Below are 60948 nucleotides of genomic sequence, written 5' to 3'. Positions count from 1 at the left end.
CCAGGGGCCTGGATGCCATCAGAGCCCACCATTTCTCACGCCCCCATGTCTGCCCACTGCTGAGCTGGGATCACTCAGAAGACATTGAGGTTCCTGTGCAGTTCAGCCCTTTGAAAAAATGTCATCCACAGAAAGCAGAAAGCAGCATGGGTAAATCTCTCAATCAGTTTTTCCCATTGTCTTGAGTAGAGGGGAAAGGGGACAGACTTCACTTTCTCTCTTTGGTGTCCAGAAACTTACATTTCATTGCTTATTAGAAAGAATTGAGGTAGCCCAGACCAGGGAGTCCCACCTGATTTTCTGATGGGGATTGTGTGTTATCTATCTTTGTATTCTAAGCGAGTTAAGGGTCATGCTAGCTGCTGTAGCAGATACCTTTCCAAATTGCAGTGGCTTAGCACAATAGGAGCTCATGTCTCACTCATGTAAGGTCCAGTTTCAGCAGGGAGAATGTGCTTCACCGGTCACGGGGGGCTCAGGCTGACAGGCTCCGCCGTCTTCAGCACGAGGCTCCAACGTTGCCCTGGGTGTTGGTGTCAACATCTGGCTGGTGGGGGGGGGCGGGGGGGGAGGAGAAAATGGAGGATTGTGTAGGGGTTTTTCATGGGCTAGGGCCCCGAGTGTGTGTGTCACTTCTGTCCGCACCCCACTGTCCAGAACTTAGTCATTTGGTCCACTTAGATGCAAGTTGCACTGGGAAGTGAGTCCCAGGCTGGGCAGACACTTCCCTGTGACAGCTCTATGCTCCGGAAGGGGAGCATGTGTTTAATGGACAGTTGGCAGCCTCTGCCACACAGCGTCAGCTCAGGGTCTGACACATAGTAGGTGCTCAGTAAATAACAAAGGGCCTTAGGTACATTGTATTTGGCGGGCACCTTCCAAAGTGCTTCATATGTATCGACTCATTTTGTCCTCATAGAAACTTGTAAGAGTGGTTACTATTAAGAGCTCCCTTTTACCGATGAGGAAATTGAGGCACAGTGAGTCTTAGTAACTCATCCAGGGTCACACAGCAGGAAGTGATGGAGACAGGAATCAAACCTCGCAGCCTGGCTTTAGAGCTCATCCCCTTAACCACCACTTGGTGCTGCCTTTCCCTCCGCATTCGTGTTGACTTGAGCTGACGTATGAAAAAGAGATAACGGATGTGCACGTGCTTTGTAAACTTGTAGAGTGAAATAAAAGCAGAGGTGGTTTTTATGGGACTCTGGGGCATTCACGGAGCCCTGGCCACTTGTCAGACACTAACTAAGCTCTCTCTCTCCCAGGTTCCTGTGGCATTTGGCATAAACTGTGGGTTTCATCTTGTTGCCCCCAGGCCTGGTCCCATACCTGGCACATGAGAGGTGCTTAGGACCCATTTTTCAATAGATAAAAAGAAAAAAACACATGCTGGGTTTAGAGAACAGAATGAACCAGATGTAGTTCTTGCCTTTAGGGAGCTCAGAATAGGAAAGACAGTTAAAAAATAGATTATGCCATGTGGGAAATAGAGGCATGGAGAGGTGAACAGGTCCCCAGGGGACCACAGAAGGAATAAGCTGGGTGTCTTAGTTTCCTGCGGCTGCCCTAACAAAGACCACACTGGATGGCTTAAGCAACAGAAATTTATAATCTCACAATTCTCAAGACTAGAAATCCAAGATCAAGGTGTCGGAGGGGTTGGTTACTTCTGGGGACTGAGAGGGAAAAAGCTGTTCCAGGCCCCTCCTAGTTTCTGGTAGTCTCAGATAATCCTTGGCTTGCAGGTGACATTCTTTCTATATCTTCACATCCTCTTCCCTCTGTATGTGTCTATCTTCACATTTCCCTTTTTTATAAGGATGCAGTCATATTGGATTGGGACCCACACTAATGACCTCAACTTGATCATTTGCAAAGACCTTCTTTCCAAAGAAGGTCCCATTCACAGGTACTTCAACATCTTTTGGGGGGACACAATTCAACAGATATTTATTGAGTACCTACTATGTGCTGGGCACCACTGTTCTACATGCTGGAAATACAGCAGTGGACAAGACAGGCCACATCCTTCTCATAGAGCTTTCATTACAGTGGGAGTGACAGGCCCCAGATATACACACATTCCAGGTAACGCTGTGTGCTAAGAAGGAAAACGAAGCAAGGTCAGGGACTAGAGCACTGGGGGGGAAACACATCCCGAGTCCCACCTCCCATTGATCTGATGAGAAGACGACACTTCACTTATTCATACAGCCTCCATCCACTTGTGCATTCATTAACTCTTTGGTTTATGTACTGAGCACCCACCTGGCTTGGCTCTGGGGACACCCAGCTGAAGGGCACACTCTAAGCTTCATACTGATGAACACGTTTCCTGGTCCTCACCTGCCTTTTCACTCTCATTTCTGTGCACGTGCTTCATCGTCACTCTGGAACGCCCTCCTCTGCCCTGCCCCGTGTCACCTGGCCAGCTCCTACTCCTATCAAAAGTGTACAGGTGGTGGGATAGGGAGGGTGGGAGGGAGACGCAAGAGGGAGGAGATATGGGGATATATGTATGTGTATAGCTGATTCACTTTGTTATTAAGCAGAAACTAATACACCATTGTAAAGCAATTATACTCCAATTAAGTTGTTAAAAAACTCCCACAGAAACAACTGTACAGGCGGTGCCTCCTCCAGGAACCTCTCACCCTTCTTGGCAGACTCAGGGCTCACCCAACCCTCCCACCCTAGGCAGTCCTGGGTCATGAGCTCCTGGAAGGCAGGGCTGAGTCTCATGTTTGATACTCTCTAGCTTCTCAGCGAGTTAAATAGTTATCCACTGAGTGTGTCTCCACCAGAATGTCAGCTCCGTGAGGGCAGTCTTTCATAACTGAATTCCTGGCACCTAGAACAGAGCCTGAAATGATTCAGTGTAGTATAAATGAGTGTTGACCACATAAATGAATGAACAAAGTGAAAACGTGAATGATGGCAAGTCCTCAGGTTGACTCCCTCCCAGCCCAGGGCTCCCTCACAGCCAGAACCCTCTGGCAATCAGAACCAGCTACGTAATTTGCTGGGTCCACTGCAAAAATGAAAATGTGGGTCCCCCTGTTCAAAAATTAAGAATTTCAGAACGGCAACAGCAGGATGTTAAACCAAGGGGGAAAGGGTGTCTCCTGGGTGCTGAGCCCTATACTACTGCACAAGTGGCTCGCTGTGAGCCCTGCCTGCCCTTTCCTGGGCTCCATCCCCCAGCGGCTCACTCCCAGCTTCCTGCTCCAGCCCTGATCTCAGCCATGCCAGCCCTTAAGACCTCCTGAGAGGGGCACTCTGACGGACCAGGTCAGCTTGGGGGGCCTGGGGGAGCAGAGGGAGATGCTCCGGTTCCCCCGGTTCCAGGGAGGATCCCTGGCAGCCCCCAGCCCCAGCTCAGCTCAGTCCAGAAGTAGCTCCCCATTCCCTTGGAGGAGGGAGAGAGATGATCTCTTTTCTTGGGAAGTGGCTCCTGTCTTGTCCGCATCTGGGCATCTCCTGGCAGACACACAGGTACACCAGACGGACAGACAAACATAGACACAAACGAAAAGGACACCCCGTCCCCCTATTCATAGATCTAGGGACAGGAGCTGCCACCCCCTCCCATCCTCCCAGACCCAACCAGACCCACCCAAAGACTGACCGCCAGAGAGACACAGCAACACGCACGGAGAAAACAGACCGTAGAAATACGCAGCGACGAGGACAGGCAGACACTCACGCACACGGACGCGTTCGTCCGGGCTCACTTAGACCTCCGTGGTCCGCTACGGAGACGCTCAGGGGCACCAGAGGAGCGCACTCACCCGCGGAGCCCCGGACGCGCCGCTCCGCCGCGGCCACGCCTCCGCGCCCACACCCTCGGGCCGGCTCAGGGCGACACCTTGCCCCCCATCCCACCTCTGGGAGGCACCTGTCATCCTGGCAGGACTGGGTCAGCTGGCATCGGCTCAGGGAACAGAGCTGAGGACAGCGGGCGGGCCGGGCGCGCGGGTCGGGGAGCGGGAGGACACGCGGCCGTCGGGGCAGGGCTGGCCCCAGGCCGAGGCACCAGGAGCGGGGAGCGGCCCGCGTGGGTCCAGAGTGGGCGGAAGTGTTGCCCCGGACATTGAGGAGGGAGGGAAGGTGGGCGGTGCGAATTGGGGAGCGCGAAGAAGCCGGGGTCAGCCCGGGTCAGCCCGGGTCGGCGTGGGGGGGAAAGGTGGTAAGTGGATCGGGTGGGTACCTGGACCGAGGGCAGGGGGCAGAAGGCGGGAGATCAGGCGTCCGAGGGTGATCAGGACAGCGGGCTGGTTGGCAGAGGGCGTCGGGGCTAGGGCAGGGGACAGGGGCAGCGGCTGGGGTCCGGGTCGCAGCCACCCCCGGGACTAGACTCAGTGCGGGTCCCTCAATGATGCCCGAGGGCCAGGGGGCGCCTGCCTCTCCCCAGGCGTTTCGGAGCAGCCCGGACAGGGGCTCGTCGGGGCCCGCAGCCTGCCCGCCGCCCCAGCTCCCGGCCCCGGGGCCCCCGCAGTCCCCGGCCCCTCGTCGGGGTGCCATCCGCTCCAGCTTCCCGCAGAAGCTGGCGGAGGCGCTGAGCAGCCAGTATGGGCTGAACGTGTTCGTGGCGGGGCTGCTGTTGCTGCTGGCCTGGGCCGTGCACGCCTCGGGCGTGGGCAAGAGCGACCTGCTGTGCTTCCTCACGGCGCTCATGCTGCTGCAGCTGCTCTGGATGCTGTGGTACGTGGGCCGCAGCTCCGCGCACCGCCGCCCCAGCCGCCTCAAGGACGCGCACGCCGGCGCGCGCTGGCTCCGCGGTGAGTCCCCGAAGCAGCGAACCGGCCGGCGGGTGAGTGCCCAGCGAGCCCAGCCTGCTCGCCCGCTAGCCGCAGCCCGACAGCAGCTCCGTGCCCTTTCCTCCTTGGACTTCTCTCCTTTAGTCTTTTCTGCCTCCATCTTCCTGCACATCTTTTCTGCCCGCCCCCGCCCACCTTCCCTTCTCTCTCTTTCTTTGTTAAGGCTGGATTATTGCCGTAGTCTCCTCTCTCCGCCTCCAGGCTCTTGCCTTACATCCCATCGTTGGAACTGCGATTACACAAACCTATTCACATCTTTCCTTGTTTAAAGCCCTGCCGTGGTTCCACGGACCCCATGATGGAGGCCACGCTCCTTATCCTGGCATTCAAGGCCCTCTAAGATCTGAGCCCAGATGGCCTCTTTAGTTTTATCCTCTCCTTGGCCCGCATTCTGTGCTCCAGTCTCAGAGGCTTTTAGTTCCCTTCACAATATTTCATGCTTACCTGCCTTTGCATATTCTGTTCCCTCCTCCTGGAATGCCTCCCACCTTCCTTGCTTTACGAGATAGGGCTCAGGCCCCACCCCGTGCTCCCCAGTGATGCTTTTCAGACCCCCTCTCTCACCCTTTGGGGTTCTGACCGCACTCCTTCACCCCTCACTGCGCCCTGGGAAGGCACTGTGCTTCTTGTTGACACTTCTGTCCCCTCTACCAACACTGGGGGAACTCTAAGATGCTCATCTCTTAGTCCTAGAGCCAACTCAGGGCCTGGCATAGAGTGGGTGCTAAGAAAATGCGGTTGAGATGAATGATGTAATCAATGAGTGCATAAATGTTCAGGCACCGGGGAATAGAAGCACTTGCTAGGTACTCACAACACATTGATTGAAACGTTGTCAAGACAGGAACCCTCCCCTCCTCAAGGACCTTGCACTCTTGGAAGGAAGATAGACATGATGCAGGTCAAAGGGAGGAGGTGGCGGGGAGTCTGTGGAGAAGGCGGGTGCCTGAGAAATCTTCATGGGAGGGGCCGGGTACATTTCACTCTGTGTGGTCCAGACCCATCACAGGTCGCTGCTTGAATTCTCATGTTCGATCTGAATTTTAGTCTCTCCCAGAGTGTGGCTGTCCTTTTCCTTGCACGCTCTTGGGCACGTTACTTAGTCTTCCCACTCCCCTAGTTTCAGCATGTGTAGAATGGGAATCACACACGTGTAGGACCAGTGGCTGCTGGGTACAGGGTGGGCGCCCAGCACACAGTCACTCTCCCTCCCACCCACACTCCCTTCAAAGGTCTGCCCCGATGACACCTTCTCTACACACCTGGCAGGAAGTACTCCTCACTGCCATGGGCTGCCACGGCTCTCTCTGTGTAGAGCTCTTTGGCGCTTGTCAATTTCTGCCTTGTCTTATGACTAGTGGATATAAGCCTTGTCATCTGGATGAGATTTTAGGTTTCTTAGGCTCAGGGACTGTGTCTAGTTCATCTTGCCTTTGGAAAAACTGCACACAACTGCAGCGTGGCCCAGATTCCTGCTCTGAAAGTGGTTGTTTCAGGGAGGTTCATGGTTTTGTGACCCTATAAATGGCAGTAAATCCAGTGTCATAGCAAACAAGCAAACAAACAAGCAAGGAAAAAAGAATAAAATGTTATTTTGAGGTTGTTGACTTAAACAGGCTAAAAAAATATTGCATACAGAGGCTTTTGACCTATGCTTTCCTGTAGTGGCAGGTTCCTTCCTTGGTCTTTCCCTCACTTCCTTCCTACTCCATCCTTCTGTTCTTCCTTCTTTCTTCTCTTCTTCCCTTCTTCTTCTCTCCTCATCCATCCCTTCCTTTCTCTGTTACCCCTCCCTGTTCCATCCTCCCCCTCCTCCCTCCTTTCCTTTCTCTTGCCCTCCCTCCCTCTCTCCCTCCTTCCTCTTTTTCTCTCTCCTGCCCTCCCCTCATCCTTCCTTCCTCTCTCCCTCTCTCCTTTCTCCCTTCCTTCCTCTCTCCCTCCCCCACCCTGTTCTTCCTCACTCTTCCCTCCTCTCTGTCTCCCTCTTCCCAGGAAGACTCTAAGCACTGGGACCCCAGTCCTTAGAGGACTTAGAGGGTGAATGGTGGTGCCATTTCCCAAGACTGGGAAGACAAAAGGAGGAGTAAGCGTGGGGATGCAGAATCAGGATTCCTCTGGTGGACGTGTTACATTTGAGATGTCCATTAAACACCAGGTAGAGCTGGAGTAAATGAGGTAGTGTAGGAGAGCACATAGTAGGTGTTCAGTAAAGGGTGTGGCTGTTTAGACACTCAGCAAGTTACCCCATAATAACATAACTATTCAAGTGAGCTATGTGGATCATGGAAGTGGTGCTGACCCTGGAAGTCTTGGCTTGATGTCTCAGCTCTGCTACCTTCGCCTTTCTGAGTCCTGGTTTCCTCATCAGTAAAATAAGAATCCTGGCCACCTCTCAGGGAGGAGCTGGGAGAGGTCGAGTGAAAGCTGTTTGCAAAGCACTGTCTATCCCTGTAAATGAGCTGCAGTTTATCAAAGAAGCAAGAGCCTAATTATCCCCAAAGTACACCAGGAGGCCATAATGCCAAGGGAAGTGCCTTCAGCCCCAGCAGGGACTGAGGATTTCCCTGGAATCCTAGCTGGAGAAACAGGTTTGACTTAGCTCTGCCCTGGCTTCTGTGATGTCTTAGAAGTCTGGGGCTCTGAGAAAGAGCCAACCTGTGGAATTCTGGGCACTGAGGTTTTCCAGAGAAAGTTTTTGGGTCTTGTTACAGGCTGTGAGGCATTTCTTTGAGCAGGAAAACATTCTGTCCCACCTACTGGGTGTGAGAAAGTGAAGACTTTCTTTGGAACAAAAAATATTGACCAGTTTTTAAAAATGAGTGGAAGTGATGGATTATTCATCCAGATCCTCTGTTTGCTAAGTAAAGAGATTGATTTCTTCTGGAAGAGATGGCAGCAGCTGGGATATCTCATGCCAGTCCCGTGTGTCCAGTGACATGAAAACCTAATGAATAGCCATTTCTTCCTGTTAATTACCAGGGTCCTGTTTCTGTTCTGTTTCTGGTCTCTTAAAAGACCGCAGTGGTGAAGGTAGTCTTTTTCGTTGTTTCTGGCCTGTCTCAAGCCCAGAGAACTGTTATTAACATAAAATCATGGCAATGACAACAGTAAGACTAATAGCCACATTTATTGAGTGCGTTTGGAATGCTGGTACATTAGACGCATTGTCCCAGTTGTTTGTCACAGTGAGGCTTTCTTTGTGCTTGTGAATAATCACTCCCAAATCTACTTTTATGAGATCAGATTTTTACAAAGTGCTTTTTACTTAAAATGAGGCACATCCATGTATACGACGCGTTACATCTCTGTCCAGTGCACCATCCTTGGAAAAGGGCTGCTCAGAGCACTGTGTTAAGGAACACAGTGAGGGGCTGCAAGTAAAGGGGCAGATGTGAGCTGCTTATGTAAGATCTGCCCAGGACAGGTGGCTGTACAGGCTGTAGAGAGAAAGGTTGGGACACAGTGATGGGTTTTAGAAACAGGCGGTCCAACGTGTGAGAAAGTGAAGGTTGCTAAAAGAAATGGTTCCAAGTGCACGTGTGAAGAGAGGCGGGGTGCCATGCGGGATGGTGGCGGAGAGCAGAAGAGGAGGGAGAGGGGAAGGATGAAGGCTGCAGGACACGAGGATGCAACCGCCCCTGCACCCAGGGGAGCCCACAGTCTAGGAGTGCAGCCAGGACTCACAGAAACCACTGGAGGATGATTGACAGGATGGCAAAACGTGGTGTGCAGTCCTGGGGCAGCGTCTGGTGTGGCCAAGGAGGGAGTGGTCAGGGTGGGTCACCGTGGCATTCCAGCCCACCCTGCTGACTTCGGGGCAGATGCAGCAAGTTCATGAACACGGGTCTGGGCTTCACTTTGTTTCCCTCCTCAGAATGCACGCTCATCTCAGTTTGATCACCTCACTCCTCTGCAGACACAGCCTCTCCAGATACTCCTCGTTTCCTTGGGCTTCTGTCCCTGCTATGGGTATAGCGACCCCATGTCAGTGTGCCTAGCAATTCTCCTCCTTTCTTTCAAACAATAGTTTTCTTGAGATGTAGTCCACATAGTCTACAGTTCACCCATTCAAGGTGCACAAGCCGATGGTTTGTAGGATATTCACAGAGATGTGCAACCATCACCACAGTCAATTTTTAGAACATTTTATCATCTCAAAAAGAAACACTGTGCCCTTTAGCTATCATCCCCCAGACCCTCCCCAGGAATAGACAACCATGGATCTACTTTATGTCTCTAGACTCACCTGGTCTGGACATTTTTATAAATGGAATCACATAATATGTCATCTTGGCGACTGGCTTCTTTCACTTAGCGTAATGTTTTCAGTCTCCCAGCGGTTCTTGGGGTGGGTGTTATCACCCTCATTTTCTAGACCAGGAAGCTGAAAGGGCATCAGGAGGAGGGAGGGTTGAGCCCCTGTCACCAGAAATATTCAGACAGAGTGAGAAAGAGAAGAGGGATAAGTTCCTGGCTTCGGGACAGAGGGTGTGATATTAGCGGACGACAGAGAAGGCAAAACCTCTGACTTCCATTTGGTCTCTGTCCTCTTCATCGAGTAGAGGGGTCTTTGGAACTTGCAGGGAACAGCAGAGAAGGTGGCCAAGCCCACTGCATGGGGACAACTTTTGTGACGTCGGGGCAGAAACTTTGGTCTGAGAAATACATTATTACTATTAACTAAATGATTCAGTGTTATGATGTGCAGGGGATGGGTGGGTAGGCAGAAGGGTAGCCTGGGGCAAGGGTTTGGGGGTTTAGGGAAAGGTCCCAGAGGAGGACCTTCTGCTTTTGCTGGAGTCTGGAAGTGAGTCCAGAGATAACAGCAAGATCTGAGTTAGCTGGGACCCTACCTGCAGGCTTCAGATCTTGGTTTTGTCCAGGGGGTAGTGGGGAGCCATTGAAGGTTTTGAACAAAGGAAATGATGTGATCATACTTGTATTTCAGAATGATCACTCCATCTGCAGGGTGGGACCTGGTTTTCAGAGGAGTAAAACAGTGAGGCTGAGAGGTCAGTTAGGAATTAAGTGGACTTAGGGAGACTATGTAGGGTCTCAGGAAGCTACCCTGAATTTTAAAAATGATAAAAGAATACACAGAATATAGAGAACTGAGCATAACAGCAACCCCCAGCAAAATTCTGGAGCAGATCAAGATGCAGGGAGTTTTGAGCAATTCCCTCAGGAAGGGGAGCGGTGATCCCCAAGGTCCAGCCTGGGGTCACCGTGAGAGAGTCTTGCCTAACTGCATGCATTATCATGCATGTTTGGGGTTTGGGGATGGGATTTCTGCTCTAGTAGAAAATGTAAACCTGATGTCAGGATTTCAGCCTCATGATGTAGCTGCCCAAAAAGCCGATGCTGGTCGGGCATTGATTGGAAAGGAAGTCAGGCTGCACGTGGAGTGTCACGTCCCCCTTTGAGCATCACATGGGTGCCTGCAGGAGGGCGGCCCCAGGAGGAGCAAAAGGATGTCTAGTCCAGGAGAGAGAGGATGCGGAGATGGTGGGGTGGAAAATGCTGCAGCCCCACCCCCGTCAGCTCCGGGTCAGCAAACGAGAGTCACTTCTTCAGGGAAGCCTTTCCCGATGCCTTCAGACCAGGTGTGGCTTCCGGGTTGTATGTTCTCATAACACCCTGTTTTCTTCCTAGCACTTCTCAAGCAGGAGATTGTGTCATTCAGTTTGTTTGTTGATCTGACCAGATGGTGAGCTCTTGAAGGCAAAGACCCTGTCTGAATGTAATTACCATTATAACCTGAGCTCCTGGCGCAGTGCCTAACATGTAACAAGTGCCAGCTGATATTTACTGAATCATCAAATGGATGAATGCATGGATGAAGGAATGAGTGAACCATGGCAGAATCTCCAGGGAAGAGGATGGCAGTTCTGGGAGGCTGGCTGCAGTTCAGTGCGGGGAAGAGCATTGTAATCTAAGCACCAGCTGGTGATGGAAGGGTGAGCTCCCAGCCCTGGGCATGTCCAGGTGGAGACCAGATGGCCGCTGGTCACGATGCACTGGGAAGCATCCTTGCATGAGATGGGAGATGTAAACTAACTTTGTGGAACCTTCCACCTCTAAGAGCCTATGGTTCAAGATTCTAGACTCCTAGAAGGGATCTGGGAGCCTAACACAGAGGAGGAGTCTCCCCTCTGCCAACACTAGACATTTTAGGATTATTCTCAACGAATGTGGCTGGGGAACTTTCTAATTGGTTCTAATTCGTTAAGTGTTTCTTTGTGGTTGAGGGATGATGATGATGATAACATCCCGTTTACAGAATTTTCTATTTGTGGGGCACTGTTCTAGGAGCTTTTCATGTTATGACTCATTTAATCTCTGCTACATCCCTAGGAGATAGTCAATCTTATTATCCACATTTTACAGATGAGAAAACTGAGGCACGGAGAAGTTAAGTAATTGCTCAAGGTCATCAACTATAATAAGTGGTAGAAAAAGGATTTGAAGCCAGGCAGTCAGTACCGACCTCTATACTCTGTGTACTTTGTTTTTATAGCATAACTGATTTTTATCAATATGCAAGGTGGTATTATGAAACCAAGTTTATCAATTGTGTGATTCAATTCTTCTGTGTCATATCTTATGTCTACTAGATCTGTCTAGTTCTGAAATCTTCCACTCTTTTTTTTTAAAGTAGCAGTTAAATATGCAAAACAAAAATGATTTTATATGGGTTATTTGATTATTATATCTTCCTCATACATTATGTTTTTTTTTTTCCTGTGTAGTGATAAGGGTGGAAGGATTCTTTATCCTATTTATTACATTGAACCCTAAATCCCACGTGGTCTGATATTAATATTGCTGTTCCTCCTTTCTATTTGTTTTCATTGCTACTTCCTCTTTGCCCATCCCTGTATTTTCCACTATTATCACTTAGTTAAAAGTGTGTTTCGTATAAAGAACATATAGCTAGGTTTTGTTTTTAATTCAATATTCCCATCCCTTAATTAATGCGAGACTTAGATCATTCTAATTGTAATGACTTATATCCCAGACTTTATTATTTCTATTTTTCTTTATGTTGATTATAATGATTTATTTTACATATTGTTGCCTCATTTGCCTTTTCCACATGTTTGCTTTTTGGAGCACTTTGAACATTTTATTGTTTTTTTCTATTCCATTAATGGCTAGATTCCCTTTTCTCATTCTCATAACCAGATACATATTACTCCATTCTAACCTGAAAACAAAGTACGCAACATTTCCCCCAGCAAGACACATGGCTTCCCACTCCAAGATCCTCCCACCCACTCTCTATTCCAGTGAGACAAGACCTTTAGAGTATACATTTGTTTCCCTCTTTTCCCCTAGTACCCATCTTTTTACCATGAGAACTTTGAAAGGTTTTTCATCTCTGCTCCCTACTCAGTCATCCCCAATTTTATTCTGTATCACAAGTCTTTATATAGCATGTAAATTACACATTTCCAGACAGTTTATCTTCATCCATTCGGATTTAACCTGTCTTATCTTGCTTTATTTTCTATTAATCTGTTTATCTACTGGACTATTCACCCATTCACTCATTCATCCACCCATCATCCATCCATCCATCCATCATCCATCCATCCATCCAACCATTCTCTATCCATCATCCATCCATCCTCCATCCATCCATCCATCATCCTTCCATCTATCCATCCATCCATCATACATTCATTTACACCCTCCCTCCCTTCCTTCTCTCCTTCCTTCCATTATATGTCCATCTACCTCTTCATTCTGTTGCAAAGTTTGTTGCTCACTATCGTTGCCTCTCCTCTTCGTCTTCTCTCATTAAGAGGACTCTCTCCTAATTCACTGGTTGTTTGGTTAAAGCCCTTTTTCAGGTGAGTTATGTGGATGATATTTTTCTCCTGTCCTTTTTTGTCTGTTCAACTGTCACCTTCTCAGAGAATCCTTTTTTGACCACCACCATCAACCTCAGTCCTCTTCCCTGCTTTACTTTCCTTCATGCACTTAGCACTTCCTGACATTTCTTCTATGTTTATTATTTATTTGTTTATTTTTCTGCTTCCCCACTCAATGTTAAACTCATCAAGGACAGATACTTTATTTTATTGACATTTTTATATCCCAAGTACCTGGATCATAGTTGAACAACAAATAGTTGTCAAACAATTATATTTGGCATACCTTCAAATATCTTTCTGTCTTTTGCCCTGACAAGTGGGTGCCATCTTGGCTGGGAATAGGGTTCTTGAGATGCAGTCCTTTCCTTGCAGTGGACTCTAACTACTCTTCCACTGGCTTCTGGTTTCCCACGATGCAGATGAGAAGTCTGATGCCAGCTCATCGCTCTACATTTTGTGTACTCCACAATTTATGCAATACTATATGTGTGTATTTTTGTTTCTCCAGCAATCTTACTTGTTTACCTTTGAGCCCCTGGCAAAATCTCTCATACATAGTATGAGTCCCTAAAATATGTGTTGTACAAATAAATGGATGGAAGGATGGATGAAGGAAGGAAGGGCTTTAAGAGCGTGAGAAGGCACGTGATGTGTTTGTCACAACTCTTGAAATGTCAGTAGCAAAGATCAGTGGTTCTCAAGGTGGGGTCCCAGATCACCAGCATCACCCCACCTGTGAACTTGTTAGAGATGCAAATTTGGGGACTCCATCCCAGATCTATTGAATCAGAAACTCTGGGGGTGCAGCCCAGCACTCCGTGTTTTAACAAGCCCTCCAGGTGATTCTGTTGCAGTTTGTGAGCCACTGCTGTGGACCAATCTCATTTTATAGATGGGAAAACCGAGGCCGGGAGCATGGAAGTGACCTGTCTGAGCTCCCATGTTCCATTGGTGGCACAGCCAGGTTCCCAGAGTTACAGCCTGTGCCCTTGCCACCCAACCAGGCTGCCTCACCTCATCTTGCTATTTCTCTTTGCAATCAGAACGAACCATGCATTTGTCAAACCATTTCAAAGCCCTGGGATTGATTCTCCACTCTTACGAAGTTTCTGATTTCACTGGGGCATTTCCAGGATATAAGAAAATGTGACTTAGAGTTGTTTCTATAACGCTTTGAGCAATGGAAAGGAGCCAGGCGATTGCATTACTCTTCACTGGAGGCTTCTTAGGCCAGAGCTGTAATATTATAGCTCCCTGTTATGGCTCATGCCCTTCTCTCTTCTCTTGCCAAAATTCATGTCAAACACGATCCAGTTTCCTCTGTTCGTGGGAGAGAATGTATGAATGGTGGTTCATGTTGGCCCAGAAGGGGGATTAGGGATTGTGACATTGATCAAGTCCCCACCATCATTATGGTTTTCTTGCTATTTTTTTTCATTTGGTTACGAGTTTCTTTTTAATGTATTTTGCATATTCCTTCCCAGTCTTATTCATATGCATATTTTTCGTTTGTTTTATTTGTTGTCAACTATGCTGGAGGTACCATCAGAGAACTTGCCTTTCTTCACTTCACTAGCACAGCCCTTTTCATGCCACTGCTCTAGACCCCTCCCTATCATTTTGAAAAAATAAACTTTCTATTTTACAGACAAATTGCAAAGATAGTACAGAAAGTTCCTGTATACCTTATACCCCTTACTTTTATTATTTAGAGCAGGAATTTAGGATCAGAGAACTGAGATTTTTGAGCAGAACAGTGACACTCTTAGATGGATCATTTCTGGGGGAAAACTTCTAGAGGACTTGTGTTGTTTTGGCCAAACTTTGTTGAATGTACGTCCCTTATCAGACCCTGGAATATGCATGAGGTCGGTACAATGATAAACAAGACATAATATTGTCTTCTACTTTCAGCTCGTGAGGCCAATAGTAGAATTTGCTTTATATATATTTAAAACTTTTTAAATTGTGATAAAATAAACATAACATACAATTTACCAACTTAATCATTTAAGTGTACAGTTCAGTGGTGTTAAGTACATTCATATTGTGAATTCATTACAATTGTAATGTCCAACACTCTTTCATCTTGTAACACTAAAAGTCTGTATCATTAAATAACTCCCCATTTCCCCCTCACCCCAGCCCCTGGCAGCCACCATTTTGCCTTTTCTCCCTACGAATTGAGCTATTCTAAGGCATCTCATAGGAGCACAGTCATGCAGCATCTGTCCTTCTGTGACTGGCTTATTTCACTTGGCATAATGTCCTCAAGGTTCATCCACGGTGTAGCAGGGGTCAGAATGCCTTTCCTTTTTTTTTTTTTTTTTTTTAAATTAATTTATTTTTATGGCTGTGTTAGGTCTTCGTTTCTGCGCAAGGGCTTTCTCTAGTTGTGGCAAGCGGGGGCCACTCTTCATCGCGGTGCGCAGGCCTCTCACTATCGCGGCCTCTCTTGTTGCGGAGCACAGGCTCCAGATGCGCAGGCTCAGCAGCTGTGGCTCACGGGCCTAGTCGCTCCGCGGCACGTGGGATCTTCCCAGACCAGGGCCCGAACCCGTGTCCCCTGCATTGGCAGGCAGACTCTCAACCACTGCGCCACCAGGGAACCCCCCGCCTTTCCTTTTTAAAACGGAATCATATTCCAGTGCACAGATATGCCACACTTTTTTTTTTTTTTAAAACAGGGCAATTAAAAAAAATTATTTATTTATTACATATTTATTTATTTATTTTTGGCTGCATTGGGTCTTCGTTGCTGCGCGTGGGCTTTCTCTAGTTGCAGCGAGCGGGGGCTACTCTTTGTTGCAGTGCGCGGGCTTCTAATTGCGGTGGCTTCTGTTGTTGCAGAGCATGGGCTTTAGGTGTGTGGGCTTCAGTAGTTGTGGCAGAAGGGCTCAGTAGTTGTGGCTTGCGGGCTCTAGAGCACAGGCTCAGTAGTTGTGGCTCACGGGCTTTGTTGCTCCGCGGCATGTGGGATCTTCCCTGACCAGGGCTCGAACCTTGCCCCCTGCATTGGCAGGTGGATTCTCAACCACTGCGCCACCAGGGAAGTCCCTGCCACACTTTATCCGTTCATCCATTGATGGACACTTGGGTTGCTTTCACGTTTAGGCTATTGTGAATAATGCTGCCATGAACATGGGTGTACATGCTTTGTGTACCTGCTTTTGATCCTCTTGGGTATATTGCTGGACCATGTGGAGTTACTGTTTTTAAATTTTTGAGAAACTGCCATACTGTTTTCCATAGCGGCTACACCATTTTACCTTCCATCAACAGTGTATAAGCGTTCCAATTTCTCCACATCTTTGCCAGCATTTGTTATTATTTTACTTCTCTCCCCACTCCTTCTCTCCCTCCCTCCCTCTCTCCCTCCCTTCCTTCCTTCCTTTCCCCCTTCCCCTCGCTCCCCTCCCCCTCTCCTTCCCCCCTCCCTCCACCCCTTTTCTTTCTCTTTTTTGGGTAGCAGCCATCCTAATGCATGTGAAGTGGTATTTCTTTTCTTTTTTTTTGGCCATGGCACACAGCATGTGGGATCTTAGTTCCCTGACCAGGGATCGAACCGCACCCCCTGCAGTGGAAGCGTGGAGTCTTAACCACTGGACCACTGGGAAAGTCCCTGAGGTGGTATTTCGTAGTGATTTTCATTTTCATTTCCCTAATGATTAGTGATGTTGAGCATCTTTTCATGTTTTAATTATCCATTTACATATGTTCTTTGGAGAAATGTCTATTCAAGTCCTTTGTTTATTTTTTATTTTTTTTATTAATGGTTAAATTGTAGTTCTGTATAGAGTCTGGATACTCACACCTTATCAGATATACGATTTGTGAATATTTTCTCCATTCTGTGGGTTGATAGTATCCTCTGATGCATAATTTTTTTTTCATTTTGATGTAGCCCAAGTTACCTATTTCTTACTTTTGTGGCTTGTGCTTTTGGTGTCATATCCAATAAGTCATTGCCAAATCCAACAAAATAAAGATTTCCCCCTATGTTTTCATCTAAGATTTTTATAGATTTAGGTTTTACATTTAAGTCTTTGATTCATTTTGAGGTAATTTTTGATATACTGTAAGGTAAGCAACCAGCTTCATTCTTTTGCATGTGGATACCCAGTTTCCTAGCACTAGTTGTTGAAACAAATGTACTTTCCCCATTGAATTGTCTTGGCACTCTTGTCAAAAATCATTTGACCATTTATGTGAAGGTTTAATATAATTTATTTTGAAATGATATTAGTGCATATTAACACTTATATGTGTGTATTTCTACCCTTCCCCCTCTCCCAATTTAGGTAGTATCACATTGTTTGCAGTCATTACCATCATCCTGGGATGCCTTAAAATTGGGTACTTCGTTGGATTTTCTGAATGTTTATCAGCCACAGAAGGAGTTTTCCCTGTTACCCACGCGGTACATACTCTGTTGCAGGTAAACCACACCATGCTTGTTGCTTGTTGCCTTGATTCCTGTTAAGTGTATCCCAGGGTATATAAAACAGTCCTTCAGCTGCCTCCACTGTAAAGTGGGACTGTGTCCTCTTGGCCATTTTTGTGGGAATCTTAAGTGGCAGAACTTACACTGATGAAGAATCAGGAAACTCTGCCAAGTCAGAGTCCACCAGAAAAGGCTCCGGGGAATTTTAATTAACAGTTTTATTGAGATATAATTCACATACTATAGAATTCACTGATTAAAGTGTACATTTCAGTGGTTTAGTATATTCATAGGGTTGTGCAACCATTACCACAATCCATTTTAGAGCATTTTCCTCACCCCCAAAAGAAACTTTGTGCCATTACAGTCACTCCTCTGAGTCACTGAGACCTTTTCTTTGTTCGTTTGTTTGTTTGCTTACTTGTGGATTAAATTCTTTAGAAATGAATGAGAGGTTCATTCTCAGCCTTGGTCAACTTGGTGTGGGTAAGAAATAAGGATTTGATATATAATTTAAACCTATAGCTTAGAATCAGAAAAATCTCATGTTTGAAAGAACCTTAGATGGATCTCCAATGTAGCTTCCATCCTTGGCAGAAATCCCTGGAAATGGCTATCAGAGTTGAGATAACAGTAAAAGTAATAAGTAGTAGGTCTATAGGACTTTTGCAAAGTACTTTTCATTTTCACATCGTGTAATGCTTTCAACAACTCCACGAGAACAACTGTCGGATTGTCACACTAAGGAAGAAAAGGGGACAAATGACTTGCCCTAAGTCACAGCCAAGATGCCATGATTCTTTTTTTTAATTGAAGTATGGTTGATTTACAATGTTGTGTTAATTTCTGCTGTACAGGAAAGTGATTCAGTTATACATATATATACACACATTCTTTTACAGATATATTGAATACATTCTTTATACATATATATATATATATACACACACACACAATCTTATGCATATATATATATTACATTCTCCATGATTCTTCTCCACAGAAGTCGCCCAGAAAGACCATGAACTTGGTCCAGGGATACTGTTATTGCTCAAAATATTTCTGCATTCCCGATTTAGGAACATCCTTCAGGACCTATTTCTCACTTCCGAATGCCAAGGATGCCATTTTTAATCTCAGTCTTTTATAAGAAAGTGGTCTCCGCTCTGCACCCAGGTGACTGCCAGTCAGCTCTTGGTGACCTTATGGTGTTTCTTGAGATCAAACACCCTGTCACAAGTGAAGATCTGTGAGAGACGAGCCTGGCAGCAGTTGCCTCTGCGGGAGAACAGGGTGGCAACATCGGTGGAACAGGGTGGCAGCTTCCAGGGAGACTTGTTTGAACGGGTCGCCTTGCGTTTTGAGAGTTGTTAAGGGCTGAATTGTGTCCCCTGCATTCATATGTTGAAGTCCTAACCTCCAGGACCTCAGAATGTGACTGTGTGGAGATAGGGTCTTGATAGAGGTAATTAAGGCTAAATAAGGTCATGAGGGTGGGCCCTAATCCAATAGGACTGGCACCCTTATGAGCAGAGGAGAGGAGGACAGACACACAGTGTGAGGACGCTGAAGGGAGGTGGCCGTCTGCAGAGCAAGGAGAGGGGCCTCAGGAGGAACCAGCCTGCCAATACCTTGATCTCGGACTTACGGCTTCTAGAACTATGGGAAAATTAATTTTGGTTGTTTTAAGCCACCCAGTCTGTGGTACTTTGTTCTGGAAATGCCAGTAAAGGAATACAAGAGTTAATTGGCTGTTTATTCCAGGGGTGTCCAATCCCATGATGACAGTCTTATAGTGATGCCAGTGACAATATGGAAAGCCTTAGGGGACCAGAAAGGACTTCCTTCCTCCTCCCTCCCCCCCTCCCTCCTTCCACTCTTCTCTCTCTCTCTCCCTCCCTCCCCCCACCCCTTCCTCCCTCCTTCCACTCTGCTCTCTCTCCCTTCCTTCCACACGGGGCAAAACCCTGTGTTCAGTACTGTGAGTCCAGGGTTGAAAAGCTGTGGTCTGTGCCCTGTGGAGGTGTCAGAGCGGGAGACAGTCACCAAAACAGACTCTGTCAGCACTGTCAATGCTTTGACATAATCGCCCAGAGGGGGCGCCAGGGAGGGCCTCTCACTAGCTTTGGGGTGCGGGGTGGTTGTCAAGGAGAGAGGGGTGTGGTGTGTCAGACACCATTACAAAGGACATTTGGGATTGTGAAGTCTCTCCACCCGATGGGGAGAAGATGTGTGGCCCGTGGGGGGAGGTGAGCAGGGGGTGACGGCCCGGACTGGAGCCATGGTTTAGTGTAGGGCTTATAAGCAGGGACCTGGCTTTGGCTCACACCAGCAGTGTGACCTCGGGCAAATGTCTTAAACTCTCTAGGCCTCATGGTTCTCATCTGTAAAAATGCCTCCTTCATGGGGTTGTTGTGAGGATTAAGGTGCTGTGTGTAGAACACTTTGCAGTGAGCGCTTGGTCAAGGCTGACAGCCGCTTAGGAGCTTTGACTTTACCTTGAGGGCAATGGGGAGCCATTGAATGTTCTGGGCAGAGGAAAGACCTGGACAGATGTGAGTTTTCAAAAACTGTTACTTGGTGGGTTGGGGATCTCTTTCTTCCTCATTTAAGGCATTTGGTCAGTAGGTCAATTAATCAATCTTTCTATACCTATTGGACACTTACTACGTGCATTTGCGACATTAGATGATGGGAGAATAAAAAACATTACTTTCTAAAACATACTATTTATTTTTAAATTGTGGTAGAGTACACATACCATAACATTTGCCACCTTAGCCATTTTTATGTGTCTGGTTCAGCAGTGTTAAGTATATTCACATTGCTGTGCAACCAATCAGCAGAACTCTTTCATCTTGCAAAGGAAATTCTGTCCTTTTTAAACACTAACTCCTGATTCCCACCACCCCTAGCCCCTGGCAACTGCCATTCAACTTTCCATCTCTATGAATTTGACTACTTTCTGTCTCTTTGAATCAAACAGGTGGAATCATACAGAATCTGTCCTTCTGTGACTGGCTTACTTCATTTAGCATAATGTCCTCAAGGTTCATCCATATCTTAACGTGTCAGAATTTTCTTCCTTGTTAAGGCTGAATACTATTCCGTTGTGTGGATGGACCACGTGTTGTGTATCTGTTCATCCACTGTTGGACACTTGGGTTACTTCCATCTTTTGACCATTGTGAGTAATGCTGCTGTGAACATGGGTGTACAAATATCTTTTTGAGACCCTGCTTTCAATTCTTTTGGATTTGTACCCAGAAGTGGGATTGCTGGGTTGTATGGTAATTTAAAAATATTTATTTAAAAAATATAGTATAACATTACTGAAAAAATTGAAAAAGAGACTAAAAATGTGTCTGTAAGCCCATTAACTGAAATATTTGTTGCTGTTTTTATGTGTTCCCTCCATTCTTTGTACTCAAGGGTACATTCTTGGCAAAGTTTTACATGTAAGGTGCAGAATTTACTGTTTTGAGTGTTTCACTTAAAAAATCATAAACATTTTTGTGTTGCTGTGTAGTCTTTATTAAACATCAGTTAAGTGGTCCTTTAACTTAGAATTCATAGATAAAAGCTAATTTACTTCAGTGTTTCCCTATTGTTGGGTTGAATGTCCTCTTTACCAGGAGTCACTGCTATCTGTTTTTTAAATTGTTAGATGTTTCGAGACTCATGCCTGAAAGTGTTTTCTAGAGCAGGATAGTAAATCTTAGGTGAAACGATGTGGAAGAGAGAGTATGTGTAAGTGTAATTTCTTGTGTGTTGTTTGATTTTCTTTTTTATAGCACTTAATTGAAAATGAAGGCTAAATGAGACAAATTTATAAAGTGCCCAGCTGTGTTTGGCACGTAGTAGGTGCTCAATATGTGTTTGTGTTTAAATAAGGCCCCAAATGCTTTTAGAGCTCAGAAAGTGCCTGGGACAGAGGAGGTGCTCGTTCAGTGTCCACAAATGAGCGAGTTGAGAGCAGAGAGATTTAACTGAAAAGGTACCTGCTCCAGGCACTGTTCTAAGTAGTTGACATGGATTATCCTATTTCACTGCTCACAACACCCTCCAAGGTAGGTTCCACTATCATACCCATTTCATAGATGGGAAAACAGACCTGCCCAAGGCCGAGGGAGCCAGGATTTGCACACGGGTCTGATACAGCCCCCATCCTGAGTTGCTTCTAGTGACTGCTTGGCCAAGGGCCTGGGCAGCGTATATAACAGAGTGAAATAAAAGACCAGCTTGAATTAATTCTGTTCCTCATTTAAAGCACTCAAAATCTGGTTTCCGGCCACTGGCGTAGTAACAGTTCAGTGAATATTTCTCAAATGAAGCCCGATAAGGATGACATAAACACGTGAACAAGGGTTACGGTAGGCAGGCTGCCACTCCCCAAGCCCCGCCCCACGGCAGACTCAGCACTATTTCCTCCTAAACCCAGAGACCTCCCTCTGATTCTCATGGCAGTGCCCCTGCAGCACTGTTCCCCCCCACACCCCTGGGAATGGCACTGCCACCAGAGGTGAGGATAGTGACTTGCCATTTTTGGGCGGGGGAGGTCACTGCACTGACTTCCCCAAAATTTTTCACATCTTTCCCTTAGGTTTTATAGCTCCTCAAGGGTGCAAATACAGTGATGGCTTTCCCATTGATGTATCTTTCTTTTCTTCCTTTATTTCCGTTTAGGTGTACTTTCTTTGGGGACACGCAAAGGATATCATCCAATCTTTCAAAACACTGGAAAGGTAAAGATCGTGGGTAATTGCTTACGTGTTGAATTTAATGTTCATTTGGAACGAACAAAACTCATCACTGCCATCTTGATTGGGGTTTTTTGTGTGTGTGTGTGTTTGAACTGACTTTATTATTCTGTAAATGTGAATTTTACAAAGCGCTTTACAATGAACGATCACATCCTTTTGTTTGTTTGTAATGGATTTCACCTCCTGAAACGGCTCTGAGCGCACTGCAAGCCCTCGGTTTCCTGGTCGCTGGCGGACGTTGTGTCTTCTGAGTTATGATACGGTGTCAGCCGTGGCGAAAAAGCAACATTCTGGACTCTGCCAACTAGCTTGCTTGGGTTTTAAATGAGACCGAGTCTCCTCTCCATCCTGACAAGCAAAGCCTTCATTTGTGGCCTGGGAAGGGGACCCTCCGCTTTGGCCTCTCTGGGACAGCTCTGGAAGTAGGGTGTTGTGGGTTGGATTTCACTTCTGCTGTCTTAGAAACTTCCCCTTTATGAGCTTCAGCTTTTCTCATCTGTAAAATGGAGATAATAGCATAGCCAGCCTCTGGGGACTGGATGAAATAATTGATGTAGAGCTTGTTCCTGGCATAGAACAAGGACTCAGTAAGTGTTGTGGCTCTATTATTACCTCTGTCCTCCTCTCTCTCGAGATGACTGTGAGGGTCAAGGGAGAGAATCTATAGGATAAGAGGGTGAATTACCTAAATGCATGGTATGCTTATCATGTAAGAAAGCCTCTGTGCATACATACAGAGGAATCAAGGGATCACTATTTGGTTTCTAGAAAGATCCCTCATCATATAAACTGTCAGTGAGGAACAGAAAAGTCCCCCAGTACCATTTGAAATGAAAACTGCTATTTAAGAGAGTGACTTATGTAAGACCACTGGTTGGAACTATTTTAATAGACTATTGAACTATAAATAACTTTCACCAACCTCATTATGCAAAAAGGATCAGCTTCGACAAGGAGTGAGGCATCTATTGAGCTCCTACTGTGTGCAGAGCCTGCTGCCAGGCACTGGTGGTGATATGCAGAGGTAAAGGGCCGAGATATCCAGGCATCTGAGCGTCATTCCAGGAATGTGCAGCCTGTGTTCTCCCCTGTGCAGCCCCAAGCAGTGGCCTTGGCAGTGATCTTTAAGTCCCATCTTAACACGAGAAGCCACGCCTCCTGACAGAAGGCGCCACTGCTCTGCCTCCAGGGGAGGAGAATGGACAAATGGGGTCCAATGGATAAGTCAGGGACGAATGAAGTCCAGGCCCCGATGACCCAGCAAAGGCAGCTTTAATTGTCCCTTTGGGCAGGACAAAGACTTCTACATCCATCCTCACATTTAATCTAGGCTCTGCTAGGGTAACTATGGTAACTATTCTTCTCTGCATTAAATGGATGTGGCAGTTTAGGGGACTTACCTGGGTCTCCAGAGTGCAAGTGGCCAGCTGGGGATTTCCATCCAGTTTCTCCCATTTTGTGTGCTGGACCAGGTCACCTGGTCCTCCTTCCATCAGTGAGCCTGGGCTCCACTCGCAGCTTCAGGAGAACACTTGCTGATTTTGTTCTGGGGCATGGGTTTCACTTCATCTATTCCATAGACATTTTTTAAAAAATATCACTTTTTTCCTGATAAAACTTGTAAGGGTACAGTGGAATTAAAAATCATCATAATGCCACTCTTATGGACTGAATGTTTGTGTCCCCCCGCCAAATGCATATGTTGAAGCTCTAACCCCCAATGTGATGGTATTAGGTGGTGCCTTTGGGAAGTAGTTAGGTCATGAGGGTCATTAGGTCCCACTAATTCCCCATGATGGGATTAGTGTTCTTATAGAAGAGGAAGAGACACCAGATCTCCCCCCTCCTCAACCCCTGCACTGAGCGCACCCAGGGGAAAGGCCACGTGAAGACACAGTGACAGGCAACCATCTGCAAGCTAAGAAGAGAGGCATCACCAGAGACCAACTCTGCTGGTACCTTGCTCTTGGACTTTGAGCCTCTAGAACTGTGAGAAATAAATGTCTGTTGTTTTGTTATAGCAACCACAGCTAAGACAGCCGCTACCCAGAGGTCACTACTATTCACATTTTGGTCTGTTTTCTTCCAGTCTTTTTTCGGTGAATAGATATATATTTTTTTCTTTTTTTCTTTTTACAGTTGTGGTCCTGGTGAGGCTCTCTTCCTGACTTTCAGGTGCTGCCTTCTTGCCATGTCCTCACATGGCCTTTTCTCTGGGCAGGGAGAGAGAGACCTCTCTGGTGTCTCCTCCTCTTCTTATAAGGACACCAGTCCTATTGGATCAGGGCCCCACCTGTATGAACCTCATTTAACCTTAATTACCTCCTTATACTCCATCCAAGTACAGTCACATTGGGGGTTAGGGCTTCAACATATACATTTTGAGGGGCCACAATCCAGTCCATAACACCTCTTGTTGGACATCAAATTTGTCTGAAAGTTTTTGTTGTTATTATAAATAGTACTGTGATGAACATCTTTGGCTAAAAATATTTTTGAACATCTCTGATTCTTTTCTTTTTTAAAATTTATTTTATTGCAGTATAGTTGATTTACAATGTTGTGTTAATTTCTGCTGTCTAGGAAAGTGATTCATTTGTGTATATTTCTTTTCCATTACAATTTATTGCAGGATATTGAACATAGTTCCCTGTGCTATACAGTAGGACCTTGCTGTTTATCCTCTGGTTATTTTCTTGAGTTAAATTCCTAGAAGCAGGATTGTGGGGATAAAGGGTGAGATGTTTTCAACAAATGTATATTGGGTAGTTTGACCTACTGGGAACTCCTGGCTGAATGAAATGGACTTTCCCATTCATAAAGCATTTTCTTTTACACGTGTTACTTATGAGAACCTCTCACAGTAGTCCTGTCAGGGACAGTAGGTATGATCATGATCCCACTTACAGATGAGGAAACTGAGAAATGAAGTAAATGTCCAAGGTCAGGCAGCTCGCCTGTGCATAGCTGGGCGGGATCTGAATGCTGACTTTAAATCTACTGCTATTTCCATGGCATTGCAGTGGCTGCAGTGGCCAGCAGGGTTTGCTGGGTGAAATCTTTCTCTTTGATTAGTTGACATCATAGTATATTAGATATATTGGGATTAACAAAAATATCATTAAAATTATTTTCACCTGTTCCTTTTTACTATTCTTTAAATGTGGCTACTAAGAAATTAAAAATTACATATGTGGCTCACATCAGTGTCTTGCATTATCTTCTGGGGGATAATGCTGTTCTAGGCCACGTATGCAGACATTTCCCACCAGGATTTTTCATCTGAGGGAACCCTATAGGACTGGGGCCTAGTCCTTCCTTGGCCTTGCTTGTTGAGCAATTGGAGACAAGTCTCTCCCTGTCTCTGGGCCTCTTTCCTAAACTAGATAGTGAGTGGTTTGAACCAGATACACTTATATCTTGATTTAGCCTGTTTTTTGTTTTTTTGTTTGTTTGTTTTTGTTTTTTTTTAAATAGGGCAAAGTGTTAACCATTTTTGAGTTACCACCTTTCATTTTTTTTTTTTTTTTAATTTGTTTTTTCGTTGCACTGGGTCTTTGTTGTTGCGCGCAGGCTTTCTCTAGTTGTGGTGAGTGGGGTCTACTCTTTGTTGTGGTGCGTGGGCTTCTCATCGTGGTGGCTTCTCTTGTTGCGGAGCACAGGCTCTAGGCACGCGGGCTTCAGTAGTTGTGGCATGCGGGCTCAGCAGTTGTGGCTTGTGGGCTCTAGAGCGCAGGTTCAGCAGTTGTGGTGCATGGGCTTAGTTGCTCCGTGGCATGTGGGATCTTCCTGGACCAGGGCTCGAACCCATGTCTCCTGCATTGGCAGGCGGATTCTTAACCACTGCGCCACCAGGGAAATCCCATCTTTCAGTTTTAGATTTAGATGTCTCTAGAAAAATTGGGAGGTTTGATAATCCAAGATGTGCATGGCAACAAAGAGCTAGAGCCAAGTTGGGGTTGTTCCCTTCAGATGGGGGGGTGGCTGCTCAGTTAGCTACAGTCCCTAGCACTCCCTAATGTTATCCCAGGCCTGCTTTATTCATTGACATTTCTTGCCATGCCCTGGAGTTTTCAAAACTTCCCTCTCCTGGACTTACCCTTTTTTCTGATCTTTCGAGCCAGTATTCCACCATCCGTGCTTTTAGTGCATACAAGGACTCTTCTCCTGTGTGAGAATTCCTCTTACTGGTTTGAGTCCTTTTCTTTTCTCAAGAGTGAAGTTTCGAGGAGCAGCAGTTCTGAAAAGAGCTGGAAACATAAATTGAGATTAGAAAATGGCTCACAGAACCCTTCTTTATTGTGGTCTGGGGTTACCGGATCCAAGTGTGAGAAAGGCAGCTTGGCATGAGGAAACAACGCGTGCCTTTAGTTTGTAGGACAATTTCCAGATCAAATCAACAGGAGGCTGCCAGCTCGCAGGGAGCGTTTGTGGCAGAACATCCTGCAGCTGTGGGCGGCATTGGTATTACCTGCTCAGGTTCAGTGGACCTGGGATTAGACAACGCCATTTGGACCAGGAAAGAGGAGAAGAAAGGGGAGCTGTGTGCATTATAAGTAAAAGAAAAGCCAGCCAGCCCGAGGCAAACAGTATTGTCTGCATTTGTCAAAGGCTCTATACAGTGCCTCCCAGATGTCCCGGGGAAGGCTGGCCACAATCTATAGCAACTGGGCAAGCATGAGGGGCAAGCAGATGGGCAAACAGCTGACTCAGACACCCCCAGGCAGCTGTTTCCTTCTCCACCTGTGCCTGGACACTGGGAAGCTGCCAAAGGAAGCTGGAGTTCAAATGAGGAAAGACTTTGCTTGCAGTTGCTCGTGGGAACCCCAGGGGGTCATCTTGGGTTAAAACTCAGAGGAGAGGCAAGGTCAGGGTTGAGGACCCAACTGTACCATTCTTCCTGTAGGGAGATTATGGACAAGGGTGCTCTTGGTTACACGGGGAGGGGGCTCACATTCTCTGGGCCTCTGCTCTCCAACTGAGAAGTGATCAGTTACACACAGGTTTCAAGGAATTCCTCTCTCAAATCACCTGTATTTGCTGAACCTGCTCCATGCAAGGCCCATTGTTAAGCACCCTGGAAGCTACCAAAGTGAATACATCTTAAACTGGCAGCCATGGGGAGTCTTTGGAGGTTTTGAAACAGACAGTGACTCCATTGGAACCATATTCTCCCAGACCCCTCCTCTGTTCTCCAGAGTCCAGAGTCCACCCTCTATGTCATGTCTTTTCTTCTTCTTTAGGAGGCAGTGTGGTCAGAGGCAGGGACAGAACTCTGAGGTCAGACTAGAATAGCCTTATCGCTTCCTAACTTTCAAACCCCAAATGCAGCTACTTATTCTATTTGTAAATAATATGGCCTAATTCCTGAACCTATCCAAGACTCCAGCAGCTCAACAGTGTCGTCACAGAGCAGGATCTTTCTATGTTTCCACTCTGCCACCCTCAGTGGGTGAGGGTTTCATCCCATGCTTGTTGCTTCATGGTCACAAGATAGCTGCCACAACTCCAGCCTTCATGTCTGTATTGAAGGCTGGAAAAAACGGGGAGAAGGAGAATAAGTAGGCTTTTCTCATTCTGATCTCTTCCATCAAGAAAGCAAAAGCTTTTCAGTAGTGCCCAGTAGACCTCATCTCACATCCTACTGGCCACAGTGGCCATGCCTAACTTCAAGGGAGGCCAGATAGTGAGCTTCTGGTTTGTTTTGGTGTCTTTAGAAGTAAGTGGTAAGACAGAGGGGGTAGATAATGATCATTGGGTTGGCAACCCAACAGTAAAGGCGTACCCAGTTCTCCAGATTTCCAATGTAGCCCTTTCATCTTTCCTTCATTGTTCTCTTCCCTTTCGGAAGAAAGGGTTTGGGGTATGGTGGGGTTGGTTGCCTGTTTTTAGTAAATTTCCATCCCTGTATCCCTGCTTCCAAGACCCAGATTTTTTTTGTTTTGTTTTGTCCCGTAGACAATGAGTTGAGTACTGGCAGGTTCAAGATTAAGGCAGAATGCCAAGGCTGTGGTTTTGGAAGGTCCCATGGAACTGCTTCTCCCAGCCAGACAGGGGACCCACCCAGAGCCTGAGCTGCCAGATGAAATCACAATCACTGCTAAGAAGGAAGCTTGTGCGTGTGCCCGTGTACATGTGTGCAATGTCTCCATCTCACCTCACGGGGCTAGGAGCTTCCCAGGGCTGCTCAGGAAGTGAGTCCTTGTGTTTTTCAGGTTTGGGGTGATCCACTCAGTGTTCACCAACCTGCTTCTTTGGACGAACAGCGTCCTGAATGAATCAAAGCACCAGCTTAACGAGCACAAGGAGCGGCTCATCACCCTGGGCTTCGGGAACATAACAATAGGTGAGTGGTAAGAGTTGCCCAGCTGCCATCTTGGAACAGCTTGGAAACCTGCAGAGACCAGAATGTCCATAGATGGAGGTACGGGTTTCAAAGACCTGCAGGGTCCACCCAATTCAACATCGGCCAGACAATCCTCTGTTGTTGAAAGTCTTTCAAAACCTCCTAAGTCTCTCATCCTGCTTCCATAAGTAGGGTGTGCTGAGCATAATTAAAGGTTTCTTCAGTGACTCAGGGACTTGTCAGATCCAGGGGTCATCATTTTGATCACCATTTCTCATGGTCCAGTTTGGTATGGAAATGAATGTCTTTGTTTACAACTGTGGAAGATTGGTGGTTGTTTCTGTTTGTGTTTTTAATTAAACCTCTATTACCAGTTCTTTCTACTAAAAGTATAGCTTTAAAAAATCCATAGAAGTCTAATGGTATGTTGTGGTTAATTGCTTTTTGTTCATTTGAAGTTTTTATTTAACTCTACTTAGTTTATAATTTTGGCCCATCTTTATTCCCCCTTGTTCCTATTGGAGTGCCTGTCTCATGACTCTTCATTTTCTTCCAAAATTCTTTAGCATTTGTGACCTGTTGCTTCTATATTAGAGCACTGGGGTTGAGAAGAACATGGGGTAGAGGAAGGTGCAATGTACAGGGGACTGATGTCTCAGGTTTGGGTCTTGTTCTCATCACATTCTAGCTGTGTGACCTTTGGAAACCATTCAACCACTCTGAGCCTCCCTTTTCTCTTTTATGAAGTGAGGGGACTTGAACTATGTACTTTCCATGAGTTCTTCCAGCTTTAATGCAATGCACATCTATCCTCTCTATACAAACCCAGTTCAGTCCCAGAGAGCAACTTTAAACCCGTTTCCTTACCAGTGGGGTGGGGATGACAAAATCAGGGGGACACACTCACATTTCTTCACCACCCCTAACCAGCAGCCCACTCTTGGGAAGGCCATTCTCTTTGGGCCCCGGTTCCTCATTGGTATCAATAACAGTAACAGCAGTGACAACAATAACAAAAAGTTTTGTTAAGCATTTTCTGAGTGGCTGGCACATTAAACTCTTGTCCCAACACTCTGAGGTAGGCAACAGTGACCTCATTATATGGATGAAGCCATTGAGCCACAGAGAAGTTAAGTGACTAACCCAAGATCACAAAGCAAATGGACGACTGAGCCGGGATTTGAATTCCAGCAATCTGGCTCCACAGACCTTGGTGAAGATGGGATTAGATTAATTTATAAAAAAGGACTCTGTCAGCTCTAACATTCTGTTAATCTGAACCTTTTCTCCTGAGTACTTCCCTTGTCTTTTGCATTGTATTGTATTGTGTTACAAGTGTTGGGGAAGCTCCTTATGAATTGAAAATTGCAGTGTTCTGCAAAAGTGAGGGTAATTAATGCTACTACCAAGCTTTTTTGTCTGATTTTATAAGTAGTATCACATAAATTAAAATATATCATAAATTAAAACAATGACAAAACGTAAAGAAAAAATCCACAATAGCACCTACCCAGAAGTGCACTTAAATGCTGTTAACATCTGGTTATTTTTTGGTCTTGTGCTATTTATTTATTTATAGTTGAGGTCATACTGTACATATTCAATCAGTTTTTTCTACAACATACAATAAGAAATAGATTTTACATTGCAGCTCAAATGCATACATACCTGTATGTGTGTACACATGAAATAATAATCTTACTATATCAGAGACACTCAAATTTCTATTGTATTTGATTCCATTCATTCAATCCTGTTTTATTCCATTGCAATTCCATTAAAAAAATATTGGTTGCTACCCTCTAAATTGATTTCACAACTGAGTTCTGGGTTGTGGTATGCATTTAAAAATACTGGATATACAATTTGTTCTTACTTTTTTCCCATTGTTATTGTAACAGTTATTTTCTTGTATCATTAAAACACAATTATAATTTTTATGGCTGCCTACTATTCTATTGTAAGGAGGTACCAAAATTCATTTAACACTTTCTAAATTGTTACACATTGAGGTGTTTCTCTTTCTTTCTCAAAAACACACAACAAAATTTTATCTAATGCTTTGACTATATTTTTGACTTGTCCCTTAGAATAGATTGGAATTATAGGCCAGAGACTTTATATCGTCTTTAAGGCTTTTGTTGCATATTTCATTATTTACTTACAGCTTTTCCCCTCCTTGTTATGAAATGGTCCTTTATACCATTGCCAAGTGTCTTTCAGAAGGTGGGGCCTGTCTCGTGCCACACTTGCTGGCTTTGGATATTCTCAAGAGGAAAATTTTTGCTGATAAGGGGCATTTTCCCTCACAAAGTTGTTTTTAAAAAGTAATTTAAAAATCACACAGGTCAATCATATTCATATAGAAAGTTTAGAAAATACAGCAAAGCCAAATCTAGAGGAAAACTTACCTAAGGTTGTATGTCAATTATATCTCAATAGAAGTTTCTTTTACTGAAAAAAAAAAAAAATCACCTGCCATTTTTCCGCCCAGAGATAACCATTGTTAACATTTTAGTTTATGTCCTTCCATATTTTTTTCTATGTCTGTCTATCTCCCTATCTCTCTCTCTCTGTATATATATATCACCAAGATATCTATAATTTATAAAAACGGAGCCATACTCTAGCCTCTTTGGCAAGCTGCTTTTGTTCAACAATATCTTCTGAACGTCTTTATATGTTGATAAGTAAATTTCTAAAATACCATTCGCAATGGTTGGACAATATTCTGATGTATGGATAAGATCTAATTCGTGTAATTAGTACTCTTTGGGGAGTATTCATGGCTGTCAATTTAGCCATGATATTAAACATGACAAAAAGCCATGAAATAAAGCTTTTAATCCAATGGCAAACCCAAGCATGAATCCACAGTGAGAATATTTTTTTTGTGGTTTTCTGCTTTGCCACTGAATGTGCTAATTGCCCTCCCCTGTGGTCTGTCTCCCCCCTAGTTTTAGATGACCACACGCCTCCGTGTAACTGCACACCCCCGACCCTCTGCTCTGCCATCTCCCACGGGATCTACTACCTCTACCCTTTCAACATAGAGTATCAGATACTGGCCTCCACGATGCTCTACGTCCTGTGGAAAAACATCGGGCGCAAAGTTGACAGTCATCAGCATCAGAAGATGCAGTTCAGGTCTCATGGGGTCATGCTGGGCTCGGTACTGGGCCTGACCGCACTGGCTGCCACCATTGGGGTCGTGGTGGTGTATCTGATTTGGATCGGGCGTTCCAAAACCAGGAGCGAGTCAGCACTCATCATGTTCTACCTGTATGCCATCATCCTGCTCATGCTCATGGGGGCGGCAGGGCTGGCTGGGATCCGGATTTACAGGCTAGATGAGCAATCACTAGATGAGTCCAAAAATCCGGCCCGCAAACTGGACGCGGACCTGTTGGTGGGCACTGCCTCCGGCTCCTGGCTCATCTCCTGGGGCTCCATCCTGGCCATCCTCTGTGCCGAGTCCCGCCCCCCGTACACCTGGTACAACCTGCCCTACTCCATCCTGGTGGTTGTTGAGAAATACATCCAGAACCTCTTCATCATTGAGTCCATTCACCGAGAGCCGGAGAAGCTCTCCAAGGACATCAGAACCCTGCAGGTGGTCACAGTCTGCAATGGCAATGCCACATCCCTCCCTTCTTCTTGCTTTGAGAGCAGACCTGCAGCCGGGGACGTGGCTCCTCAGGGCAGCGAGATGCCACATGCGGCCAATGGAAATATGTGTCTGAGAGAAGTTGGTAGCAAAGAGGAAGAGGAGAAGAGCTGGGAAGGGGCCCTGGGCCCAGCCTGCCACCCCCATTTCCTGCAGGGCAATGCCCAGAGAAGAGTCTTAAGGAATATTGCAGCCTTTTTGTTCCTCTGCAATATTTCGGTAATCTGCAAGTTATTTCTTTATTTAAAAATATTGATTAATCTATTTTCCTTGCCGTTTTCAAATAAGGAATGAAGGCAGCTTTTAATCAAAATAATTGAGACGGGGCTTCCCTGGTGGCGCAGTGGTTGAGCGTCAGCTTGCCAATGCAGGGCACGTGGGTTCAAGCCCTGCTCTGGGAAGATCCCACATGCTGCGAAGCAGCTAGATCCATGAGCCACAACTACTGAGCTCTGCGCGTCTGGAGCCTGTGCTCCGCAACAACAGAGGCCGCGATAGAGGCCCGCGCAGCGCGATGAAGAGCGGCCCCCGCTTGCTGCAACTAGAGAAAGCCCTTGCATAGAAACGAAGACCCAACACAGCTAAAAATAAATAAATAATAAAAATAAAGGAATTCCTTTAAAAAAAAAATAATTGAGACGTAAGGTTAAAATATTAGACTGGAACGTAGGCTTATATTCTACAAATCCGCTTACTGAGTATCTGTGTGCCATGGACTGGGGTGGGAACTAAGAATTAAAGGTGAGAAGATGTAATCTCTTTCCTCAAAAAGGTCACAGTATTAGTGGGAGAAGGAGACAAGGAAAAAATATAGTACAGTGAATATGGCAAATGCTGGGACAGGGCTATCTGCAAGGTGGAGTGGGAGCATGGATTCAAAGAGGGACTTCAATAAGTAGGGGATGCTTGAGGTGAGACAGAGACTCCATTAGGAGTGCTTTTGGCTGCAAATAACAGAACGCTTGATCAGCAGTATCTTCAGTCTTAAAGACAAGAATTCTGGAAGTTGGCTGTTCAGGGTTGGCCTGGCAGCTGAACCCTATCATCAAGGATCCAGGCACTGTTCACCTTTCTACTGAATGTGGTTGGCACGTGGTCATAGGATGGCTGCAGCAGCACCAGGCATCACGTCTGGGTTCAAGACAGTAAGACAGAGGGAAGGATTGGTGCCAGGCAATGTCTGCAATTGATGTGACCACCCCTAACTGCAAGGGAGGAGGGGGAAGTGGATGGTTTGCTTTCTAGCCTCTATAATAGATGGTAACAAGGTAGAAAAAGATGTATAATCAGCCACTCAATATTGTCTGCCTCAGCCTCAAAGAACAGTTGGAAGTTTACCAACTGTGGTCAAGGCAAGAAAAAGAAAGCCTTGGGGCAGAGGACACACAGTGTGCAAAGACACAGAGGCAAAGGACACCATGGCCTAGTTGAGTAGCACCAGCAGCTTGTCATGAATTCCATACACGTGAAGCAGGGCGGGAAACAGGATGGAGGGTCTGGTTAGATGGGTCTGGCTTGCTCAGAGCTTCATAAGCCTGGCTGAGTCTGGTCTTCACGCTGAGGGCAGTAGAGGACCCTCTCAGATTTGTGTTTTAGAATGATCTTCTAGCAGCAACGTGCAGGAAGGATGGAGGGAGGTAAGATCAAAGTCAGGGAAACCGGAACAGAAGCCCCACACAGCTGCCCAGATAGGAAATGATGGGAACTTGAACCAGGGCAGTGCTGGTGGGGATGGGGAGAAGGAAAAGGAATACAAAGCATTGGGTGTTGTTGGGATTTGTTCTAGAGGTACATAGAAGGATGGCAGGTCTGGGTAAAAAGGAGGGAGAAGCAGCCTTTGGTGCACACAGGCATCTGCAGTGACTGTGGCTGTTGGAATGGGAACGACGCCCCAGCCCACGGGGCCCGCCCATCATCACAGCCAACTCTCTGCTACCAGCCTCCGTATCATCAGGGCTGCTGTTTCCCCAGAAGCTTACTGGCTTTTTTGCTTCCTCTCCCTAATATCAGTTGGTGCGTGCCCAGGGACTGCAACTTTTGATATTACCCTAAGGCCACAAAATTGGGAAGGTCCATCTGAAGCTGAAAGGACCATGTGTCTGCCAACAACATCTGATTCTTGCTTTGGGTCACCTGGACCTTGGTCCCCCTCCAGGTCGGGAGACAGATATGGGGAGTTCTGAAGGGAGAAGGGGTCCCAGAAGAGTGTGGCTCCAGGTGCGCACTCTTCTTTCATCTTATAGACATTTATGGGGCACCTGCTCTGTGTCAGGAGCTATGTGGGTACAGCAGTGAACAAAGGACTTAAAACAGGAAAACAAGAGAGAGAGATATTAATAACTACAATGGGGCTACATTTTATGTAAGGCTTACATTCCAGAGAGGGGTGTATCAGCTTAGATTCTTATAAAGTCAGAGTCGGTTCTAGAAAGCCCCTAAAGCGTATGTTTTTTATGCACCCCAAGGTATGAAGATCTCTCTTTTCAGTGAGTTCAGAAAGACCACTTTCCCTGTGTTGGTTTTTTGCTTGATCACCAGATGATACACTTGGCTTGCTTTTTTGGACCAGCTTGACCGAGAATAGTACTGCTATACTAGAATCGAGTGGCAACTGATGGTCTCTTGGGACCCAAAGGCCAGGTCCAGGGCTCTGGACTAGGAGAAGGACACGTTTTATCTCTTCATCTCTGTGCTCTGCCCCTGATGGCCCCAGGCACTGCCTCCGTTCCCTGGGGAGTGAGCCAGAGGACGGAAATCATTGCAGGCTGATGTCTTAGGATGACCTGAGCCAACTCCACGGGCAGCACTTTGAAACCCTGCACTTCATCCCATGTTGTGCTAAAGGCATCTGGCAGAGGCAGGAACTGTTTCTGTCTGGGACCAGGAGCTGGCACAGAGGCAGCGGCTGGAGGTGCTGGTGTGCACGACCACGTGGGGCAATTGGCAGCTGTGGGGTGGACAGTAAAGGGTGGTGGGTGTGATGACGGAAGAGTTTGGGTGCTGTGGGAACACTGGGGTTCAGGGGAGGCCTCCTCTTGGTGGAGTGGGGCAGTCTGGGCGGAGCAGCAGGTACGGGGAAGCCACAGATGCAGAGCAAGGCAGGGCTTGCTGGATGCGCTCAAGACCTGGAAGGAAACCCACGTGGCTAGAACTTGGAGAGCAAGAAGAGAGAGGCGTGGCCTGGTAAGCCATGGCCACAAGCCAGGACTTAATCCTAAATGCAACAGAAAACCATCTAAGGGTTTTATGCTCTGAGTGACAAGATCTGATTCGTGTTTTTATTCTTTTAAATTAAATTAAATTTTAATGGTGGTAATGAACACATAACCTAAAATTTACCATTTTAACCATTTTCCAGTGTACGATTCTGTAGCATTTAGTGCATTCACATGGTCGTGCTACCATCACCGCCACTCACCTCTAAAGCTTTTTCACTTTGTAAAACTGAAATTTTGTACTCATGAAACAACTCTCCATTTCCTCTCCACCCCATCCCCTGGCAACCACCGTTCTACTCTCTTTCTCTATGAGTTTGACTCTGGGTATCTCATATAAGTGGAATCATACGGGATTTATCTCACGTGGTGCAAGGACCTTCAGGTTCATCCATGTTGTAGCCTGTGAAGGGAGAGGGATGCCAAAAGCGGCTCCCAGGTTCCGCCTTGAGTTCCTGGTACATGGTGATGCTATTTATGGAGATTAGGGTCTCTGGAGGGGGAGCAGGCTTGGGAGGGGGCTCAGGTGGAAGGAAGCACGTGGGTTTAGTACTGGACACATTCAGTGGTAAGGTCTCCTGGACATCCAAGTGGACATAACCAACAGGCAGATATTTTGGTTTTCTATTGTTGTGTAATCAGTGACCCCAAATGCATGACAAAAACAACCACCATTTTATTATGTCTCAGGACCTTGTGGGTTAGGAATTCTGGCAGGGCTTGGCTGGACAATTCTATTCCTAATGAAACTGACTGAAGCTACTGGATGGGCTGCTTGGGTTGGAAAGTCCACGATCTGGTGCCTTGGGTTGGGGAGGCTGAAAGGCTGGACTCAGCGGGGACTCTGGCTGCAGCGTATTCGTGGGGACTCTCCAGCACGGCGGTCTCAGGGGAGGTGGACTTCTTAGGTGATGGCTCAGGACCCAGAGCCAGCTTCCAAAGGACTGGAAGTGCCAGTCTCTTAAGGTCTGGGTGTGGACATTGCATGGCACCATTTCTGCCATATTTTATGGGTCCAGCAGTGATAGCGTCCACCCAGATTCAAAGGAAGGGGGCATAGTTCGCCTTTCAAGGGGATGAGTAGCAAGAATTATAGCCAACTTCACAGCAGATGGAAAGATCTGGATTTCAGGAAAGAGGTCCATAATCTCTTCTTCTTTTATTCTCATTTTCTTTCTTTTTAACATACTTAATGGAGTATAATTTGCTTTACAATGTTGTGTTAGTTTCTGCTGTATAACAAAGTGAATCAGCTATACATATACATATATCCCCATATCTCCTCCCTCTTGTGTCTCCCTCCCACCCTCCCTATCCCACCCCTCTAGGTGGTCACAAAGCACCAAGCTGATCTCCCTGTGCTAGGCAGCTACTTCCCACTAGCTATCTGTTTTCCATTTGGTAGTGTATATATGTCCATGCCACTCTCTCACTTCATCCCAGCTTACCCTTCCCCCTCCCCGTGTCCTCAAGTCCATTCTCTATGTCCGTGTCTTTATTCCTGTCCTGGCCCTAGGTTCATCAGAGCCTTTTTTTTTTTTTTTTTAATTTCATATATATGTGTTAGCATATGGTATTTGTTTTTCTCTTTCTGACTTACTTCACTCTGTATGACGGACTCTAGGTCCATCCACCTCACTACAAATAACTCAATTTCGTTTCTTTTTATGGCTGAGTAATATTCCATTGTATCTATGTGCCACATCTTCTTTATCCATTCATCTGTCGATGGACAATTTGGTTGCTTCCATGTCCTGGCTATTGTAAATAGAGCTGCAATGAACATTGCGGTACATGACTCTTTTTGAATTATGGTTTTCTCAGGGTATATGCCCAGTAGTGAGATTGCTGGGTCGTATGGTAGTTCTATTTTTAGTTTTTTAAGGAACCTCCATACTGTTCTCCATAGTGGCTGTATCAATTTACATTCCCACCAACAGTGCAAGAGTGTTCCCTTTTCTCCACACCCTTTCCAGCATTTATTGTTTCTAGATTTTTTGATGATGGCCATTCTGACCAGTGTGAGGTGATACCTCATTGTGGTTTTGATTTGCATTTCTCTAATGGTTAGTGATGTTGAGCATCCTTTCATGTGTTTGTTGGCAATCTGTAGATCTTTGGAGAAATGTCTGTTTAGGTCTTCTGCCCATTTTTGGATTGGGTTGTTTGTTTTTTTGATATTGAGCTGCATGAGCTGCTTGTATATTTTGGAGATTAATCCTTTGTCAGTTGCTTCATTTGCAAATATTTTCTCCCATTCTGAGGGTTGTCTTTTCACCTTGTTTATGGTTTCCTTTGCTGTGCAAAAGCTTTTAAGTTTCATTAGGTCCCATCTGTTTATTTTTGTTTTTATTTCCATTTCTCAAGGAGATGGGTCAAAAAGGATCTTGCTGTGATTTATGTCATAGGGTGTTTTGCCTATGTTTTCCTCTAAGAGTTTTATAGTGTCTGGCCTTACATTTAGGTCTTTAAACCATTTTGAGTTTATCTTTGTGCGTGGTGTTAGGAAGTGTTCTAATTTCATTCTTTTACATGTAGCTGTCCAGTTTTCCCAGCACCACTTATTGAAGAGACTGTCTTTTCTCCATTGTATATTCTTGCCTCCTTTGTCACAGATAAGGTGACCATATTTGCATGGGTTTATCTCTGGGCTTTCTATCCTGTTCCACTGATCTATATTTCTGTTTTTGTGCCAGTACTATACTGTCTTGATTACTGTAGCTTTGTAGTATAGTCTGAAGTCAGGGAGCCTGATTCCTCCAGCTCCGTTTTTCTTTCTCAAGATTGCTTTGGCTATTTGGGGTCTTTTGTGTTTCCATACAAATAGTGAATTTTTTTGTTCTAGTTCTGTGATAAATGCCATTGGTAGTTTGATAGGGATTGCATTGAATCTGTAGATTCCTTCGGGTAGTATAGTCATTTTCACAATGTTGATTCTTCCAATCTAAGAACATGGTATATCTCTCCATCTGGTTGTATCATCTTTAATTTCCTTCGTCAGTGTCTATCTGCATACAGGTCTTTTGTCTCCTTAGGTAGGTTTATTCCTAGGTATTTTATTCTTTTTGTTGCAATGGTAAATGGGAGGGTTTCCTTAATTTATCTTTCAGATTTTTTATCATTAGTGTATAGGAATGCAAGAGATTTCTGTGCATTAATTTTGTATCCTGCTACTTAACCAAATTCATTGATTAGCTCTAGTAGTTTTCTAGTAGCATCTTTAGGATTCTCTATGTATAGTATCATGTCATCTGCAAACAGTGACAGCTTTACTTCTTTTCTGGTTTGGATTCCTTTTATTTCTTTTTCTTCTCTGACTGCTGTGGCTAAAACTTCCAAAACTATGTTGAATAATAGTGGTGAGAGTGGGCATCCTTGTCTTGTTCCTGATTTTAGAGGAAATGGTTTCAATTTTTCACCATTGAGAACGGTGTTGGCTGTGGGTTTGTCATATATGGCCTTTATTATGTTGAGGTAAGTTCCCTCTATGCCTACTTTCTGGAGAGTTTTTATCATAAATTGGTGTTGAATTTTCTTGAAAGCTTTTTCTGCATCTATTAAGATGATCATATGGTTTTTAGCCTTCAGTTTGTTAATATGGTGTATCATATTGATTTGTGTATATTGAAGAATCCTTGCATCCCTGGGATAAACCCCACTTGATCATGGTCTATGATCTTTTTAACGTGCTGTTGGATTCTGTTTGCTAGTATTTTGTTGAGGATTTTTGCATCTATATTCATCAGTGATATTAGTCTGTAATTTTCTTTTTTTGTAGTATCTTTGTCTGGTTTTGGTATCACAGTGATGGTGGCCTCATAGAATGAGTTTGGGAGTGTTCCTCCCTCTGCTATATTTTGGAAGAGTTTGAGAAGGATGGGTGTTAGCTCTTCTCTAAATGTTTGATAGAATTCACCTGTGAAGCCATCTGGTCCTGGGCTTTGGTTTGTTGGAAGATTTTTAATCACAGTTTCAATTTCAGTGCTTGTGATTGGTCTGTTCATATTTTCTATTTCTTCCTGGTTTAGTCTTGGAAATTTGCACTTTTCTAAGAATTTGTCCATTTCTTCCAGGTTGTCCATTTTATTGGCATATAGTTGCTTGTAGTTGTCTCTCATGATCCTTTGTATTTCTGCAGTATCAGTTGTTACTTCTCCTTTTTCATTTCTAATTCTGTTGATTTGAGTCCTCTCCCTTTTTTTTTCTTGATGATTCTGGCTAATGGTTTATCAATTTTGTTTATCTTCTCAAAGACCCAGCTTTTAATTTTATTGATCTTTGTTATTGTTTTCTTCATTTCTTTTTCATTTATTTCTGACCTGATCTTTATGATTTCTTTCCTTCTGCTAACTTTGGGGGTTTTTTGGTCCTTCTTTCTCTAATTGCTTTAGGTGTAAGGTTAGGTTGTTTATTTGAGATGTTTCTTCTTTCTTGAGGTAGGATTGTATTGCTATAAACTTCCCTCTTAGAACTGCTTTTGCTGCATCCCATAGGTTTTGGGTCATCATGTTTTCATTGTCATTTGTTTCTAGGTAGTTTTTGATTTCCTCTTTGATTTCTTCAGTGATCTCTTGGTTATTTAGTAGTGTATTGTGTAGCCTCCATGTGTTTGTATTTTTTACAGCTTTTTTTCCCTGTAATTGATATCTAGTCTCATAGCGTTGTGGTTGGAAAAGATACTTGATACAATTTCAATTTTCTTAAATTTACCGAGGCTTGATTTGTGACCCAAGATATGATCTATCCTGGAGAATGTTCCATGAGCACTTGAGAAGAAAGTGTATTCTGTTGTTTTTGGATGGAATGTCCTATAAATATCAATTAAGTCTGTCTGGTCTAATATGTCTTTTAAAGCTTGTGTTTCCTTATATATTTTCATTTTGGATGATCTGTCCATTGGTGAAAGGTGTTAAAGTCCCCTACTATGATTGTGTTACTGTTGATTTCCCCTTTTATGGCTGTTAGCATTTGCCTTATGTATTGAGGTGCACCTACGTTGAGTGCATAAATATTTACATTGTTATATCTTCTTCTTGGATTGATCCCTTGATCATTATGTAGTGTCCTTCTGTGTCTCTTGTAATAGTCTTTGTTTTAAAGTCTATTTTGTCTGATATGAGAATTGCTACTCCAGCTTTCTTTTGATTTCCATTTGCATGGAATATCTTTTTCCATCCCCTCACTTTCAGTCTGTATGTGTCCCTAGGTCTGAAGTGTGGTGTTTTTTAGACAGCATATATACAGGTCTTGTTTTTGTATCCATTCAGCCAGTCTATGTCTTTTGGTTGGAGCACTTAATCCATTTACATTTAAGGTAATTATTGATATGTATGTTCCTATTACCATTTTCTTAATTGTTTTGGGTTTGTTATTGTAGGTCGTTTCCTTCTCTTGTGTTTCCTGCCTAGAGAAGTTCCTTTAGCATTTGTTATAAAGCTGGTTTTGGTGGTACTGAATTCTCTTAACTTTTGCTTATCTGTAAAGGTTTTAATTTCTCCATCGAATCTGAATGTGATTCTTGCTGGTTAGAGTAATCTTGGTTGTAGGTTGTTCCCTTTCATCACTTTAAATATGTCCTGCCACTCTCTTCTGGCTTGCAGAGTTTCTGCTTAAAGATCAGCTGTTAACCTTATTGGGTTTCCCTTTTATGTTATTTGTCACTTTTCCCTTGCTGCTTTTAATATTTTTCCTTTGAATTTAATTTTTGATAGTTTGATTAATATGTGTCTTGGCATGTTTCTCCTTGGATTTATCCTGTATGGGACTCTCTGCACTTCTTGGACTTGATTGACTATTTCTTTTCTCATGTTAGGGAAGTTTTCAACTATAATCTCTTCAAATATTTTCTCAGGCCCTTTCTTTTTCTCTTCTTCTTCTGGGGCCCCTAAAATTCAAATGTTGTTGCATTTAATGTTGTCCCAGAGGTCTCTGAGACTGTCCTCAATTCTTTTCATTCTTTTTTCTTTATTCTGCTCTGTGGTAGTTATTTCCACTATTTTATTTTCCAGGTCACTTATCCGTTTTTCTGCCTCAGTTATTCTGCTGGTGATTCCTTCTAGAGTATTTTTAATTTCATTTATTATGTTGTTCATCACTGTTTGTTTGCTCTTTAGTGCTTCTAGGTCCTTGTTAAACATTTCTTGTATTTTCTCCATTCTATTTCCGAGATTTTGGATCATCTTTACTATCATTACTCTGAATTCTTTTTCAGGTAGACTACCTATTTCCTCTTCATTTGTTTGGTCTGGTGGGTTTTTACCTTGCTCCTTCATCTGCTGCATATTTCTCTGTTTTCTCATTTTGTTTAACTTACTGTGTTTGGGGTCTCCTTTTCGCAGGCTGCAAGTCCATAGTTCGCATTATTTTTGGTGTCTTCCCCCAATGGGTGAGGTTGGTTCAGTGGCTGTGTAGGCTTCCTGGTGGGTGGGGACTGGTGCCTGTATTCTGGTGGGTGGGGCTGTATCTTGTCCTTCTGGTGGGCAGGGCCATGTCCAGTGGTGTGTTTTGGAGTGTCTGTGAACTTAGTATGACTTTAGGCAGCCTCTCTGCCTAAAAGGTGGGGTTGTGTTCCTGTCTTGCTAGCTGTTTGGCATGGGGTGTCCAGCACTGGAATTTGCTGGCCGTTGGGTGGAGCTGGGTCTTAGTGTTGAGATGAAGTTCTCTGAGAGAGCTCTTGCTGATTGATATTACGTGGGGCTGGGAGGTTTCTGGTGGTCCAATGTCCTGGACTTGGTCCTCCCACCTCGGAGGCTCAGGCCCGACACCTGGCCGGAGCAGCAAGACCCTACCAGCCACACGGCTCAGAAGAAAAAGAAGAGAGAAAAAAAACAAAAACAAAAACAAACAAAAAATGAACAGACAGAACCCTAGGACAAATGGTAAAATCAAACCTATACAGACAAAATCACACAAAGAAGCATACACATACACACTCACAAAAAGAGAAAAAGGAAAAATATATATATTTTTTAAAAAAAGGAAGAGAACAACCAAACCAATAAACAAATCCACCAATGATAATAAGCACTAAATACTAAACTAAGATAAACATAAAACCAAAAACAAATTAGATGCAGAAAGTAAACTCCAAGTCTACAGTTGCTCCCGAAGTCCACTGACTCAATTTTGGGAACGTGCGTTGTCTATTCAGGTATTCTTCAGATGCAGGGTTTATCAAGTTGATTGTGGGGATTTAATCTGCTGCTCTGAGGCTGCATGGAGAAATTTTCCTTTCTCTTCTTTATTAGCACAGCTCCTGGGGTTCAGCTTTGGTTTAGGCCCTGCCTCTGCGTGTAGGCTGCCCTCAGGAGTCTGTTACCCGCCCAGACAGGAGGGGGTTAAAGCAGCAGCTGATTAGGGGGCTCTTACTCAGGCCGGGGAGAGGCAGGGGTATGGTAGTCATAATTGGAATGCGGGGCGAGCCTGAGGCAGCAGAGGCTGGCGTGACGTTACAACAGCCTGAGGTGTGCCGTGTGTTCTCCCGGGGAACTTGTCCCTGGATCATGGGACCCTGGCAGTGGCGGGCTGCACAGGCTCCCAGGGTGGGTATGGGTAGTGACCTGTGCTTGCACACAGGATTCTAGGTGGCAGCAACAGCAGCGTTAGTGATTCATGCCTGTCTCTGGTGTCTGAGCTGTTAGCCGCGGATTGCGCCCATATCTGGAGCTCATTTAGGCGGTGCTCTGCTCTCTGTGGGCAGACAGGGGAAGAATCCCCTCTCCTCGTGCACCCTGAAACAATGGTCTCTTGCCTCTCCGGCAGCTCCAGACTTTTTCCTGGACTCCCTCCTGGCTAGCTGTGGCGTACTAGACCCCTTCAGGCTGTGTTCACGCAGCCAACCCCAGTCCTCTCCCTGGGATCCGACCTCCGAAGCCCGAGCCTCAGCTCCCAGCCCCCACCTGCCCCAGCGGGTGAGCAGACAAGCCTCTCGGGCTGGTGAGTGCTGGTCAGCACCGATCCTCTGTCCAGGGATCTCTTCGCTTTGCCCTCCGCACCCCTGTTGCTGTGCTCTCCTCCATGGCTCCAAAGCTTTCCCCCCGCCCACCCCCCATCCCTACCAGTGAAGGGGCTTCCTAGTGTGTGGAAACATTTCCTCCTTCACAGCTCCCTCCCAGAGGTGCAGGTCCTGTCCATATTCTTTTGTCTCTGTTTTTTCTTTTTTCTTTTGCCCTACCCCAGTATGTGGGGATTTTCTTGCCTTTTGGGAAGTCTGAGGTCTTCTGTCAGCATTCAGTAGGTGTTCTGTAGAAGTTTTCCACATGCAGATGTGTTTTTGATGTATTTATGGGGAGGAAGGTGATCTCCACGTCTTACTCTTCTGCCATCTTGAAGGTCTCTTCCTTTTCTTCTCATTTTCCCTCTCTTCCTGACAATATATCCTCTGTGTGCCCACTGAGGGCCAGCAGTGCTGTGAGTGATGAGGGTGCAACATGCCCCAGAGCTCTGGTCTTCCTCCTATGGGGCTTATAAACCAGATGCCAGGACTAGCAACAAAAAATCAAACAGGAGAAATGCCTATAGTGATGTGTGCCCTGCAGGGAAGTAAGAAAGGATGGTGAGTGAGCTGGTGCTTGGATGGCCATGGTAGATCACATGGCCAAGTTGGTGGGAAGGGCTTTCTCAGGCGGTGGGATTAGAGACCAAAGCTGGATGGCAGAAGGAGCCATGGATGCTCCAGGCAGAGGAAGTACCCAGTGCAAAACCCTGGGTGGGAGGAGCTTGCCTCCTTTGAGAAGAGGAGGAAGGGCATGTGACTGGGGTGGGTGGGTGGGGGACAATCTGGGGAGCTGGGTTGGAGGGTGGTAAGGGATCATCTAACAGAGGGCTCTGCCATCCCGTGTAGCAGGTAGATTTTATTTTAAATGTGCTGTGAAGCCCTTGGGTGTTTAACCAGGAAAGGGACACCATCTTACATAAATAATTAATCTGGCGATGAGTGGTGAATAGACTAGGCTGAGAGCTTAAGCAGGGAGCCACTGCAATGGTCCAGGTGAGAGATGGGGGTGGTGGCCTGGCTGGTGGAGTGGAGAGAAACGGGTGGATTGCGAATTGATGGATTGGGTGGCAGGCGGATTGTTATGAGAATGAGTGAGAAGATGAGGATGATGCCTGAAATTTTGATTGAGCCTCTGGGAGGAAGATGTTGCTGAGGAGACGGGGAGAAATGGGAATGTAATGTTGAGTTTGAGATGCATTTTAGACAACCAAGTAGCCAGTGGGATATATGAGCCTGCAATTCTCAAGGGTAGACCAGGCTGGTGATTTAGATTGGGAAGTCATAGGCCCATAGCTGGTATTTACAACCAGGACTGGGTGAGATCATCAGAGGTCATGGGTATAGGGTAGAGAAGAGGACCCAGGAATGAATGAGCCCTGGGACCAGCCAACATTAAGAGACTGAGCAAAGGAGGAGGAACCAGCTAAGGAGGGCGGGAAGAACCAGCTGGCGTGGGAGGATGACCCTTAAGGACCCGGAACACAGAGAACACAGTGGGCTAGAAATATAAGGCCACGAGTGTTCTATATGGAGATGTTAATGAAAGCCACGTGTATCAGTTACCCATTGCTGCATAAGAAATGACCCCTAAACTTGGCAACTTAAAACAACAGACATTTCTTTTTTTTTTTTAAAGGAATTCCTTTATTTTTTATTTATTTATTATTTATTTATTTATTTATTTATTTATTTATTTATTTTTAGCTGTGTTGGGTCTTTGTTTCTGTGCAAGGGCTTTCTCTAGTTGCGGCAAGCGGGGGCCACTCTTCATCGCGGTGCGCAGGCCTCTCACTATCGCGGCCTCTCTTGTTGCGGAGCACAGGCTCCAGACGCGCAGGCTCAGTAGTTGTGGTTCACGGGCCCAGTTGCTCCGCGGCATGTGGGATCTTCCCAGACCAGGGCTTGAACCCGCGTCCCCTGCATTGGCAGGCAGACTCTCAACCACTGCGCCACCAGGGAAGCCCCAGACATTTCTTATTTCACAGCTTCTCTGGGTCAGGAATCTGAGTGTGACTTAGCTGGGTGGCTCTGCTCAGGGTCCCTTGCAGGCTGTGGCCAAACTGCCCACTGGGGCTGCAGTCATTTCATGGCTTGATTTTGGAGGGGAAGGGGGTCTGTTTCTAAACTCACTTATGTGGCTGTTGGAAGGATTCGGTTCCTGGTGGGCTGTTGGGCTGAGGGTTTGATTTCCTTGCTGGCTGCGGGCCTGAGATCCCCCTCAGTTCCTGGCCATGTGGCCTCTCCATAGGCTGGCTCACATGGCAGCCAGCTTCCTCTCTTGCAAGAGGGGGTGAGCAAGATGGACTCCAGAGTCCTTTTGTAACCTAATCTCAGAAGTGACATCCCATGACTTGTGTCATATTCTGTTGGTTAGAAGAGAGTCACTAGATTCAGTCCAACTCAAGGGGACAGGGCTCCACAAGATTCCCAGGAGGTGGGACCACTGGGAGTCACCCGAGAGGTGGCCTGCCACAGTGTAGGGGTGGAGAAAGTGGTGGAAGTGTCAGTGTGAGAGGGAAGCAGGTCTAGGAGCCCAACAATTTCAGGGGAGGTAGAGGAGGAGGAGCTGGGACAGGGAGGCTGAGAAGGGGGAACCAGTGTGTGGGTTCCATGAGCAACAAAAATAATAGGTTATTGCTTTATGTTTTGCAGACTTAGTTGCCATTTTATTCTCATCTGAGCCCTCTGAGACAGGTGTTAGTATTCCCATCTTATAGGTGAGGAAACTGCGGCTTGGAGATGTTAAATTGTAGTCTGTAAGTGGCAGGAACCCAGGGCTGGTTCCACGGCATGTGCTTCTTCTCCTGATCAGGGGGATGTGGGCAGGGCCTGGGCTGCCTCTCTAAGCCAAGGACAAGCCAGAAAAAGGACCACAGAACTCACCAGCCCAGACCCACGTGGCTGGGACCCCCAAGCACCAATGGTGAAATGTAAAGACGGGGTGTGGGAAACAGGGAGCACCACTGTAGGAAAACACTGGGGGCTATGGGAACACACAGGGAGTTCCTGCCTGACTGGTTAGATCAAGGAGGGCTTCCTGGAAGGGGAGGTGTCTCAGGACTTGGAAGAAGGTAGGACTTAGCAGAAGAAGGAAGACAGGGAGTCCCTGATAGAGGAAGAGGCAGGAGCAAAACCCTGAAGGCTGGGGAAAGGCACATTTGGGAGCTGTGCATAGCCTGGGAGGGCCAGAGTGAAGGGCGTGATGAGGGATGTGGAGACGTGGACGTGTTCCTGATCACTGAGGGAATTTTGACTGTCTCCTGAAGGCATTTGGAGCCCCGGTGAGTGGTCAGCAGAGGAGTGACAAGATGTGCGCTTTATAAAGATCACTCTGAAGCCACGTGATGGGCTGGAGGGGGGGAATCGAAGGAGCCCACTGGAGTGGAGGGGATCATGGGAGGCATTGCAGCAGTCCGGGGAGGGGGAGACGGAGGACCAGACCAAGGTGAGGGCTGTGGGGATGGAGAGAACCAGGTAGGTGTGAAGAGCGTTCGTGCAGGATCGGGGCTCAGTGGACTGACGCGCTCCATAGAGATGGGAAACACGCAGGGGCTGCTTACTCCTGTGACAGGTGTGACTCGGTCTCCCTGAGTCCAGGTCAGTGCCTGGGTTTGTGGGGGACCCCTGGGCGGCTGCTAGGACCACCTCCTCTTCTCTTCCAGCTCTGGATCCCTCCCGCCTTTGGCTGCCGCCCCGAGTACGACAACGGATTGGAGGAAATTGTCTTTGGCTTTGAACCCTGGATAATAGTGGTCAACCTGGCCATGCCTTTTTCTATTTTCTACCGAATGCACGCAGCTGCCTCCCTCTTTGAGGTCTATTGTAAGATATAATCTGTGTCCACATCAAAGACTGAGGAGAGCGCTAACAAGAGAATTCGTTGGAGCCACCTGGGAATGTTGAGGTCGGGCAAATACTGCCTTACAAATGTGAGAAGGGCCGCCTTTTGTCTGCGATGATTGTTTTTCCCATGAGCTGGAATTGCCCATCACCCTGGATGAGTGTAAACAAGTTAGATCAAAATCTGAGATGGCTGAAGTCTGCCCTTGGTTAGTTAATTCTAATCGAACCTAAATTATTTGATCTCCTCCGAAATGAGATCCTCTGTTTTAGAATAATGTGATTTCAGGTTGGAAAAAAATATATCCAGTTTGTTTTTCATTAAAATATTTTCTGTTATCATGTTACTATATACAACATTTTCCTGACCATCTGCATAGTCTAATCACCTTTAAATTTTATCTTTCCCAGAGCTGATGAATGTAGCTAAAATCACATTTAGTTTATATTGTACTTTCTGAATACGTTTCATTTTTTTGAACAAAGTTATTTTTATCGTCTGGATGGAAATTTGTGTATAGATCAATATAAAGACATATTTCTCACCGAAATTTTGGCATATTTTCATTTGTAAAGTTTTTTTAATACATTTTTAGTATCTTTCACTATAAATATATATATGCTTATTTTAGAAAATTAGGACATTTCAGAAGAGTAGAGAGAGAAAAATCCCCTAAGATGCCATTGTTTAATTGACAATCATCTTTTTCTTCCAGTTTAATTGAGATGTAATTGACATATAGCACTGTATAAGTTTAAGGTGTACATTAATGATTTGGCTTACATCATGAAATGATTATCACAATAAGCTTCGTGAACACTGGCCATCTTATATAGATACAAAATTAAAGATAAGGATCTTGACAGTCATTTTTGAGATACAAAATTAAAGATAAGGATCTTGACAGTCATTTTTTAAACATCTTGATGTGTTTCTTTTAACCGTGTTGGACACACAGGATTCTTTTCATTGTTGTTTTGTTATACTTGCCAGTGATGATGCGACATATTCAATTTTGTATGCATTTTCCCCTCAACAATATGGCACAAACCTTCCCACCCACATTGTTATAAACTCTTTGTAAATATCATTTTCATACTATATTATATTCTATTGAGTACCGTAATTAACTTTGCTTCCTATTGTTGGTTTTAGAGTGTTTATAACTTTTTGTTTTTATCAGTGACTCTGCAAAAATCCACCATATATGTAAAACATTTTTTATATTTAGAATTGCTTCTTAAGATATATCCTTAAAATCAGGATGCCATATCCAAAGGTTATAAATAGTTTAAAGCCTCTGAAGGAATATTGACATTTGGGATCGCTTTGTATATGCTTTTTCTTAATTCTTTTAAAATCATAATAAAATTAGTTAACTTACTGTAAGTACTAATGTGAACATCTTTTCATCTGAGTGTGTATATATATATATATTTTTTTTGACAGCACAGACAGAGGGACATTAAGAAACACCAAAATTTTTACATAACTGAAATACTTTATATTCATTTTTGGAAAAAGTAGGAAATGGGCAGATAGACTAAAAGCAAAGTAAAACATTATCTATCATACCTTCCATCTAGGGCAGTGGTTCTCAACCGTGGGTGATCTTGTCTTCCAGGGGACTTTCGGCAATGTCTGGAGACATTTTTGTTACCGCTAGGGGGCGTTACTGGCATCTAATGGGTAGAGGCCAGGGAAGCTGCTAAACATCTTCCAGTACACAGGACGGGACTGTTTCCACCACAAATTATTGTGCCCCAAAGAATTATTCTGCTCCAAATGTTAACAGTGCCTAGGTTGAGAAATTGCAATCTAGAGGTTACTGCTGTTAATTTTTGGTACCTATTAGTACACACACAGACACACACACACTCACACAGGCACAAATGGGATTGCTTTTATATATATTGTATTTGCATGTAACTTGCTTTTTAAATCTTAATACACCAGCAAGCTTTGTAACTATTTTAGGGTCCCCCGACATTGATTCTCACACTTCTGAATGCATTAGAATCATTTAGGGAGCCTGTTAGGATTCCTGCCTTCCCAGCTAGAAGGTCAGCTTCCGTTGGTCTACAGCGGGGTCCTGGATGCTTAAATAAGCATCTCAGGTGATGCCAACTCCCTTCCAGAAGCATCTCAGGAGTCCACGCACCTCAAGTTAAGACTCCTGAAGGACATTCCTCGATATTGTGTTCTCTTCTGCAATGTGACTTTGCATGGCTTCAAAGTACATTCCTTGGAGGGAGGTACTATTCCTGATGTAGTGAAACCCTGATGTTGGACATTTAGAGACATTTAAGTGGTTTGCTTGTTTGTTTGTTTGGTATTATAAATGACACCATGGCAAGCATCTTCTGCTGAGTCTTTGTGCACATTGGTAAACGACACTGTGTGAGATGACTACATGTGAATGCCAATTTCTCCAAAAGATCCCATTTTGGTCATTATTAATTTCCCCCTGTTCTAAGCACATCAGTACAGCCCTAGGGCCTCAGCCTGTGGGTTTTAGGCCCTGCCAAAGAGATATAGGGAATCACAGTAATGCTGGGAACAACTGGTCCAGGCGTGGTGGTTTTGGGGTGGGCATGGGGCACCATCAGAGCTCAGAAAAGTCAGCACAGCCTTGCTGGGCTCAGGGCTTTTGAGGAGTGATCTTAAAGATGTCCCTAAACAAGAAGAGCCCACAGCCTCAGGGGTGGCTATTCCAGCCAGGCAGCTTCGACCCACAAGTAGTTAAGCATCCTGACTCAACCAGTTTAGGCACCAAGGAAAATTTATTACCTTAATATCAATGCAATTCACAGAAGAGGAACCAGAGTGTGCAATTAACAAGTGTCCAGATCTCAGGGCTAGAATAAGAGCAATACAAATTAAAATAACAATGAGATACTATTTCCCATTCATCAGATTGGCAAGGGTTGGTTGGCAAGATGTGAAAGAAAGGGAATTCACATACACGGGTGGTAGGGGAGTATATTGATAAAGCCACATGGAAGAACAATTGGCAATGTTGACTAAGGCTAAAGGAGCATATTCCTTAAGACCTAGCAATACCACTTGGTGTGTGTGTGCCCCAGAGGTACCCTCACTTACATGTGTTCATCACACATAGGAGGTGTGTTCATCACACATAGGAGTTGTGTTCAGAAATGTCTACAGCAACAGTGCTTGTCATTGGGAAGAACTGAAAACAGCCTAAATGTCCATCAGTTAGGAGTATGAATAGGTAAATTATGGACTATTCCTGCAATGGAATATTTTTTCACAGGAGTGAAATAAATGAATGGGCCAGAACAACATGTATCAATCTGGGTAATCCCTCAAGACAATGCTGAATTAAGAATGAAGTAGCATGAAGGTATAATTGGTATAATTATAATGGTATAATGGTATATTGGTATAATATAATGTTTCAAAACAGGCAAAACAATTCCTGATATTTAGGGGATACATCCATACACAGTAAAATTATAAACACACATGAAGATAGGATGCACCCCAAGTTCAGTGTAGTGGTTACCTGTGGGCTGGGAGGGAGGCAGGGGCAGGACTGGAGTGGAGACAAACAGCTGAGTGCATGCAGTGTCTGAAATGTTTGATGTCTTAGACAAAGTGTTTGGTATAAAAGTATTCATTATAGTTTCTTCTGTGCTTTTTTGATATACACAAGATATTTCATAATAAAAACATTTGAAAGAAAGATAAAAGAAAGTCAACATAAGGAAGATGAACTCAGAGTCATCAGAGAAGGTGAACTTGCAATATTCATCCACCATTGTTGGGAGGAGGGTGTCAAGGCTACTGCTGTGTGGCCTCCTCGGCAGGTAGATCCCAGAGGTGGAGTAACTCAATGCCATTAGCTGTAAACATCACCGGACTCGCTCCCGCTCTCGAGGGATGATTCCATGCTCATCAGGAAACCCGACATGGATTTGTTTTCCCATGTGGTTCTCTACTGAGGGGACCGATGCCCTTGGCACTCAAGTTACCAGGATAATCTCTTTCTCATCTGTTCTCACCTGTGGCAACCTGATCAGGGAAGAGCCTATGCATTTGGCAGCTTGAGCTCATTCATCCCTGACCCTGGTCAAGGCAGGATTTGAACTCGTGATTTTTGGGTACCATGGCTCTTGGTGAGGCTGAATGGAAGGGCAAAAACTTTGGAGCTGGACACCCAGGGTCACAACTAGCTCCGTGGCACCTGGGTGTGCCTTAGAAAAGATTTCCCTTCCACAAGACCTTTTATGAACTGCTGGACTAAACCGCACCAGCATCTGCCCAGTCGTCCTTGCCTGGAGGTCAGATTAGCCTCCTTTGTCTCCCCACAGGGAACATCGGTCATGAAGCCCAGCTGGAGTAATTACTACTCTCGCCTGCCTTACTGCGTAACCCTTCAAATTCACCAAGCTCCTCGTGTCTGTCTCTATGAAGTGTCAGCTCCCAGCTGACCTCACTGGATAAGCGTTACTACTCTATTAGAATGGGGGTGGGGGGTTCCCTGGCAGTCCAGTGGTTAAGAATCTGTGCTTCCACTGCAGGGGACACGGGGTTCGATCCCCGGTCGTGGAACTAAGATCCCGCATGCTGCGCGGTGCGGCGAAAAAAAATGCGGGGAACCTTTGACCACGCCTACATCACAAGGAAGTTGTAGCATTTGGACCACTGAGCCTTTTAAAAACCCATTGCCTTTCCTCTCTATTAGACATATCATCTTAAAAAGAAAGCCAATTCGGTAAAAATATCATTCAAACAATTGCTTGAGGATGTGTGTACAGGCCAATGCATCCACGGACAGAACGTCTCCCTTTTCTCCCAGTTGCAAATTGCTACACTTAGCTTCACAGGGTGAAGAACGAGCGGAAACTGCTGCAAACAGCTGGTTCTTCCCTGGGATTATGAGCGTTGCTGTGGAAGAGCATGACCAGCAGGGGGCGCTGGTGCCTTTCCTTCTGAGTCCACTTGCACTTTCAGGCCAAAGTGAGGGGAGATGTTGTGGTAGCAGCCTAAGGGTAAAAATGCCCCGATTGTACTCTATCCATAGCTCTGGGTTCCTGCGATGTGTCAGAGATGGCTGTCACCATCCCAGCGGAGGGCTGGGAAAATTCTGAGTTCTCACAGGGAAGCTGAGAACTAGTTAGTTTCAACAAGGACGCTCCTTCCCTGTGCCCTCACCACCTCCCACTTCCTGGGGGAGGTTTGGAGGAACAGGGTGTATGCAGGGTGTTATGAGGCTGGGGTGGAACTTGGTCAGGGCAGCTGGCGGGAGGGCACTCCGTGGTGTCTGATGGGGAATGACCGAGACATTAGCTTGTCCTAAAAGCAGAGCCGAGGGGACCGTGGTGAGGAGACAGGAGAATGATGAGTGTAGTGTTTTAATGCTCAAAAGGGATGGTCGTTCTGGTGTGGTGTTTCAGCCGCATTAATAACATAGGAAACACCACAGTGATGACGGTATGTTAATTGTCTAAAAAAAGTAAATCAAATCAAGTCACCTGCTAAAAACCCTTCAACAGCTTCCCGTTGCTTTTAGAAGAATGTACAAACTGCTAACCGTGGTCTGTTGGGATCTTCAGGATCTGGCCTCTGCAGCTCCATCTTCTTCTCAAGCCAGGCCCTCCCTCGGCCTCCCCCTCCCCCGGCCACCCCGCCTGCACTGCTGCAGCCACAGCCGTCTCCCAGTGCACATCCTTGAATATTCCAAGCTCTTCTGCTCCTCAGGACTTTTGCAGTGCTTCCCACCCCTCCTTGATCATCTGTCTAAACAGACCCTCTGTTGTGCTTCACCTCGGTGCCCTTTACCGTTACTTGCGTAGTTATTTACTTGTTTTCTTGTCCTTTTCTCTTGGGAGGGTGGGGCTTTGCCTCTTTCTCCCCCAGGGCCTCACCACGTGGGTTGCATGACCACATGTGCTGCACTCTCGACCCCAGACTATTGCAGGGCGTGGGGAGACGCCGGGAAGGCTTGTGATTGGCCTGTTTCAGACCTCGCAGAACTTCTCTGCCCGCTTCTCGTCCACATCTGCGGACCCTCGTTCGCCTTTAAGGCACAAGAGGGCGCTTTAAGCCTGGTGCTTAATAAAGAGTCCAGACAAGACCGTGCATTAGAATGTGCTCCCCTTCCTGCTCTGCATCAGGAGCTAAGCAGGGGCACCCAGTTCTACGGAGGTCTGTAGGTGGGGTCTGTTCTCCTCCGTAGGGAGGAGCCAGCGGCCAATCGCTTCTTCCCGCCGGGACAGGAAGTGATCTGACCGTCTCCCCGACACACTGACAGCCGCAAGGGCTGCCTACATGTCTTGGCAGATGTTTCTGGAACACCCGTCTTGGGTGATTGGTCTAAGCTAAGCATAGTGACACCCTCCTCTCCTTCGCTGGGCATCGGTATGGACGGTATGGAGGTGGGCATGTGAATAGCTCTAGACCAGGTAGGGGTAAACTATGCCTGTGAGCTAAGAATGGTTTTTACATTTTTGAAAGGTTGTTTTTAAAAAAACCACATTCAAAAAAGAATATGCTGCAGAGACCATAAGGTTCTTATGGCCCACAAGAACCTACCATATTTACTATCTGGTCCTTTACAGAAAACGTTTGCTGACCCCTGGTCTTGACCATGAGAGGTAAGAGGCCTCTGCTGGATAGCCCTGGAAGGATTTGGATCCCTAATAGGGAAGAGATGAGGAGGAGGTTTGCCTTTTTTCCTGCCTAAATGTGGTTGTGGGAGGAAGTCAAGCCTGGAGCTGTGGCAGCCAGTTTGTGACCATGAAGCAAGCCCAAGAATAAGAGGCCAATATGCAGAGGAAGGAGATGGAAGGAGGCTGAGTCCTTGAATACACTGCTGAGCCCCTGTCTGATCCTGGAACTGTCGTCCTTTGAACTCCTTCTTATGGGAGGTAAACGTTATTGTTGTTTAAGAAAACGGTGGGCAAACATTTTCTGTAGAGGGCCAGGTAGAAAATATTTTAGGTTTGGTGGACCATAAGCTCTCTGTTGCAACTACTTACCTCTGCCCCTGTAGCATGAAAGCACCCACAGGTGATTCATCAATGAATGGACGGGGCTGTGCCAATAAAACTTTATTGACCCAAACAGGCAGTGGGCTGGATCTTACCCTGGGAGTTTGCTGATGCCTGCTGTGCATTGGGTATTTTGTTACTTGCAGCTGACCCATCCTAACTAGCATTCTCTGAAGTCGGCCTCAGCTCAGAAGTGCCCCTGGGCTCTAGCATGGAGGGGTAAGCCTGAGAGTGGGGAGGTGCTGCAGTGCTGGTTGGTGCTGGGGGATTAGCACATAAAGCCCACTCGCTGATATGTCCTTTTCTCCATGTCCACCTCATGCTTCCCACTGTTTCCTCCAATATCTTCTCATAGTCCTAACAACTGTCCTGGGAGCACATGACCTTAACAAAAATGGCTTCACCTTTTCCAGGAATGTGATCCAGGGAATGAAAAGTGCTCCTGCTTCCCCTCCATGCTCCACTCCGGCCGCGGTCAGCCCTTCACCCATCCTGCCTGGCAGAGGATGGCGTGGCCCGCTCACTGGGCAGGACTGAGCTCCACAGCTGTGTCCACCAGGTCACAGAGCCAAAGAGTAGCCAAAGGAGGAACAGGGCAGATCACCTTCCTGGACTGAGCACCGTCCCCGAAAGTGCAATTTCTCCTACAATTTATAAAGGTGATATGATGGCATGATGGTGTTTAAGACCGTGGCCAGCACCGTGGTCACAGGTGAACTGCAGAAACAGGTGAGGGCTCTGTCCCTGATGTTACAATCCGGGTGTTCCCTGAGTGCTATGCTGGACCCTGAAGAAAGGACAAGATCCCAGCAAGAGTTAGGGGTGGGGCCTTCCAGGAAAGGGCCCTGATTCTACCCTCCCAGGTGCACAGAGAGCCGGGGCTGCCCCTTAATGTGTCCCTGACGAATGGTACTTCCGTGGCAGAAGTGTGGTTTGGGGAGATGGACGGGCTTTGAGTCCAGGTTCAGGTCTCTGCTGCAAGTTACCGTCCGCTCACTGAGCCTTGGTTTTCTCCTCTATAAGACAGTGGGGATAGCCTGACACACCTTAAAGGGTCACTGAAAGCATGAACTGAGATGATTCATGTAAAGCTGGAACCATAGAGCCTGGCGGGCAGCAAGCTCTTATTACGGCTACATGGACAATTTCAGGTCTCTACCTCCAGGGATGCTGCCGAGTGTGGACCAGATGTCTCTCTTTGCACACGACAAGTGCTGCTCCGAGAATTCTCAGATCGCTGGTCCTCTACATGGCCCAGAGAGCCCGCAGGAGGAAAGACAATGCCCCCTAAAGATGTCCACACGTCCTAATCCCTGGAACCTGTGAATAGGTCACCTTAGAAGGCAAAAGGGACTTTGCAGATGTGATTAAGTCAAGGATATTAAGGTGGGAGATTCTCCTGGAATATGAGGGCAGGCCCTCAATGTAATCACAAATGTCCTTATAAAAGGAAGATTTGACTATGGAAGAGGAGGAGGCAATGTGATTACAGAGGCAGAGATTGAAGTGATGTGGCCACAAGCCAAGGAGTGCCAGCAGCCACCAGAAGCTGGAAGAGGCAGGGATGGGAGTCTCCTTCAGGCCTCTGTTGATGGCTCTGCCAACGCCTTCATTTCAGTCCAGTAAGACTCATTTTGATCTTTTGATGTCCAGAACGGTAAGATAATAAATTTACGTTTTAAGCCACAAAGTTTGTGGCAGTTTGTTATAGCATGCATAGGAAATGCCTTTTCCCTTTACACCGGAAAAAGCGGACGGTCCAGGGCACTACCAAGCCGTCTGGGTCTTGGTTTCCCCGTCTGCAGATGGAGCGGGTGAACAGCATGAATCGGGTCTTGGCTTCAATGACACACTCCCTCCGGGCTGGTTCTATTTCTCTGGCCTCCTTTCTCAGAGCTGTTTGCAGGCTCATGGCCCTCTTCTTGGCCATTTAGTGTTGGAATTTCTAGGGGGCTATACTGGGTCCTCTTGGCTTCTCACTGCTCTTCTTGGTGGTCTAGTTCATGGCCAAGGGCTTGCCTACCATACAGATACTCTTGGCTCTGAAATTTGCATTTTCAGCCTGACCTCTCAACTTCAGGCTGGTTATTTCCAGCAGCATACTTGGATGTCTCAAAGGCACTTTATACTGAATGCGTCCAACACCAAACTCAAGATATCCCACTCCTCTGGCCACTTCTCCCTTCATATTTTCCATCCCCACGGATTGTGCCAGCCTCTGTCTGTTATTCAAGTCAGACATACAAGGGCTGTCTTTACACTGCCTTTATGCCTCATTTCCAATCAGTAGCCACACCTGTCACTTCTACCCCCAAATACCTTGGTGCCATCCACTTCTCCCCACTTCCAACCCCACCACCTACTCCAAGCCACCATCATCTCCATCTTGGTCTTCCAAAGTAGCTTCCTCACTCATTTCTCCAGTGCATCCCTTGCCTCTACCAGTCTGTCCTTCATGCTATGGCTGGAGTGGTGTTTGAGAAAGGCCAAGATGCTCCTATCCCTCCCCTGCCCAACATCTTCCGCTGGCCTCCCCTCACTGCTGAGACAGAGAAACTTACCTTGGCCCCGGGTCCTGCATGGTCTTTCTTGACCACCTCTCCAGCCTGATCTCATATCACTTTCCTTGTGCTTCACTTTTCCTCTGTGCTCCATCACACTGACCAGCTTCTTTAGTTTTTTGAATGTGTTATGTTCCCTCCTGCCCCAGGACCTTTGCACTTGCTGCTTCCTCTTCCTTTCAGTTAGTTAATTCCTACTCATCTTTCAGATCTCCATCCAAACAACGATTTCTCAGGGAAGTCTCCACTCACCCCTAGGCCAGGTCTGGTGTCCCTATGAACTTTTGCAACAGCATTTAGCTTTCCTTCACTGTGTCTATTGTACCTTTTAATCATACAATTTTGTGTCAGATTGTTTGAATAGTGGTCCTTTTTTTTAAAACCACTTAACTGTAAGCCTCAAGAGGGAGAGACAGTGTCTGTTTTTTTTTTCCTGAGGACTGTGTCCTCAGTCCCAGGAGAGGAGGAGCTCCATAATCATTGTCAAATGAAAAAATAAATGAATGAATGCTTAAAGATCTTGTAAGACAAAAATGGGGACCTGGAAGATAGTTTCAATACTATGGAAAACTCAGTAAGAAAACATGTATTTGTTTGATATTTGGCTAGGAAGGTTAAAAAGTTATTTATTTATTTGCTATTGGAAAAACTCAGATAAACTTTGTGAGGTCACCTTTTCTTGGTACCACTTCCTAATTGAACTGTGAAGGGGCTTCCACACTCCAGATGGAGGGCTGTGATGGGGGAATTACAGACTGTGAGCTCCAGGGATGGGGACTGAGTCTTCATCTCTTTAATTCATCTCTGATGTTCAGTACAATGTCGACCTAGCAGGTATTTAGCAAATATCAATGATGACACACACTGCTAATTGCTTTCCCAGAATGATTCCTTTGCTTGCTAAGAAAACCCTGACTTTGGTTGGGGACGCAAAGTGCCCGGTCTCAGGTCATGACTCACAGTCTGTTGAAGCCAAGCATAGGCAGTTTGTTCCCTTTTCCCGGATACTGGAAACATTTTGCAGTCTGCCTTGTAGCTAGGGGTGGCCACGTGGTTAAGGAGACATAAGGTCCTTCTAAGAAGATTTTCTTCACTGGTGACAGGTGAGAGACACATCAAGAAAAGTCCCCCTTACATAGTCGCCCCCCATTTTTCTCCTGGAGTTTGAACTTGGTCATGATGCCTAAAGCTGTAACAGCCATCCTGTGACCATGACGCTCAAGGGCACAAAGCCACAGCGTTGAGAAGGTGGAGTGTTTGGATGAAAAGGTGAAAAGATTCTGGGTCCTCAGTTGTATCACTGAGCTTTTGCACCACCCCTTGCCGGCTCCCTCTGAATTTCCTGTTATGTATGTCTTTAGTGCATAAACCACGAATAGTCAGGCTTTCTGTTATGCACAGCTGATAGCACCCTTAATCAATATATTTATTTAAAATTTCTTTTTAAAACAATTAATTAATTAAAAATTTAATTGAAGTATAGTTGATTTACAGTGTTTCAGGTATACAACAAAGTGATTCAGTTATACATACATACATACATATATATATTCTTTTTCAGATTCTTTTCCATTATAGGTTATTATAAAATATCAAATACATTTCCTTGTGCTATACAGTAGGCCCTTGTTGTTTATCTATTTTATATATAGTAGTATGTATCTGTTAAACCCCAATTCCCAATTTATCCCTCCCCCACCCCCTTTCCCCTTTGGTAATGAGTTTATTTTCTATGTGGGTTTATTTCTGTTTTGTAAATAAGTTCATTTGTATCACTTTTTTTTTAGATTCCACATATAAGCGATATCATATGATATTTGTCTTTCTCTGTCTGATTTACTTCACTTAGTATGATAATCTCTAGGTCCCTCCATGTTGCTACAAATGGCATAATTTCATTCTTTTTTATGGCTGAGTAATATTCCATTGTGTATATGTACCACATCTTCTTTATCCATTCATCTGTTGATGGACGATTAGGTTGCTTCCATAAATTTTTTTTGTTTTGAAATCATTTCAAGCTTACAGAAGAGTAGTAAGACAAAGAACTTTCATCTACCCTTTACCCAGATGCACCAATTGTTCTTGACCATGTCTCTACTGCATATGTGGCCTGATCTGATGTGATCTGTTATGGATCCTCTCCTGGAGCATGTGAAGTTTAGTTTAGACATCTGGCTCCTTTTCCTTTAAACATTTCAGCAGGTATTCTCTAAGAACAAGGGTGGTCCAGTGATCAAATTCAGGAAATTTAAGGTTGCTGCCATACAACTGTCTTAATTGTCAATGATTGTCGATTGTCAATGGTCTACTTGTCAATGATTGTCTGATGTAGCGTCCACATGAACATTTTGCCAACTGTCGCAATAACATCCTTTAAAGGGTCTCCCCCGATCCCTGGAATGCTTCCACGGTCTTCTTTAATCTGGAACAGTCCCTTGGCCCTTCTTTGTCTGTGGTGACATTGATACTTCTGAAGAGTTCAGGTCAGTTGTTCAAGGTCCCCAGTGTGGGTTTGTCTGATGTTTCCTCGGGGAACAGGGATGCTACATGAAGATGCTGTGTCCTTGGCGCATCACATCGAGGGCCACTTGGTGTCTATTTGTCCCACTCCTGGGGGTGTTAACTTTGTTCACCTCTTTAAGGTTTCTCAACAGTGAAGTTATCATTTTTTCTCTTTGTAATTATTGAATAATATGAGTGGAGGTGCTTTGAGACCATGCAAATATCCTGTTCCTCTCCAAACTTTTACTTAGTGATGATTCTTGTCTAAATCAATTATTACTATTATGGTTATAAGATGTGATTTTCTTTTCATCTTTTTTAAATTTTTAAATTTTTTATTGAAGTATAGTTGATTTACAATATTGTGTTAATTTCTGCTGTACAGTAAAGTGACTCAGTTACACACATATATACATTCCTTTTCATATTCTTTTCCATTATGGTTTATCCCAGGAGATTGAATATAGTTTCCTGTGCTGTAGAGCAGGATCTTGTTTATCCATTCTATGTGTAATAGTTTGCATCTACTAACCTCAAACTCCCAGTCCATCCCTCCCTCCCCTCCACTCCCCCTTGGCAACCACAAGTCTGTTCTCTATGTCTGTGAGCCTATTTCTGTTTCGTAGATAAGTTCATTTGTGCCATATTTTAGTTTCCACGTATAAGTGATATCATATGACATTTGTCTTTCTCTGTCTGACTTACTTCACTTAGTAAGATAATCTGTTGCATCCATGTTGCTGCAAATGGCATTATTTTATTCTTTTTTATGGCTGAGTAGTATTCCATTGTATATATGTACCATATCTTCTTTATCCATTCACAAGATGTGATTTTCTAATTCTCTTATTCCTTTGATGTTTATTTTATTTTATTTTTTCTTAACCAATGGCTTGTTTTTTTAAAAAATTTTCTTTTCTTTTCTTTCTTTATTTTTTAACATCTTTATTGGAGTATAATTGCTTCACAATGGTGTATTAGTTTCTGCTTTATAACAAAGTGAATCAGCTATACATATACCTACATCCCCATATCTCCTCCCTCTTGTGTCTCCCTCCCACTCTCCCTATCCCTCCCCTCTAGGTGGTCACAAAGCACCGAGCTGATCTCCCTGTGCTATGTGGCTGCTTCCCACTAGCTATCTATTTTACATTTAGTAGTGTATATATGTCCATGCCACTCTCTCACTTCGTCCCAGCTTACCCATCCCCCTCCTTGTGTCCTCAAGTTCATTCTCTACATCTGTGTCTTTATTCCTGTCCTGCCCCTAGGTTCTTCAGAACCTTTTTTTTTTTTTTTAGATTCCATATATATGTGTTAGCATATGGTATTTGTTTTTCTCTTTCTGACTTACTTCACTCTGTATGTCAGGCTCTAGGTCCATCCACCTCACTACAAATAACTCAATTTCATTTCCTTTTATGGCTGAGTAATATTCCATTGTATATATGTGCCACATCTTCTTTATCCATTTATCTGTCAATAGACACTTAGGTTGCTTCCATGTCCTGGCTATTGTAAATAGAGCTGCAATGAACATTGTGGTACATGACTCTTTTTGAATTATGATTTTCTCGGAGTATATGCCCAGTAGTGAGATTGCTGGGTTGTATGGTAGTTCTATTTTTAGTTTTTTAAGGAACCTCCATACTGTTCTCCACTTTGATGTTTATTGTCATTCTACCGTAAGGAAGCCTCCTTCCCCTTCCCTCCCTCCCTCCCATCCTTCCTCCCTATCTTCCTCCCCTTCTCCCTCCCTCCCTTCCTTCCTTCCTTCCTTCTTCCCTCTCTCCCCCTCTTCTTCCTTTTTATTCTTATTAAAAGGATTATCACTATGGATTCATGAATTTTAATTTTATTCAATATGTTATAATCCGTTATTATTATC

The 60948-nt window shown here is 45.3% G+C and overlaps 2 protein-coding genes across 2 annotated transcripts in view; both read left to right on the top strand.

The window, feature by feature from the left end:
* Window positions 1–3737: 3737 nt before the first annotated feature.
* On the top strand, window positions 3738–47180 carry OTOP1 (otopetrin 1). The gene is made up of 6 exons (XM_082389551.1): window positions 3738–4784; window positions 17005–17141; window positions 21834–21892; window positions 28126–28256; window positions 31214–32142; window positions 46797–47180. Exons 1-6 carry the CDS (start codon window positions 4379–4381, stop codon window positions 46965–46967), a joined length of 1833 nt encoding a protein of 610 aa, XP_082245677.1. The 5' UTR covers window positions 3738–4378; the 3' UTR covers window positions 46968–47180.
* Window positions 47181–60892: 13712 nt separating this feature from the next.
* DRD5 (dopamine receptor D5) overlaps window positions 60893–60948 on the top strand; it is a 9281-nt gene continuing 9225 nt past the window's right edge. Inside the window, 1 exon segment of the mRNA XM_082391485.1 lies at window positions 60893–60948. This exon segment is cut by the window's right edge and continues 440 nt beyond it. The gene's annotated coding sequence lies outside the window, so the exon portion shown is untranslated.

Source organism: Balaenoptera borealis, assembly GCF_965194805.1.
Source record: "Balaenoptera borealis genome assembly, chromosome: 4".
In the NCBI taxonomy this organism is placed as follows: domain Eukaryota; kingdom Metazoa; phylum Chordata; class Mammalia; order Artiodactyla; family Balaenopteridae; genus Balaenoptera; species Balaenoptera borealis.
The sequence above is the reverse complement of the archived record's forward strand: the minus strand, read 5'-3'. Positions and strand labels throughout refer to the sequence as shown.

What these genes read in the sequence shown, in the direction of transcription:
- OTOP1 (XM_082389551.1), top strand. Translation starts at nt 4,379, where the DNA reads ATGATGCCCGAGGGCCAGGGGGCGCCTGCCTCTCCCCAGGCGTTTCGG. An exon ending in TCTTTCAAAACACTGGAAAG is followed by an intron (nt 21,893 to 28,125) that starts GTAAAGATCGTG and finishes TGTGTTTTTCAG; the next exon opens with GTTTGGGGTGATCCACTCAG. An exon ending in TGTTCCTCTGCAATATTTCG is followed by an intron (nt 32,143 to 46,796) that starts GTAATCTGCAAG and finishes CTTCTCTTCCAG; the next exon opens with CTCTGGATCCCTCCCGCCTT.